Here is a 71827-nt window from a genome sequence, read left to right as displayed (position 1 = left end):
CCCGATGCGGGGCTCGAACTCACGAATCATGAGATCGTGACCTGGGCCGAAGTTGGACGCTTAACTGACTGAGCCACCCAGGCGCCCCTTGTTATTTTCCATGACTTCTTAGTATATAGTATGCAGGCACTATAATTTAACTATTCCCCTACTGATTAACATTTTGGCAATTTCCAGTGTTTTATAAACAGTGCTGCTGAGAAATTCTCAAATATAGCTTTGGACACTCATGCCAGTATTGCTGTGAGATGGACATCTAGAATGGAAATTGGTGGGTCAACGTAAATGCGGGTTTAAAATTGTAATAAGTAAGTATGCTTTTCCTCTTTTGGTTTTTGCCTTTCTTTTCTTTTCTTTCTCCCTCCCTCTCCCCACTCCTTCATTTGTTATGTTTAGGAAGCTTTCACCAATCCAACATTATAAATGTATTCTCCCAGGTTTTCTTCTAGTTCTTTCATGGTTCCGGTTTTTACACTTAAGTCTTCATTCTATCTGGAATTGATTTTGGTGTAAACTGCGGGGATTACTTATTTGTAAGTAACTGAATTTTATATTTCTTCAAATAGTGAACTAGTTTTTCTGTTTTTTTTTTTCCTTAATGTTTATTTTTGCAGGCACAAGTTGGGGGAGGGGCAGAGACAATCCCAAGTAGTCTCTGTACTTTTGGTGCAGAGGTCAATGTGGGGCTTGATCTCACAAACCGTGAGATCATGACCTGAGCCAAAATCAAGAGTCAGACACTTAACCACTTGAGCCACCCAGGCACCCCTTGATCATTTCTTCTTGAAGTTGTTACTAAACATTGTCTTTTTGTTGTTATCATGAATGGTCTCTTGTTTTATTATTATAATTTATTTCAGTGGGATGCTTCATAACTTTCCATAACCATGTGACCAGGATACAGGTATTCAAGGAGGTAGCTGGCGATAGCTAGAGGCATGGCAGAAGCCAAGTCATTAGGGCTTGAGCACTATGCTAGTAGTTTGAAATTCATCTTGAAAAAATACTGGAGGATCCTAGGGAGGATGGTGATATAACCTCTAAGATCTGACTTTTTTCTTTCTGAGTGCCTGTCAGGCACTGTGCTAAATTTTCCACAAATATTGTCATATTTTAATCCTTACAGCAACCCCATTTTTATAGATGACTTGATCATATTTACATTTTAGAACAATCATTTGGGTGCTAATGTGAAAGAAGGATTCTTAGAAAACTTTTATGGTGAGAGAGAAGATGAGAAGTGTTGAGGCCTAAGTGATAGAAATGGAGAGAGAGAGAACTAGAAACAGAAACATAGAGGTGGAATCTGCAGGTCATGGTAACTAGAAGCAGAGATGAGGGAGAAGGAATCATGGCTGACTTCCAACTTTCTGGCCTGAGCAACAGGATGGTTGGGGGTGCCCTTCCTGTGATGGGGAGCCCAGAAAGAGGAGGAGGAGAAGGCTGTGGTGGGTCAGAATTGGGGAGGGTGAAGATGAGTCCAATTTTGGATGTGTAGAATTACTGCTATACTCTTTTTTTTAATGTTAATTTATTTATTTTGAGAGAGGGAGAGAGCAAGAGCGGGGAAGGGGCAGAGAGAGAGAGAGAGTCCCAAACAGGCTCCATGCTGCCAGTGCACTGTGTGATCATGACCTGAGCCAAAATCAAGCGTTGGATGCTTAATGATTCAGCCACGCAGGTGCCCTTGCTGTACTTTTTTCTTTAGATTAAAAAAAGAAAATTTTTACTGGAAAACATAAAATAGAAAGTAAATCTCAGCTAAAATGCTGTTTCTTATGCTTGTATAAATTAAATTTTTTTTTTTTTTTTTTTTTTTTTGGAGAGAGAGAGAGTGAGTGTGTGTGAGCAGGAGAGGGGAAGACGGAGACAGAGAGAGAGCAAATCTGCATGGAGCTCAACGCAGGGCTAGATCTTACAAAGAATTGTGAGATCATGGCCTGAGCTGAAATCAAGAGTTAAATTTCTTGATGGGGTCCCTGGGTGGCTCTGTCAGTTAAGCATCTGACTCTTGATATCTGTTCAGGTCATGAATCTCTCGGTTCATGGGTTCAAGCCCTGAATTGAGTTAATGGTGTGGAACCTGCTTGGGACTCTCTCCGTCTCTCTGCTCTTCCTTCCAGCCCCACCCCTGCACACATGTGTGCTTGTGTGCAAGCTCTCTCTCTCAAAAATAAACGTTAAAAAAACTGTCTTTAAAAAAAATTTCATGAAACATTTTCTGTTTTTGTTTATTTTGGGGGAGAGTGCAAGTGGGGAGGGGCAGAGAGAGGGGGACAGAGGGTCTGAAGCAGTCTCTGTGCTGACAGGCTGACAGCAGTGCGCCTGATACAGGGCTGAAAGTCACTAACCACCAGATCATGACCTGAGCCGAAGTCGGACGCTCAACCAACCGAGCCACCCAGGTGCCCAGAAACATTTAGTTTTTTTTTTTTTTTAACGTTTTATTTATTTTTTTGAGACAGAGAGAGACAGAGCATGAACATGGGAGGAGCAGAGAGAGAGGGAGACACAGAATCCGAAACAGGCTCCAGGCTCTGAGCTGTCAGCACAGAGCCCGACGCGGGGCTCGAACTCACGGACCGCGAGATCATGACCTGAGCTGAAGTCGGACGCTCAACCGACCAAGCCACCCAGGCGCCCCTTGAAACATTTAGTTTTTAATTGACTGTGGGGCCTAGTGGGGCTGGGAACTTTTTTTTTTTTTTTTTTTTTTTGAGGATCACCAATTTGTTCTTGTTCTCCTCTTACCTCTGTGACTATACATGGTTTAGTTTTAGTTTTCTTTATGAACTCTTCTTCTTTCTAACCCCTCACCTCCCCCCCAGGTGTTATTTAAGAAAATTTTTTTAATGTCTATTTATTTTTGAGAGAGAGAGAGATGAGTGCGAACAGGGAGGGGCAGAGAGAGAGGGAGACACAGAATCTGAAGCAGGCTCCAGGCTCTGAGCTGTCAGCACAGAGCCTGATGTGGGACTCAAACCCATACGTGAACTGACTGAACCACCCAGGCGCTCCCTACCCCCACCCCCATGTGTTATTTTTTAAATACACTTTTTATTTTAGAATAGTTGAGGATTTTCAGAAAAGTTGCAGGGATAGTACAGAGAATTCCTTTATACCTGGCATGCAGTTTTCCCTATTGTCAACATGTTAAAATGGTAGTCACAACTAATAACCAATACTGATACATTATTAGTAACTAAAGCTCATTGTTTGTTTGTTTGTTTTTTGAATTTCCTTAGTTTTTACTAAATGTCCCTTTCCTGTTCCAGGACCCCATCCAGGATACCACATTGCTTTTAGTCATCATGTCTCCTTAGGTCACTGTTTTTGTTTTTGTTTTTTAGTATTTATTTTTGAGAGAGAGAGAGAGAGAGCACAAGTAGGGTAGTGGCAGAGAGAGAGGGAGACAGAGAATCAAAGCAGGCTCTAGGCTCTAAGCTGTCAGCACAGAGCCCGACGGGGGACTTGAACTCACAAATCGTTGAGATCATGACCTGAGCTGAAGTCAGACCCTTAACTGACTGAGCCACCCAGGTGCCTCTCCTTAAATCCCTCTTAATTGTTACTTTCTCAGATTTTTTTTTTAATGTTTATTTTTGAGAGAGACAGATACAGAGTGTGAGCAGGGGAAGGACAGAGAGAAAGGGAGACAGAATCCGGAACAGGCTCCAGGCTCCAAGCTGTCAGCACAGAGCCCGACGCAGGGCTCGAACCCACAAACCGAGAGATCATGTCCTGAGCCGAAGTCGGATGTCTAACCAATTGAGCTACCCAGGTGCCCCAGTTCTCAGATTTTTAAAATTTATTTCTCTTATTTTTGATGACCTTGACAGTTTATTTTTAATGTTTATTTTTCAGAGAGAGAGAGAGAGAGAGAGAGAGAGAGAGAGAGCATGAGCGGGGGAGGGGCAGAGAGAGAGGGAGACACAGAATCCAAAGCAGGCTTCAGGCCCTGAGCTGTCAGCACAGAGCCCGATGTGAGGCTCTAACTCATGAACTGTGAGATCATAACCTGAGCTGAGGTTGGCTGTCAACTAACTGAGCCACCCAGGCTCCCCAACCTTAGCAGTTTTAAGGAGCATTCACTAGGTATTTTGTGGAAGGCCTTTCAATTTGGGTTTGTCTAATGTTTTTCTCATGGTGAGACTGGATTTATAGTGTCAAAACTCAAACTCTGCACACTGAGAAAATAAACCAGAAAGATGAGTTTATTGCAAGGCTTTCTACCTACAAGCTGGGGAACTCAGGGCAAGTGGAGGAATGAGTTTCAAGTTGCCACAGTCTAAGTGATTTTTCATGGGGTAAATGTGGAAGTTGTTTGGTTTTTTCAGATGATTGGTTTCTTAGCAGTCTTTTCTTATTTGGGTCAGGGTAGCTGAGTCAGGGGAATGAGGAAGTCCAGAGATGGCATGAACAAACTTGGCATTTGGGGATTGGCTGGTGTGCTTTCTGATTTCTGAGGAGAACTGGAAATTCCTGTAAGATTGGGTTAAGTTTGCTTTATATGCCCGAATTAACCATCTCCATTTTGCCCCTGACATAAGTGACTCCATTTTAGTTTGGTTCTACAACAACTTTGGGAGAGTAACACCACAGAGTTAAAGTGCTTAGTTTCATTGTATCATATCAAAGGCCTATACTATGAACATGATCTATCACTATCAATGTTTGCCTGATCACACCTGGTGAGGTAGCACTTGTTAGGTTTTTCTATTATAAACTTATTCCTTGCCTCAGTTCTCTCCCCCTTTCCATAATGTACCCTTTAGAAGGAAGTCTTATTTATCTTGATTCCATTGGTGTAAAAACATGGTCTGGCATAGGGTAGGCATTCAGTAAGTGTTTGTTGAACTGAACTGGGTCTCTATTATTTTGTGAGTCTCACAAAAGTCCTGCCAGATAGTGTTCTCTATTTTATCAATAGGAAAGTAAAAATTTGAAAATTTGAGTAACTTGCCCAAAGTCAGACAGTAAGTGGTCAAGTTTGGAATTTGAACTCAGTCTCTCTGAATGCAAAGCCTGTGTTCTTTCCCCATACCGCTCTGGTTTCATAGAGGGTTGTGTTTATGTTGGCCATTTTCCCTAAGTACTTGTAATACAAAAGTGTCCATAGATTATGCAGTTAGTTCTTTGGTTACATGGAAACTTAATTCTTCAATAATTCATCTTTTCAATTTAAAGTTATACTTCAAACTTCTCAGCCTCAAATTTGGCAGACTTCTGTGCCATGTATTGCTTGATCTAATTCCAATGGAAAATCTTCTTTTTAATTCCCTGCAGAGTTGTGGAGAGTGGGTTGTATCAGGGCCTTAATGGGAAAATGGGTACCAGTTAGGATACTATTACAATAGTATAAGACTGGCTACATAATTTGTGAGGCTCAGTGCAAAATGAAAATACAGGGCCCTTCCTTATTAAAAAAATTATTAATAAATTCAAGACAGTGACAGCAGAGCATTAAACCAAACATAGGGCCCTTCTAAGTGTGAGACCCTGTGTGACTCCATAGGACACACACCCATGAACCTAGCCCTGTAGTAGTAGAACTAGTAGGTAAAGAGAGTCAGTATGAAAGAAGTGGAAGTGAGAATGGAGAAGAGAGGGTGGTAACACAAGATATTACAGAGATAAACTTACAGGACTGGGTTGATGATCAGATATGATAGATGAGTGGGCAGATAAAATATGGAATGTAAGGTTTCTGATGGTGATGCCTTTTACTGACACTGGAAATCAGAGGACCTGGTTAGCTCTGAGGGGAAAGTGGTAAGTGCATTTTTTTTTTAATGTTTATTTATTTATTTATTTTGAGAGTGAGAGAGGCAGAAAGAGGGAGAGAGAATCCCAAGCAGACTGTGCTGTCGGTGTAGGGACCAACTTGGGGCTCGATCCCACAAACCATGAGATCATGACCTAAGCTGAAATCAAGAGTAGCATGCTTAACCAACTGAGCCAACCAGGTGCCCTGTAAGTTCAGTTTTAAACACATTAGTATCCACAAGTAGTCAGGAACACTTGGATCTACAAATATACAGAGAAAAAGAGCTGGAGAATTAGAGTGTTCCAATCTGATAGTACTGAAGACTTTAACTGTTTAAAGAAAGTATTCATGTATTTTCTGTATAATTGAGAAATAATATTTGTATTGATGAAAAACAAGTTACAAAGTATTACTGTGTTTATAAGAGACATATATTCAATCTGAAAGTAAAAGTTTGCAAAAGTTTATAGTAAAAGAAAGGCATTTATGGTAGAAATAGATTTGTAGCCACATATTTTCTGTTGCCAATACTATAGTACATTATTCAAAATAGGCTCATAGTTTACTGTCTTGATTTTTTGTTGAGCTCCCACAATCTATCTGTTGCTCTATAGAATGTATAATTTTAAAAGCTTAAATTAAAAAAAATTTAAATTAAGGCTTACATTAAATTTTTATTTTTACATATCTCTGTTTTTGATAACCGACATGTAATCATTTTTATATTTTAGTAGTATATTTTATAACTCTCTTTTCTTTCTATTACTTGTGTACATTTTCTGGGGGGAGGTTACAGGGCAGTATGGACAGTCTGAAGTTGGAAGTCAGGTTTAAGTTCTGGCTTTGCATCTTATTGGCTATGTGATCTCAGGAAAATTACTAAACTTATCTGAACATAGTTTCCTTATTGGCAAAATGGAGATGAAATTTACTTTGCTGGAGATATAACTATAAGTGAAAGATCTTTGTAAGCTTTAAATTTCGTAAATCCATACCCTTTAGCTTTGTACCCAGAGCACTTCTTGAAGTCAGGCTCCACCTCCTTCCCAGATTCATCTCCAGTAACCTACCTTTCCCAAAGTGGCTTCCTCATCATCCCCTGAACATGCCTTAACACTTTTCTGCTTTCTTAATTTTTCTCTAATTCATTTATTTCATCAACATTTACTGAGCACCTTACCTCCCTCAAGGCTTTGTTTAAATGTCACCTCAATGAGACCTACAATGTCTACCCTAATCAAAGTTGCGATCTTCTATTCCTCCTCAGCTCTCCAAATCCTCCTTAGCCAGCTCTACTTTTTTTTTTTCCATTGCACTCATGACATAGCACATTATTTACCTGTTGTCTCTTCTCTCTATACCCCTTTCCCAATAGAACTAAAATTTCACTTGGGCAGGATCTTTGTTTTGTTTTATGATGCATCCCAGGCATCTAGAACATTGCCTGGTACAGAGTAGGTACTCAATAAATGTTCATTGAATGAATAAATGAATATGAATTGTGCCAGACTTTAAGCTAGGTGCTGAGTATCTATAGTCGTGCAGAAGCAGAGTTGGTTCCTGCCCTCGTGAAGTGTCTAGCTTAGCACAAGAGTGGCTTTCCTGTGGGCCTGGGCTGCCCTATTCCAGGAAACGTCAGCATGACTAATTGCTGGGTTCAGAGTAGCCTTTCCTCTTAGCAGTGAGCAGTTTTCTGATAGTTTTAAGTTTTTTTTTTATTCTAATAGAAAGGAAGCAGGGCAAAAAGAATAATGCATTCTCTTAGTCTCTCTAAGTTAAAAGTCAACAATTTTTCCCAATGCAAAGACAGAATAGTATCCCCTTTAAAGTGCCAGGCCTGGTTGATAACTGAAAGGCATCATGAAGTATAGCTGGCTTACTTTTTCTTTTTCTTTTTCTTTTTCTAATGTGAAGGAAGATGGTTGCAATTTTTCATACTGTTGGAGAATGAGAGGATGTAAACATGTTTTTGCTGTCTTTTTGTAAATTGTAGAAAACTTCATGAGTCCTGACATTTCTTTTTTGAGGTCCTCTCTATGCAGTTGGTCAATATGAATTTTTATATTGCTAGACCTCTTTTTTAAGAAAAGAAAAAAAAAGGAGCTCAAATTGCATGTATTTAAAGATAATCTGCTGATCCAGCACACTTAAAACAATGTGTCAGCAACTATTCTTTTTCTCACCCTGTTCTCACATAGGCAGCCACACAATCCAGGGAAAGTCCAAGGCTGAGGTCTACCTGCAAGATGGAATGAAGAATTAAGGAAGAATACTGCTGTACAGGTATGCAACTGAACTAAATGATTAAAAAAATTTTTTTTAAACGTTTATTTGTTTTTGAGAGACAGAGCATGAACAGGAGAGGAGCAGAGAGAGAGGGAGACACAGAATCTGAAGCAGGTTCCAGGCTCTGAGCTGTCAGCACAGAGCCTGATGTGGGGCTTGAACCCATGAACTGTGAGATCATGACCTGAGCCAAAGTCAGACACTCAACTCACTGAGCCACCCAGGTGCCCCTAAATGATTCTTAATATCCTTTCCAAACTGAGACTCTTGATCTACATAATTTGAATTCCTAAAATTTGTTTGTCCTCCTTTATTTGAATAATCCAGTAGATAACATTTTGTATATATGTATGTGTATATATACATATATATGTATATATACACATATATACATATATATATATATCTTGTAGGTAAATATTTTAATTTTTCATCTCACTTTGCTATCAAGCATTTTCCAATTTAATTTTGATGTTCCATCTGAATTTCCTTGTCTGCACATAAATTCTGATGTAGATATGAATTATTTGTCCTCATGATCTTTTTGTCAGAAAAAAATTTGGTGAGAGGAAACTTGTGGAAGTAGCCTCAATTTGTTGTAAACAATTTCTGTGGTGTCCCATGAACCTCTGAAATGACATAAAAATCTAGTCTGCAAGATTTTTTTTCAGTATTTTGCACTTGGCAGCAACTTAATTTTGTTTAACACTTGTCACATTGTAAATAAACTCTATAACATCCTTGACAGAACAAACAAAGGACTCAACTCAAGTAATGATCCTTATGCAAAGTCTTCTGTAATGCTCTTGACAGATTAATAAGCCCTCTTGTGTTGCCACATCATGCTGTGGACATACCTCTAACATAGTATAAATGTAAATGTGTATAGTATATTATAAACATTGATGGTGATGTCTACTTCCAGAAGAGTTCATAGCCATTTCTAGGGATACAAGAAGAAGCCAAAAAACCAAACAAACAAAAAATCACACACACACACACACGCCCCCACACACCAAGATGCCATAAATTAAAAGTGCAAAGAATGAAGAAATAAAAACACGGGTAGAGGCAAAACAGAGTCAGGGACAAAGCTAAAAATGGGAGTAGGAATGACCTTCACATTTGCTACAGCTGGGACATGAATTTATCTCTAAACTCTCAAGCCTCATTGTTCCCACAGTTCATGATGTCCATTGATAATGAACAAACCCATTACTCTGGAGAAGTAACACTTTTCCTTGAACTGAGATCAGGTTGGACTGTCTCCCAGGGATGCTCATAAAGAGAACATTGTGTTATATCAGGAGCAGTGTCCTTGACAGCATCCCTGACAGGGTGGCCAATTCACAAGGATGCCTATTACAGCCGTATGGCAACACACCAAAAAGAGATTCAATGGGTTAAATTGAGGTGGAGGGCTATCTCAGTGATCATGGCTCTGCAACATTTTTATGTCCTGCACCTACCCCAGTTTCTGGCATATAGCAGGTGTCAAAAAGTATTTGTTGAGTGAATGTCAAATGGAGAAGGCCCAGGCTGAAGACTCTCTCTAGAAAGGCCCCTCTAATTTCTAAGACCTAACATCCTGCTCCCCAACTCTGCACCCTCTTTGTAGCTATCTAGCAATACAGTTATGAAAGAATCCTTCTACTCTTGGGTTAAACTGCCATTTCAGTATTTTCATGTTAAATTTCTTATGTTTTCCCCAAATATAGGAGTGAAGCCAGAGGCATCTGTGTATATGTATGCCTGCTGGTGGTGCTAGTGGTGGTGTTGGGTTCAGAAAGTACTGTATGCATCAAGCTTGGAACTCAGTTTGCAGGTGACCTTGAGAGTGCTACTGACTTAAATCCAGACTCCCAAGTCCAGGCTTTCCTTTAGAGTAGAGGTAGGGCCTGCGATGATGCCAGGGTGCACCTTTGTCATTGGTTTCTGTGCTGAGCACCAGGAGGACCCAGTCACAGGTTCAGTAGGGCATGAAAAGAGACCCAGTGCTGGGACACCTGGGTGGCTCAGTAGGTAGAGCATCCGACTCTTGATCTCATTAAGAGTTCAAGCCCTACTCTGGGTGTGGAGCTTACTTAAAAAAAAAAAAAAAAAAAGTGCTGAGCAAGCAGCCACTGTTTCAGGGCTCTTCACAGCCCTGTAGGGAGAATGGGGGTTGAGCTGAGTTCACAGGTGATTTTATTTTATTATTAATTTTTTAAATGTTTATTTTTGAGAGAGAGAGGCAGGCCAGGGGAGGAGTATAGAGAGAGGGAGAGAGAGGATCTGAAGCAGACCCTTTGCTGATGCTGACAGCAGAGAGCCCAATGCAGGGCTTGAACTCACAAACTGTGAGATCATGACCTGAGCTTAAGTAGGATGCTTAACTGACTGAGCCACCCAGGCACTCCAGGTCATTTTAGCTGGCAGAATTGGAGGCTTGGGGGTAGGGCCTGGCATAAGGGTCTTCCTGGAGGATGTCACCACCTCTCATTCCTAATGTCATTGACATTGTGAAGTGTTTCAGAGAAGAACTGAGTCTCTATGTGCAGGTTTTTGTCTACAGACTCACTACAGTGATATCTTCATCACAACGACGCTCTTATCTTCTAGTGTGTAACCTTACCTTATTCTTGCTTTTACAGCAATGGCACTGCCAGACTTAGGACAAGAAACTGGGGGAAGTGATGTAGTGGCTAAGAATATGGATTCCGGAAACTGACTCCCTGGGTTAGAACCCTGGCCCTGCAACAAGCAAGTTATTTATCTTTTCTGTGCCTCAGTTTCCTCATCTGTAAAAGGGGATGATAAGAGTACCTAGTTCATAGGGTTATTGTGAAGACTAAATAGATAATGAGGTAATATAAAATGCTTAGAACAGTGTCTACAGGTAGTGAACAAATGTTTGGCTAATAATAATAATGGTCAAAGAATTACTATTTTATTTAAACATAGGAACTAATATAGGTAAGTTAGTCAACGTGATATTGATTTACTAAATTATTCATTAAGTGCCTACTATGTGCTAGGGTCTTTTCTAGGTCAAGGAGTCAAAGTTCACCATGGCACACAAATCCCTTCCCTAGTGGAGGTTACAGATGAATGGGGGCACAGACATTAAGCTAACAGCTACGCAAGTATATAAGGCAGTTCTCTTATTAAGGAAGTTGAACCTTGACCTGAAATTCATACATTTCAGTCTTAAGAATTCCAGCATACAGTAGAAACAGTGCCCTTTTATTTTTATTTTTTTAAGAAAAGGGTGTTCTGGTTATCTAATACCATGGGACAAACTGCCCTCAAAATGTAACAACAGTCATTTATTTTCTCAAAATTCTGTAATCAGAGCAAGGCTTAGCAGGGATAGCTCATCTTTGTTCTGTGTGGTGACTGCTGGGAAGGGTTAACTAGGGCTGGAGGGGCCTTCCACGCTGGATCATTCACAGGCTGGCTGTTAGCCAGGAGCTCAGCTGGGATTGTTGGCTAGGACCCCAGTTTTCCTTCACATGATCTCTTCACATGCTAAGTTGAGCTTTTCACAGCATGGCAGCTAGGTTCTGAAGAGGAGTACCCCAAGAGGATAGGCCGTAATGTGCAAGCACTTATCAAGGTTTGTACTTGTTAATGTCCCACTGGCTAAAGCCAGTCCTTTGGCTAAGTACAGAGTCAGTGTGGGGAGGGACTGTATAAGGGAAAAAATTCTGCAAGATGAGAATCAATGGGGTCTAATAAAGTAATAGATTACCACAGACAGGGTAAATCTACATTTTCCAAAAAATGTTTTTGTTCTTTTTTCTCTTCAATCATGTTTGCCATATTCGCTATCTCTAAGACATCAGGAAGTAGTCACATAGGTGGGAGGTAAGGTCTCTTCTGTATCAAAAGCCATCTGGAGAGTGGTTAAAAACTTTTGTTACAAATGATATAATTTAGAGTTATGTTATTCTATGTGTATAGAAAGAAAGATTAAATTTCATTAAACTATGTTGTTTTGACATGCAGAGATGGAGCTTTGCTGGTGAAAAGAATGACAAGGTAGGAGTGTCCTGGGGTTGTCTGAATAGTGTAAAAGCGTAGACATACAAATCTGTTGCCAAGAGGAGCCAAACCATGGTCAGCAAAATGCCACTGGGCATCCAATCTGAAGTATAAGAGCAGCTAGATCAGTGTCTGAAGGATTGGAAGGAAGGAAGGGTACCAACAGGTTCAGGAGAGTAGAATAGCTCAGAGGTAAGTCTGTGAATGGTGGGTATATGCTGGCCCTGTGCTCACCAGACTGAAAGTCCCTTAAAGGGAGGAGCTGTGTCTCACTTGACTTCTCCATCTTCAACACTTAGCTCCCTGCCTAATACAGAGGAGGCACTCTAAGTGGCGAATGCATGCAGACATTAGGGGTTGAAGAAACTACAGAGTTGCAAACCATTCTCTCATTTTAAGATCCTCGTGCCATGAAAAAATTAGAATAATCCTTTAAAAATATGTCACTGTGGGGTGGTTGGTGGTGGTGGAGCTCAAAAAAAAGGTCACTCCTCTGATTAAAATCCTTTGATGATTTGCCATCTCATCTAGATATCCACATGGCTTCTTTTAGGTCTGTACTCAAAAAAGCCCTTTCATAATACACAGAATATCCTCATAATTTTCTGTCCTGCTTTTTCTTTATAGCATTTATCCCCACATGACCTGTATATTTCTTTGTTTATGGTCTGTCCATCTCCAATAGATTGTAAGCTCTTTGAAGGCAGGAACGTTTTGTTCATGGTGGTGGCCATATATCTAAAACAATGCCTGACAAGTAGAAGGTGCTCAGAAATACTTGTTGAATGAGTAAACAAGTGTACCAGCCAATGGAGAACTAGAACCTCTCTGATTTCATCCAGCTAGAGGTAAGACACCGGAGAATGTGGGATGCAGGTGTCCATGTGGGTTCCTACAGTCACGTCCCTTTACTAGTGGGAAGAGCTGATCTTGACAATTCTAAGATCTTAGGCCCTTCTGTTCTGGGAGTTATTGTTAACCATCTGTAATTATGAGGTTGAGGGTCTGGATAGTAGAGGACTCATGGTTTGGGAATTGTACCAATGGCAGTCCCATCATCTTTAAGTTAGCTAGAGTAGTTTTCAAGAACCTTGACTGTATGGGCTCAAGAAACTGAAAGAAAGGCCCTGTGTTTGGGTATGAGGACAGGCAAGGGGAGAGTGGTAGATGGGTTTTGGCCTTCTGTAAAAGTAAGAATGAACAATGAATTTAGTCTTAATTGGATGGGCAGCGGAGGGCCACAGAAAGGATTTAAGTAGGGGAATGACATGGTCAGATTGTGTTTTGAAATCTTTTCTATAGCTGCAGTGTGAATGGATTAGAGGGGGCAAGGGTGAGTTAGGGAGAAAAGAACATTCCAGAAAATAGCATGAACATCAAGGAATACATTTGGGCATTGCAGTTGGGCCAGAGCTTAGCTCATCTCATATAACCACCACTAGATTCTATAATTGGTCTTTTACTCTGCATGCTCTATCTCATTTCTCTTCATCTCTCTCTATTCATCTGCTTTTTAAATACAATTCAATAAACTGAAGATATCAGTATATTTTGCTTTTCAACAATTCAGCTTGCATATCATTAACTAGAGTTAGATATTTGTTTAAGGTTTTTTAAGGTAAAGTTTACATAGAAAGATATGCACAAGTCTTAACTGTACCGTTTTGATGAGTTTCAACAAATGTGCATATGGGTTAAGCCAAACCCTTATCAAGATACAGAATATCACCATCACCAAGAAAGTTCTCTCAAGTGCCTTTTTCAGTCAATCCCTGTCCCTACTTTTAGAGAGGCAATAGCTGTTCTGATTTTTTTTCTACTATAATTTTAGATTAGTTTTCCCTGTTCTAGATCCTAATATAAATGGTATCAGTATGAATGCTTTTAAGTAGGCTTCTTTTTTTTTAAATGATTATTTATTATTAAAATTTAAAAAAAATTTTATTTATTTTTGAGGGACAGAGACAGAACATAAGAAGGGACAGAGATGGGAGGGAGACACAGAATCTGCAACAGGCTCTAAGCTCTGAGCTGTCAGCACAGAGCCTGACTCAGGGCTCAAACTAATGAGCAGTAAGATCATGACCTGAGCTGAAGTCAGACGCTTAACCAAGTGAGCCACCCAGGCACCCCTATTTATTTTTGAGAGAGAGAGAAAGCATAGCGGAGGAGGGTTAGAAACAGAAGAAGACACAGAATCTGAAGCAGGCTCCAGGCTCTGAGCTGTCAGTGCAGAGCCTGATGTGGGGCTTGAACCCATGAACCCTGAGATCATGACCTGAGCTGAAGTTGTACGCTTAACTGACTGAGTCACCAGGGGTCCCTTGAGTAGGGTTCTTTTAATCATCATGGTATAATATGTATTATTTCCCTTTATAACACTTAAATCACTTTGTGACATACGTTTGTGTGTTATTGTCAGCTCTTTCTCCACTAGACTGAAGGGGGGACTTTATTTTGTCCATTTCTGTATTCCTCATGTCTGAAACTGTGCTTGTAGCAGATACTCAATAAATATTTGTTTATTTAGGTGGGAAAAAAGGAGAGACAGCTTATATATCTCAGAGTATTGGGGAGGAAGGGGTTGAACGGTAAGAAGTTCAGTATTACTGGTACAAGGCTGGCATTGAAGAAATGGTGGGAGGTAAGGCAGGATAAGTTAGAAAAACTTCTTGTGACTTTCTTCTTAGTATGCTTGTAAGAAATTTAAGGAGAGACCAGCACAACATCTGTGATTTACACAAATAAGAATTGCTGAATTGAAATAAAAGTTCCAACATGAACCATCAATGTTATGAATGTCACTACTTGGGATTATGATGACTATTTCCTGAACTCTCGGAAATTTAAAACCTTGGGGGAGTTAAGCTATGAAATCAACCCATAGTAGGAAGTTAACCTAGTCCCAAAAGCAGGAGTTGAAAACAATAAGGCATAAATTGTAGGTGGAAGATCTTAAAATAAATTGTAGGGTATAAGTGTGCCTGGGTGGCTCAGTCAGTTGAGCATCCAACTTCGGCTCAGATCATGATCTCATAGCTCGTGAGTTCAAGCTCTGTGTCAGGCTCTGTGCTGACAGCTCAGAGCCTGGAGCCCGCTTCAGATTCTGTGTCTCCCTTTCTCTCTCTGCGCCTAACCCACTCGCATCCTGTCTCTCTCTCTCAAAAATAAATAAACATTAAAAAAAAATTAAATTATTGGGTATAGTTTATGGATACATTAGCACATTTACACTGCAATGTATGGGACAGAACCTCTCTACTGGTGTGTCAATTATAGGTGTGACTACAAAGAATTTGAAAAAAATTATCATTAAAAATTTTAATCAGAAAATGTGTATTTTATTTCATCATGAAACCCAATGTAAAAAAAATGCTATTTTCAGAAACATGCTAAAGTTTCTTATGAAAAATTTAAAAATATTTTATTTGAGGGGCACCTGGATGGCTCAGTCAGGTAAGTGTCCAACTTCAGCTCAGGTCATGATCTCGCAGTTCGTGAGTTCAAGCCTTGTATCGGGCTCCATGCTGACAGCTCAGAGCCTGGAGCCTGCTTCGGATTCTGTGTCTCCCTCTCTCTCTGCCCTTCCCCCGCTCATGCTCTGTCTCTGTCTCTCTCTCTCAAAAATAAACATTTTTGGGGCGCCTGGGTGGCTCAGTCAGTTAAGTGTCTGACTTCAACTCAGGTCATGATCTCATGGTTCGTGGGTTTGAGCCCTGTGTTGGGCTCTGTGCTGACAGCTCAGAGCCTGGAGCCTGCTTTGGATTCTGTGTCTCCCCTCTCCCCTTCCTCTCCCCTCCCCCACTAGAGCTCTGTCTCTCTCTCTCTCTCAAAAATAAACATTAAAAAAAATTAAAATATTTTATTTGAATATTTAGCCAAAATAAATACTACTTTTCCAAGTACTCCATTTTTAATTTTTCTTATCATAGTTAATTATAAATAAAATGTAGTAATTTATTTTTACCTAGTTTCTCATAAGTTTACCCTAGTGTATTCTGTGAATGTGACTTAATCTTTGTGCTGTGATATTAAAAAGTTGGGAACCAGTAGGAATTACTAGCTTATCTAAAAAAGGAAATAAGGGGTACCTGGGTGGCTCAGTTGGTTAAGCATCTGACTTTGGGTCAGGTCATGATCTCATGGTTCATGGGTTCTGTGCTGTTAGCTCAGAGCCTAGAGCCTGCTTCAGGTTCTGTGTCTCTCTAACCCTCCCCCGCTCACGCTCTTGTTTCTTTCTCAAAAATAAATAATAAACATTAAACATTTTTTTAAAAAATAAAAAGGGAAATAAAATGTTATCTTAGAAAATAGGAGGAGTTTGTTAGGTTGGATTCCCCAAGAAACAGACATTAAGGCAAGGATTTGAGTATGTCATTTAGGATTTGATCCCAAGAAGTACCAGTAGGGGAGTGGAGAAGCAAGGCTGGGGTGGGAAGTAAGCCAGTGTGCAGGCTGCGCCTCAGGGCATCTGGGGTTTAGTCTTGCTGGAGAGCCTCTGGGAGACAGTGCTGTACATACTTCAAAGTTGTTTCATCCTGAGGTGAGGAAACAAGTTTACCCACCCACTTCCTTACATTATTCACAAGTGCTCGCAGGGGCATAGATCCCCTCATTTCTGGCCTATATGCAGTTAGGAAAGGCTCTTGGGGCTAGAGGAAGCCTGCAGGCAGAGTTGTGGATGCTTGTAGTGAGAAGTTTTTGGATATATGAAACATGCAGCTAAGTTTCTGTAGCTCACTAGGTTTGTTCCTATCCCCCACTAAGTGTCTTCTTATTTGGCATCTGACCTAGGCCTGCCCCCAGAGTAGAAAATGTCTTGTCCAGATGATGCTGCCTCCAAAATATCTCTTGAATCAGTATACCTTTTTCCTCATGTCCAGGCTGTGAACATCCTTTGCACTACATCACTATATTCCTAACTGCTGTCAGCCTTTCTGTTCTTGCCCTACCTCCACCCCATCCATTCTTCCTCACAGCAGCCACAACATCCAATAAAACAAAAATCAAATAATATTATTCCCCAGGCCAACTCTTCAGGGGTTTTTCATTGAATATAGGACGAATCCACATACAGTTCCTAAATGGTTTACTATCTGACCCTGGCTCAGATCTCACCATTTCCTTTCACTGTCTACTCTTCAGCTCCACTGGACTTCTGTCATGTCTGAAAGAATGTGCTTAAGGACTGCTGTAGGGCTTTTGTATATTGCTCTTTTTTTCAGTCTAGATCATAGACCTGGAATATTCTTCTATCAAGTCTTCACTTGTCTGTTTTCTTTTCATCTTTCTGAGCTTGGTTTATTTTCCTTTCCTCAGATTGGTCTTTTCTGACACGCCTCCGAATCTCCTCCTACACTACCCCCCCCTCAAAAAAAACCCCTAAAAACAGAATGAAGTTTCCTAGCTATATCCTCTCCCAGGATTCTGTACTTTTCCTTCTGAGCAGATCTGTGGAGCAGACCGCTGCAGTTTCCCCAGGTTGGTCCTCTGGCTTCAACTGCCTTTCCGTGAGACTAGGATTCTCAAAGAAAGAAGGGCCCTCAGGGACCAGACAGGTTATATAAATGTGTGGGTGGAGACAGTAGCAAACTGGGGAGCACATGGTGGTCACTAACAGTTCTGGCTACTTTTTACTGTAATTTGCTGGATTAAAAAAATTTTTTTCCCCAAAAGACCAAGAATCCTGATTTTCATGCAAGATCTTTCAATTTCTAACTGTTGGAATTAAAAAATAATTAAAACCCCTGAGCAGAATAGCCAAAATGATCTTGAAGAAGAACAAAGTTGGAAGTCTCACACTCCTGATTTCAGAAGTTATTATGAAGCCACAGTAATCAAAACAGGTGGTACTGGTGTAAAGACAGACATATAGCATAATGGAATAGCATAGAGAAGCCAGAAGTAAACTCTTACATATATGGTCAAATGATTTTCAGTAAAGGTTTCAAGACCGTGCAATGGGGAAAAGACAATTTTTTCAACAGATGGTGTTAGGAAAACTGTTATCCACATGCAAAAGGATGAAGTTGGAGCCTTACCTTACACCATGTAAAAAGTGATCTCAAAATGGATCAAAGATCCAAATATAAGACCTAAAACTATAAAACAGGGGAAAATCTTTGAATGATTCTGGATATGATACCAAAAGCACAGGCAGCAAAAGTAAAAATAGGTAACTTGGACAACATCAAAATACAATATTTCCGTGCATCAAAGGACATAATCAATGGAGTGAAAAGGCAGTCTATGAAATGGGGAAAATATCTGCAAATAATATATCTGACAATGGATTAATATCTAGACTATAAAAAGAACTCCTACCATGCAACAACAACAAAATAACTTGATTTAAAAATGGGGGCCCGAAAAAGAAGAAAAAAACTGGGCAAATTGACTTGAATAGACATTTCTCCAAAGAAGATATATAAATGACCAACAAACCAAAAAGGTGCTCAACGTTATTAATCATTAGAGAAATACAAATCAAAGCCACAATGAGATGGCACCTCCCACCCATTAGGATGACTGCTATTAAAAAAACAAAACAAAACAAACCAGAAAATAACAAGTGTTATAAAGGATGTAGAGTATTTGGAACCCTGTGTCCAATGTAAAATGATGCAACTGTTATGGAAAACAGTATTTTGTTCCTCAAATAAAAAATATAATTATCTTACAACACAGCAATCCCACTTTAGGGTGTATATCCAAAAGAATTGAAGGGAGGATCTTGGGGAAATATTTATACAATCATGTTCATAGCAACATTATTCATAATGGCCATAAGATGGGAACAATCCACACACCCAATGATAGACAAATAGATTGTAAACAAAGTGTGGTGTATACATGTAACAGAGTGTTATTTAGCCTTAAAATGGAAATTTTGACACATTACAAATAATGAAATTTGAGGACATTATGCTAAGTGAAATAAGTCTGTCACAGAAAGACAAATACCGCATGATTTCACTTATGTGCAGTATCTAGAATGGTCACACTCATGGAAACCAAAAGTAAATTGGTGGTTGGCAAGGACTGGAAGAGGGGAAATAGTTGTTTAACATGTAGTTTTGGTTTTGCAAGATTAAAAAGTTCTGGAGATACATTTAGTACAATGTGAATATAGTTAACACTACTGAGCTGTATACTTAAAAATGGCTTAGATGGTAAGTTTTATGTTATGTGTATTTTGCCACAATTAAGAATTTTTTTTTAATTTGAAAAAAAAAAAAAAGCAAAGCCCTAAGCAGGCTCACAAAATTTATCATGATGTGCACTTTGAAGTGTTTGCCTTCTGACAGTGAATCTCTAACTTGATCATGCATCAGGATAACCTGGTGGGCTTGTTAAATGCTGGGCCACACCCCTAAAGTTTCTGAATCAGTAAGCCTGGGGTGAAAGCCCGAGAATTTGCATTTCTAACAAGTTCCCTGGTGTTGTGAGGCTACTGCTACTGATCCAAGGATTACACTTTGATGGCCACTACATTAGATAGTGCCACAGACTACAACTCTGTTAATTTCTATGTATCAGTTTGTGATACATCTTTGGTTCTGGGGTCTGTGAAAGTTGTGTTTGCCATGTCCTTGTGCCATGTGACCCTGCTTCTCTGGCCAGTAATATGCTATAGATGAAGGGCTAGACCTAATATACTGGGCATGGAAACTGCCCAGTTTTGCACAATATATGGTATATAATCCAATTAGAATAATCCAATCCCATTTTGAATGCAAGACGCACTAAGGCAGGTCAGGTAGAAGCTGAAGCTAAGAGAAGCTTAATTCTGAGGGAACTGGTCAGGTGACAAGAGCCACCTCATTTTACCTGGAGCACTGTGAATCACATTCCACCACCATGGGGGCTGTGTGGCCAAGATGCTGCTTGTGCTCGCCCACTTCCTGGGGTGACCTTAATATAAACCTGCATCTTCTCTGCTAAAAAAGAGGAAGTCTCTTTTCTGTGTTTCCTGGAAGACTCTCCCATCCTGTTTTGATAGTTTTGGTATCTTTATCATACTATTGACTCTGCTTTTCTATGGAAGGAAACAATCTTGATCAAGAAATGTGACTCCTTAAGCCTTGGTTTTTATTGAGGTTGAGAAAGATTATAAACTATGCCTTCACTCATAAGATAGGAATTTTTCCATCTGCCAAAATGACTTCGAATAATTGCAATACGTGACTCTTAGGGAACATCCTGGAATTGCTATCAAAATCAGTAAACCCATCTCATCCCAGCATCCTGCTTCTTGTCTCCTCTCTAATTGGCTGTCAGCTAGTTCATTTAGTGAAGCCAGCGTTAAAACAATCAGGTTTCCGCACCGCTAGTTCCTCCAGCCCTTTCTCTCCAGAAAAGGGAGAAAGCCGGTTGCAGTTTTGAAAGGGGGCAGAAAAACAATGTCACAGCAGGTACTGTCTACAGCAGGAAAGATGGCCTTAAGGGTAGTGAGCTTCTGCTAACGAAGGGAGTGTTAAGATACTGCATCAGCTGCCTAGAAACGGCCACAGAGGGAATAGTTGCTTAAAGTCTCCCCGGACTCAGAGACTGAGAGATGGTGACAGGGAAGAGATTCTCGGATGGAGAGAGGCTGGCGGTGGTTGTCCGCAGAGGGATTATTGCTAGGAACCGCACTATGGCCTCCGTCCCAGAGGGGCCAATCGGAGCGGACGCTTCCGGATCTGCGTTTTGGGCAAGACCCTTTCAGCCAATCTTTGTACAGGCACTGGTGACGTCACTCGTTGCTCTTAGGCTTGTCTCGTGACGTCATCCCACAGCGCCGGATGTGGCGCGTCCCGGAAGAGAAACGTGAGGTTGTCTGTGTCCGCTGTTTCGAGGTAAGGCGGTCGTCGGCCTACCTCCTCTACTGACCCGGTTGAAATTAGTGGGTGTGGGCCCTGGGTCGGGGCCATTACTACCCTTGAATGATGTTCTTTGAATAACGCTTTTATGGCTTCTTTCCCAGCAGGCTTTGCTCCATCCTCGGGGTCTAGGCTTCTCACTTTGCTCAAACTCCCTTGGGCCGTTTTTCGGCGACCCCGTCGTTGGTCGTCGCCCCACCAACCTGTACCCCCGACACCTGTACTGGCTTGGTCACTACACAAGCAGAGAAAAGATTAGAGAGTGGGTACTGTCTAGCCCAAGGAGGCGGCTTGGCTTGTTAGGAAGGACATGGTTGCCTGCAGAAACTCTCCGTGAAAGGAACTTGAGGGGCCTTCACAGCGTCCTCAACAGGTCCAATAGGAGGGCCAGTGGTAGTGGTTCAACAAAGCAGGGGTATAATTTCTACATGGAATCAATGTGGTCCAGGTTTAGAGCCTTTAGAGAATCTAACTTACATTGGGAATCGTTAGAATACTTGAGACAGGACTGTACTTTACGGAGAGACGATACGGATTTGTGCCCTTCCACCTTAGTTGCACAGTCACTGCTGTCGGCCGATCTTTGTATACGTCCTTAGCCCCTGCTTTTATCCTGTTTTCAGTGTTCACCAGTGACAGGAGTGTTGAATGCTTTTGACCAGACACTGAGCTTTACGTACTTCCTCGTTCAGTCTTCATGCTACCTCTGTGTTGTACAGCAAGTCTTAATGTTTTACAGCTGGAGAAATAAAGGCTTAGGTTAAATAATTGGCGTCAAGTCACACAGTGACTAGATGCTGCAACTCAGGCAGTTGCACATAAGAGGCTGGATGTTCTCTACTATGTTATATTGATTTTTTTTTTTAACTGTTCATTAAGCTCCCGAACACCTCACTCTGTTGTCTGCTATTTTATGGAGAAAATTGAGGTCATCGGATATGCTTTCCCTCAAATTTCTGCCCCTGCTTTCCCTTCTTGAAAAGTCATCTCATTTAACACCCATTTTTACCTTTCTTTTACTCTCAGAGGATAAGCTGTCTCTTCTGATCAAAGTGAATCCCATTATCTTTGCTTCTCACCTTTTGTTTATGTTTTCATCTATGAGACCTTGTTTTTATTTGTCTTTTCTGCCCCTGACTATGTCCTAGTCATATGTGAACATAGGTTTCTGAGATCCCTGGTCACCTGGCTTCTACCCTCCAAAGCTAGAAAGAAGGAAGAGTTCTTAGTGATCCGTCTTCCTTTAGCTCTCATCCAGTAAGTCTATTCCCCTTCTTTTTTAAAGAGTGTTCTAAATTCTACCTCCATTTTCTTACCTTTCACTCCTTTCTCCAGTCTAGCTTTCAGACCTATCATTCTCCTGAAATTTTAACCTTAAGGTCACAGTGATTATCAAATCAGATAGATATTTTTCAGTCACTACTGGATCCCTTTGCTGCCTTTTTTTTTTTTTTTTAATGTGTTTTAGTTTTGAGAGAGACAGAGCGTGAGCGGAGGAGGGGCAGGGAGAGAGAGGGAGACACAGAATCTGAAGCAAGCTCCAGGCTTTGAGCTGTCCAGCACAGAACTGGATGCAGGGCTTGAACTCACTGTGAGATTATGACCTGACTTATTCAACAGATATTTATTATGATGCAGAGATGAGGAAGACAAAGTGCCTCCCCATTAGGAGCTTTCATTCTAGCTATTTCTCCATATGCTTCTCTCACCAGCCATTTCTCCTGTGTGGGCTAGTCTTTTTACTTCCTTCCCTAAAATTTTAGGTTCTTCCAAGGCTTGTGACTTTGGCCCATTTCTCTTTTCATTCTGTACACACTGTGTGAGTGAGCACATCAACTAGGTTGGTTTTAACTGCCTTCTACATGCTCCCAAATCAAAGTTGTCAGCTTAAACCTCTTTTCTAACTTTCCCTCTCACTTCTTATCACACTGCTCACTTCTCACCGCACTGCTGGACAGCTCTACCTACTAGTTCCACAGACAGTTCAAATTCACAGGCCTGAAACTGAACTCAGTGTCTTCCCTGAACTTGCTCTTATCACATCCATCCCTAAGTCCTGAGGATTTTATTCCCTAAGTATTTCTCAAATCTGTGCTCTCTTCTTCATCCCTATTATTGTACTACTTTAGGTACCATTATCTTTCACCTGAAATATGATGGCCTTCTGACTGATTTCCCCAACTCCAGCCCTTGAAAACAAATCTATGACAAAGCCCTGCTTCATAATCTTTAAAGATCTGTCTGTTCATTCATCTGATCTTTTTTCTCATTCATTTAGCAAGTATTTATTGTTTACTGAATTGCAAAATCCAGTGGAAGTTCTAAAGTTTGAACTCACCAGTCACCCAGGGCTCTGCTTATTCTGGATCTGCCTGTGTCTCTAGCCTCTTTTCTGCTTCATGCTTTAGATTGCAGCAACACTGAACTCCTTTTCATGTGCACTATGCTGTTTCTTAATGCATTACCCTTGCTGTTCCCTTTGACTTGAATCTTCTCCATTTCTCTATCCACTTCCTTCTCTCCTAATTAGAATGACCCTTTCACCAGTTAACTTAGTTTATATATAGGACTCATTTTAGGTCTGCCTCCTATAGGAAATCTTCCTTGACATCTCCTTTCTCCAAGTCTGTGTTGGGTATTCCAGCCTTTTGCTCCCATAATACTCTGCACAGACCAATCATTATACTTACTACAATTGTTGTAAGTGTTTTTGTGTTTCTATCCCTCACAAGACTCTGAGCCTTTTGAAGACAGGAATGATATACCTGCATCATATGAGTGAGATACATTATTTCTTTATTCACAGTACTAGAATACCACAAGGCACATAGTAGGCATGCAGTAATTTTGATTGATCAAAAGAGTGAAGACAAAAGGTATATGGTGTAGTGATTAAGAAACCATTCTTTAAAAAAAAAAAATTTTCATGTTTATTTGTTTTTGAGAGAGAGAGAGAGAGAGACATAGTGTGAGCGAGGGAGGGGCAGAGAGAGAGGGAGACACAGAACCCGAAGCAGGCTCCAGGCGCTGAGCTGTCAGCACAGAGCCTGAAGTGAACTATGAGATCATGACCTGAGCTGAAGTCGGACATTTAACTGAGCCACCCAGGCGCCTCTGCCCCCTTCCCCCTTTTTAAGTCTATTTATTTATTTTGAGAGAGAGAGTGCACAAGAGCAGGAGCAGAGGAAGGGGAGGAGAGAGAGAGAGAGAGAGAGAGAGAGAGAGAGAGAGAGAGAATCCCAAGCAGAGTCCAGCACAGAGCCCGAATTCAAGTTCAGCACAGAATTCATGAACTCAAGAACAGTGAGATCATGACCTGAGCTGAAAGCAAGAGTCAGATGCTTAACCGACTGAGCCACCACCCAGGCACCCCAAGAATCCATTCTTTAGAATTGATTCAAATCCTAACTCTGGCACGTATTAGCTATGTGGCTTGTACATGTTGCCTATTTTTTCTTAAGCCTTAAATTTTTCTTTCTTAGGATGAGAGTTGTGAAAATTAAATGAGATGATATAAGCAAGACATTTAACAAGTGCCTAGCACTTAGTATGCACTTGATAAAGGCATGCTGAACTCCAGGGGATCCAGAAGTATAAGGCCAGGCCTAGCCCAGGGCAGTGATCTTTAAGAGACCCTTCCTCTGAGTTTTTGTATGGATGGGCAGTGATGCATTCTGTTTACAAGGAGATTATAATCTCATTTGGAGAGTGGAATTACATCCACATTTAATTTTCAGAGAACTGTGAAGGTAAATTAACCACACCCAATAGCAAGATGTAGGGGTAGGGAAGAGAAGATAATTCAGAGAAGACCTCTGGGGGGAGGTGGGGCTTGGAGGTTGAGAAGGATTTGGGATTCTGGAGGGGAGGAAAGAGTATGATCGAATGCCTGGAGATCATATTGAGAATGACTTATTTGGGAGACATGATTCAGTATATCATACCTGAGGGATGTATTTGTGTGTAAGAATGAATGTATGTGAGTCTGGGGGAAAGGAAAGGTGGGGCTAGTTCTATGAAAGGAAGTAGGAGGTGACATAAGTGACCTTTGTGGGGTTAGAGTACGAGGGTCTTAACCTCAGGCTTGAGGAATTTGGGACTGATCAGGGTTGGGCAAGTTGGGTTGGATATCATGATAGCCCTCAGCCACATGTAGCTATTTAAATGTAAGTTAAAAAAAATGTAAGAAATTTAGGTTTTCTGTCACATTAGCTACATTTTGGATGCTTGATTGTCACATGGTGGCTACATTATTGGACAACATAGGTGTACAACCCTTCCATCATTGTAAAAAATTCTACTGGACATCACTGTTCTACATTCTCAGATTGCTGGGCTTGCATGGCCTATCAGATCACTTGGTTCCTTAAGATATAACTAGATTTTTTTTTTCCTGACTAATCCCGACAACTCTGGAATGAAAAGTAGGGAGTTGGAAAATAGAGAATTAGGATTTATCCACATAGATGTGAGGATGGGATTGCCCAAGGAGAGGAGCAAAGGGTGGCTTAAGAGGAGCCAGAGCAGAGGAAAGAGAAGGAAGGCCAGAGAACCTGGATAGGATTATTGTCTGGTCATTTACTTGCAAGTATGTACTGTGTTCTTGTATGTCAAGTATTAAGTGCTGGTGATATATTGGTAAGCAAAAAATGGACTTGACTTCTGCTGTTTTAGAGCTTGCACTTTATGGAGTTTCAATGTATGGACTATATTGAGATTCAGGAGTGCCTATCATTATGCATTCCCCATATTCTAAAATGCTTCATTCCTAGAAAATGGATCTGAAGACTAAAATGGGCTAAAATGTTGGTCAAGGTTAGTTGCATAAGCATTGTGGAGTCACTGCTTTAGCTTCTCAAGAATTTGTAAATAGAAACATCATAACTTGAGAACTTTGACAAGAATGAGTGTGTGTGGAGGGCAGGAGGGGTAGTTTCTATTATCCTGCAACAGCCAGCCATGCTCTCAGCTGCCCATCAGATTCCTTCCTGTCCCTGCTCTCAAACTGTGCTCTCTTCACATTTCTTTTGTTATTACTGTGAGTTGTCAGTCACCACGTGACTACTTTCTCAAAGCCTGATGAAGACATACTTCATTTCTCAGTCCACTTCCTGCTCATTTATCAGTTTCCAGTAAGTGCAAACAGATGTGCCTCTGAATACATAGCATTTAAAAATGGAATGTGCCTCGGGGCGCCTGGGTGGCGCAGTCGGTTAAGCGTCCGACTTCAGCCAGGTCACGATCTCGCGGTCCGGGTCACGATCTCGGGGTCCGTGAGTTCGAGCCCCGCGTCAGGCTCTGGGCTGATGGCTCGGAGCCTGGAGCCTGTTTCCGATTCTGTGTCTCCCTCTCTCTCTGCCCCTCCCCCGTTCATGCTCTGTCTCTCTCTGTCCCAAAAATAAATAAAAACGTTGAAAAAAAAATTTAAAAATGGAACGTGCCTATAGCACCATCATCACTTGAGGCTCCAGGTTGAGGATTTTAGGTTTACAACTGACTCTTCATGCCTTGCAACCACCCCTTCACAAAGACCTGCTGAACTTTTGGACCTCACTCTTGTCCACATTATGTTGACTGCCTCCTGACTAATCTCAGAGTCTCGACTTCTCCACTCCAGCCTGCCCACGCCCAGCTGTCATTTCACTTTGCCATGCAGCTCATTAACCTGGCAGTTGTCTCTTCTTGATTGTCAGATCTAAACTTTTCAGCATAGTGTTCAATACCTTTGCCATTTTTGATGACTCTGGAGCAGCTCCCCTGGGTCAGCCAACAGGGTCTGCTTTCCACCCCTCATCCATGGCTTATTGCTGAAATATGCCTTGTCGCTTGTGCCTTTAAAAATGGAATATACCCTCTCACTTATTTTCCTTATCAGTCTTCTTGGCCTTTTCATTTGGGTGGTTTCCAAAACCTTTCCTGACTGATCCAATTTCTGTGACTTTGCACCTCCTCAGCAATCATTTGTTCGCCCTGCTTTGCATTATCCTTTGCAGATGGTAATGAAACTTTGACTTTCAAAAATCTTGTTTCTTTTCTCTTCCCTTTGGACACAAAGCTTGTGCAGAGCGCCTGGTAAGTGCTGCCTTGCCTGTAGGGCACATTTCTCAAAGAGAGGGTATTAGAGGCTTGAGCAATAAGCTTCTGGAGTCGGGGGAGGTATCCCAAAGATCCTAGTCCTGTCCCTATCCATAGTTCCCTGCTCTACCTCTCTGGGTGATCTCATGCTCTCTTTGCCTCACCTTCTCTGACATGTTGATGCCTCTCAAATACATACAGTCAGTCCATTCCTTCCCTGAGCTTTCTACCCATATATCCTACCTTGACCTGTGGATCTTTCACAGACAATGTAATCTAATTGTGTTTCAGTCTGAAAGCATCCCTTCTTCGTCTGCCATTTAACTTCAAATTATGTCTCCTTGTGTATTGCTCATTTTAGTCAATGGCTATTTCCAAATTCAAAGTCTTGGTTTGTGTCTCCCTCTACTCCTTTGTCATTCCCCAAATACACTCAGTAGTTAAATCTACCTTCACAGTTTCTTCTGAATCTTCTTCCTCTCCATTGTCTCTGTTCAGGCCTTTGTTCAGGCCTCATCTCTCTCCCAAATTTCTTGGCTCTTTCCCTTCTACTGATACTCTCCATGGCCATACAGGTTGTTTTCAAAAGAAAACCAGCACCTTCTCTATTGTGCAGGTTGTGTATAGCACAAAGGTGCCACATTCACTCTTTAAATGTTGTAGGTTTGTGTATTTATTATGACAATCTTCTGGTAGATGGCAGTAAAATGTATTGTTCTAATATTGGTATGTTATGACGATTAAGGAAAGGAAAAAAATTTTTTAAAATGTTTTATTTATTTTTGAGAGGGGGCAGAGAGAGAGGGCAGAGGGGCTCCAAAGCAGGCTCTCTGGGTGTGTGTGCTGATAGTGGAGATCCAGATGTAGGGCTCGAACTTACGAACCCACAAGGGCTCAGGCCAAAGTCAGATGCTTAACTGACGGAGCCACCCAGGTACCCCAAGGAAAGGAAACCTAATCCGCATAAAGATGCCTCTTGACTGAAGAACATCCTCTGTTCTGATGTCCTTAATTCTCTGCCAGGCAAACTCCTTCTCATGCCTTGAAAACTCAGCATAAATATCCCTTCCTTGTTAAGCCATTTTTGATACTCTCCACAAGAGTGGTTGTTTCTTTCCCTGGGCAAATGCCATATTTGGTTACTCCCTTATAATGCTTATCACATCATACTGTAATAATTGACATATGAGTCTATCTACCCCACTATACTCCAGGCCTCTCAAGGATAGAGACAATGTTTAATTATTCTTTTATCCTCACCATGTAGCCTAATGGCCAGCACATAGAATATATCAGTAAACATAAATATTTGATTGCTTCGCATGATTTAGGCACAGAGGTAAGTACATACATTATCTTATTTAATTCTCACGACAGCCTCATGAGTCCTGTCATTATCACGTTTTACAAGTGAGAAAATTGAGACCTAGGTGAAGTCACTGGCCTCAAGATGAATAGCTGGTAGCTGGCATGTGTGGTGGTGCTGGGGTGTGCTAATTTTTCCAGTGATTCTCTTCTGTTTTGTTTCTCAGAGTAATGATGCGGGTGTGCTGGTTGGTGAGACAGGATAGCCGGCACCAGCGAATCAGACTTCCACATTTGGAGGCAGTGGTGGTTGGGCGTGGCCCAGAGACCAAGATCATTGACAAGAAATGTTCTCGACAGCAAGGTAATTGGTCATAGCAATGTGCAGTACTGTGTTTTGTTCCTTAGGATAATGATAACCAAGGATGCACATTTCCTGGAAGCTATTGATAGAAACCTTTTGTCTGCCATAAACAAAACTCAGGAACTGAGCTCTCTTAGCCAACATCAGGGCCCCATTCACCCCTGATTTCACCCTCTGGAAGCGGTTAATATTCAGTGTTGGGAGCAGGCAGGTTCCATCCTGTTAGTATGGTGGAACTGAATCCCGCACCATACTTTGCCCGGGGAGATTCCTCATTGGGCAGTGAGACAGTTGCATTCTGGGATCTCCAGCCTGAAACCATGTCTGAGAAGTGATGGGATACTTCCATCCTTTATATAATGCCTCACACAGAGGGTGTCGTCTTTATAAGACTATGGCATCCAGCTCTTGAGATGTCTTTCCTGGGATTTAATGAAATGAAGGTCCTTAGGAAAAAGCTGTACCGTGTACTTATTTGTTCCATGTAAACTCTTGATCTGCTCACTGCAACCAGGCCTTCCGCCTGCGGTGTGTTCCTGAGAACAGGGTTTCTCAGTGCTTGGAGTCTGCAATAGTGATTTTGGTTTTTCCCGCAAGAGTTAAATCTAAGTGAGGGGTGGGGGGAAAGCCATGCTTGAGCTGGCTGGGTCCAAGACAGAAAGAGACACTGCTTCTCACAACAGCAACTGGAGCGATGTATATGTTAGCCTGTCTACTGCCTGTCCTCCCTGAAGAGCAGCTGTGGTGTCTCTGCACCTTGTCTCACTCACAAGTGTTTGATGTTACTTCTTCCCACATATGCTCAGACTGTTCTGTTCCTGCAGTCCTCTTTCTAGAATATTCTCTGCACTCTGCCTACCCAAGGCCAGCTGAACTTCTGTTTTCCAATAATGTATCTTTTGCCTTTCTTTATTGAAGGCATCTGATAGTTTTATTAAATAATGGAAGCCTGATTTAACAATGAGCCAAGAGCTTATGAAACAACTGGGTCCCTTCCCTGACTGCAGAGTCTATGATCCTGAGTGGGCCAAGGACTCTGGAATAGGGATTGTGGGGATTCTGTAAACCTGCCTCATAGGAATGTTAGCAGTAGCTAAAGGAGTATGTATGCTGTTGGAAATTTTATGGAAGGATTTGGAGCCCAGCCACTTCCATAATAGGCGATTTTGCTCATGGGCCTTTGAGGAAACCCCTGTCAAGTTGCCTCCTGGAATGAGGCTTCATTGTCCTGTAGGAAGAACAGGAGCATGTGCTTGCTTCTTGGTGGCCTTTAGATTGAACTTTTTTCAATCTCTTTCAGTACAGTTGAAAGCAGAGTGTAACAAAGGATATGTCAAGGTAAAGCAGGTATGTGTGTTTCTAATTTGGATTTCCATTTTATACTTGATGATTTTCTTATGCTGTCTGTACCAACCTGTGAAAGCTTCTCTGTCATGTGTGGAAGTGATGGGGTAATAGAAGTCAACATTAAGCATGGTATCTGGCACACAGTAAGTGGTTAGCATAACAGTGGCTATGGTATTATTGCTAGCATTGTAATTATTTTCTGATTTTTCTATAGGTAGGGGTCAATCCCACCAGCATTGATTCAGTCATAATTGGGAAGGACCAAGAGGTGAAGCTGCAGCCTGGCCAGGTTCTCCACATGGTGAATGAACTTTATCCATATACTGTAGAGTTTGAGGAAGAGGCAGAGAGCCCTGGCCTGGAAACACACAGGAAGAGAAAGAGGTCAGGCAACAATGATTCCATAGAAAGGGGTGCTGCCCAGGAAGCTGACTCCCATACAGGACTGGAACCTGGGAGTGACCCTGGCCAATGCTCTGTGCCCTCAAAGAAGGAGAAAGATGCGTCTACCAAAAAGGTGAGGGTGGTGTGCCTGATAGATGACATGGAGATTAAATGAGATATAATGACTGCTTGATTGTTTTGTACACTGTAAAGCTCAAATACTCGTAAGGGGTTATTAACCATGACAAGGGTTATTAACCATGATGAAAGAGTCACTTGTTTGTGTCACCAATCACTTGGGTGAATGTCCCTTTATGTACATTTTTCTTGAAGTCCTGAGGTAAGCCACCCGAAGGTAGGGAGGTAATGGCGGTGTACTGCTAAAGTGGGTCAGTCATATGTGTATCTGCAGAGGGTTAGCATTGGAACGCTGTTCATAGATTATCTGATTCACATCCTGTTGTCAAAGTGGAAATGTAGTTAAGCTGTAGATGGAGTGCGAGAGGGCAAAGAAGATGCAGTTCACACTCTGGCATTTCCAGCTTTCATCTAGACACACAGCTCTCACTACTGTATAGGAAGAAAATGGACATGGTTTATGGTTATAAAGGGAAAAGATTGAGTAAAGGGGATATAGTTGAGTTTTTTTTTTTTTTTTTTTTGAATGTTTATTTTCGAGAGAGAGAGTGAGAGTGAGCAGGCGCGGGCAGGGGAGGGGCAGAGAGAGGACAGAGGATCCAAAATGGGCTCTGTGCTGATAGCAGAGAGCCCGATGTGGGGCTTGAATTCACGAACCGTGAGATTATGACCTGAGCTGAAGTCGGACACCTGACTGACTGAGCTACCTAGGTGCCCCAGATATAGTTTAAATCTTAAAAATGAATTTTATTACTTGGGATGCCTGAGTGGCTCAGTCAGTTAAGTGTCTGTCTTCGGCTCAGGTCATGATCTCACAGTTCGTGGGTTCAAGCCCCACATCGGGCTCTGTGCTGACAGCTCAGAGCCTGGAGCCTGTTTTGGTTCTGTGTCTCCCTCTCTCTCTGCTCCTCCCCCACTCGTGCTGTGTCTCAAAAAGAAATAAACATTAAATAAATAAATTCAGTAACCCTTTGAGAGAGGGTTAAAAAAAATGAATCATTACTAAGTTTGGTTGCACTTTGCTGACACATACAATATTAACTAATGCCAAATACAGCTACTGACATTTGCAATTTACATTGCCCCTTTTTGTTTCAGGAATCATTGGGCCACTGGAGTCAAGGCTTAAAAATTTCTATGCAGGATCCCAAAATGCAGGTCAGAATAAAATTTTGGCATTGAAATGTATTACATGTCTTTTAAGTGACTACTCCACAGAGTGAGGATAAATGAAAGCAAAGGAGATCAGTCCTTCTGAATGAGGTTTGTTTTATCGGTCTACTTGGTGAGAACAAGTGGCTTTTCCCATTGTCAGTAAGTTAGCAACTGGAATTCTTTGGAGAGAAGCTAAGTTCTTCAAATGAAGATCTCCTCTTCCTTATTCCTCCTAAACTTCTGGGTGCTATTAAGGGAAGTTGAGTTAACCTTTGTGGGGTTTTTTTCACGGGAGTGTCAGGTAATGTATTGTGACTGCAGTTGCTGGGCTGCCCCGGGATTAATAGTCAGGTGTCATCCTGGGAGGAGTCTGTGAGTTCTTAAGTTACATTCTGGGGTGACAAGGGGCCAGATCTGATAGGGCTTCTTGGAACACATGATTGTGTCACATGGTCTGCTGTGTTAGAGTGGAGAAGGGTGCCTTTGAATTTATGCCTGCAGGGATTTTACATCCAATCCTTAGGAACTATTTTGTACTGTGAATTTCCTGCGTATTCTCTGTAGTGTAGTGCTTGAAAACACAGGCTCTGGAGTCAACTAGATCTGGTTTGAAATCCTAGGCTTCCCACTTAGTAATGATGTGACTTTGTGCAAGACACTCATCTGAGTCTCTGCTGTCATCTGACAAAATTGGGATACTGACACCTTTTGCGTAAGATTGTGCTGGGAATGAAGTGAGTTAGTGAATATGACAGTACCTGACACACAGAACATGTGTGGTAGATATCTGTTTCCTTCTCTTGTGCCCCTATCCTAGGTTTACAAAGATGAGCAGGTAGTGGTGATTAAGGATAAATACCCCAAGGCTCGTCACCACTGGCTGGTCTTACCATGGGCTTCCATTTCCAGTCTGAAGGCTGTGACCAGGGAACATCTTGAGCTCCTTAAACACATGCACACTGTGGGGGAAAAGATGATTACAGATTTTGCTGGGTCCAGCAAACTCCGCTTCCGATTGGGTTACCATGCCATTCCCAGCATGAGGTAAGTGTTGTGGGTAGTGCTAGTGTATTCTGGTTCTAAGTGGACAGATGGATTCAGCTTGGGTGTGCTGATAGTCTCAAGGCCAAGGGGAGTAGGGTGGGATGTTTCCAAGGAAGGTGGGCTGAAACTTCCACCCTTCTCCCTGATTTGCCTGTGACTTTTATTAGATTTTTCAGAAGCATCTATAACTCCTTAGTGATTAAGGACCATTGCTCTGGAGGAGACAAACATCACTGACTTTTGTCATGATAGCTCAGTAGGTCTAAGATTTAAAATAAAATGAGAGAAAAATGCAGAACCTGTTCAAAGAACTCAACCAAGGCAGATCTCCATAGTTGTTGTTGTTGTTGTCCTTTTTTTTTTTTTTTAAATATTTATTTTTGAGAGAGAGACTGAGTGTGAGCAGGGAGGGGCAGAGAGAGAGGGAGATACAGAATCTGAAGTAGGCTCCAGGCTCTGAGCTGTAAGCACAGAGCCCAACATGGAGCTCAAACTCATGAACTCAAAGATCGTGATCTGAGTTGAAGTCGGACTTAACCAACCTGAGCCACCCAGGCACCCCTCCAGTTCTTCTGAGCTAAGCAACAAGATAAGCAGATTAATTGGATTTCGCAGTTTTTATCTTGTATTTGTTCATTTGTTTTTTCGTGATAAAATTCACGTAACAAAGTTTACCACTTTAACCATTTTTTTAAAAAAACTTTATTTAAATCCAAGTTAGCACAGTGTAATAATGGCTTCAGGAGTAGGATTTTAACCATTTTTAAGTGTACAGTTTATTGGCATTAAGTATATTTACATTGTTGTGCAGTCATCACCATCATTTTTCTAGGACCTTTTTCATCTTCCCAAACTACCTCCCATTCCCCTCTACAGTCCCTGGTAGTTACCATTCTGCTTTCTGTTTCTAATAATTTGACTGCTCTAGGTGACTCATGGAAGTGGAATCCTACAGAAACTCTTTTTGTGATTAGCTTATTTCACTTAGAATAATGTCTTCAAAGTTCATGTCTGTGGTAGCGTGTGTCAGAATTTGTTTTGGTTATTTTTTTTTTTAACTACCTAACAACATTCTTCACGTTTTATTTAGATAATTATGACTTAAATTATGGGTGACTGTAACCAAATGAAATTTTTGTGCCGTATTTTTTCCCCATCAGTACTCTTCCTTTTTTTTTTTTTTAAAGTTTATTCATTTATTTTGAGAGAGGGTGAGAGAGCATGTGAGCGAAGGAGGGGTAGAGAGAGATAGACAGAGAGAGAGAATCCTAAGCAGCCCAAGCAGGCTCTGCACTGCCAGGACATGAACCACAATATCATGGCCTGAGTCAAAACCAAGAGTTAGACACTCAACCAACTGAGCCACCCAGGCGTCCCAGTACTCTTTCTTTAAAGTTGAGGCTTAGCTTACATACAACAAACTGCGTCAGATTTATAGTTTGGTCAGTTTTGACAAACATATACGTCCTGTAACTATCACTCTGATTAAGATACAGAACATTTCTGTCATATCCCAGAAAGTTCCCTTGTGCTCCTTTCCAGTTAGTCCTTTCCTCAACCCTCGTGTTGTTCTGATTTCTTTCCACATAGGTTAGTTTTGCTTGTTCTAGAACTTCATATAAATGGAATCATATAATGTGTCTGACCTTTTTTAGTCAGCATTGTGATTTTGAGATTCATGTATATTGTCTTGTATATCATGGACATACTTCATGTTTTGCTCTTGGGTAAATACCTACAAGTGAAGTTGCTAGGTCTAAGGGTAGATGTATGTTGTACTCATTTAAAAAAATGCAGTTGACCCTTGAGGCGCCTGGGTGGCTCAGTCGGTTAAGTGTCCGACTTTGGGTCAGGTCATGATCTTGCGGTCGGTGAGTTTGAGCCCCGTTACAGGCTCTGTGCTGAGCTTGGAGCCTGCTTCAGGTTCTGTGTCTCCCTCTCCCTCTCTGCTCCTCCCCCGCTTATACTCTGTCTCTCTCTCTCTCTCTCTCTCTCTCTCAAAAATAAATAAACATTAAAAAAATGTTTTTAAAAATGCGGTTGACCCTTGAACAACACAGATTCGAATTGTGCAGGTCTACCTATATGCAGATTTTTTTTTTTAGTATAGTAAAAGACTATAGAAGTATTTCTTTTTGTTGTGAGTTTCTTAATAGTTTCTTTTCTCTGGCTTGCTTTAGTGTAAGACTTCAGTATATAATACAACATACAAAATAATGTGTTAATGGACTGTTTATGTTATTGGTGAGGCTTCTGGTCAACAGTAGGATATTAGTAGTTAAGTTTTTGGGAAGCCAAATGTTACACTTTTGGATTTTTGATAGTGTGGGGGGGTCAGTTCAAGGATCAACTGTATATGTTTAATAAGGTTTATTGTTAGAACCTTACTAAAAAATTTAGGACAAAAGTCACCCATAATCATAATTCTGTTTCTCCAGTGCTGTGCAGCCTGTGGCTAACAGAGCCCTTGACTGTAGAGCACTTTTCACATAGTAATCATGGTGTCCATACCTTCATCATATAACAAATGCTATTGCGCTAAGAATGCTAAAAAAAGCTATGGTAGGTGTGGGTGGGAAGCAAAATGAGCAGTAAGTAAAGTTGCTGCTTACATATCCTTTTAAGATCACTATAATTTTGAATAAACACTGTGGAAAGGAAAAGGTAACAAATTTTTTTATTGTAAAAAATTTAGAAAATATAAAAAATAAAGTATGAAGCAGAACAAAGATCTTCCATAACATCACCACTAATTAAGCCCTAGACCTTACTTGAATTTCACTTTTTTTTTTTTTTATGTTTTTCTGCTCCAGGATGCAGTCCAGGATCCTGTGTTGCATTTATTTATTTATTGTCTTTCCTTAGTTTCGCCTAACCTGTGACACTTCCTCCTCCTTTCCTGGTTTTCATGACCCTGACACTTTTGATGAATACTGGTTGGTTTTATAGCATGTCTTTCATTTTGGGCTTGTCTGATACTTTTTCATGTTTAGGTTGAGTTTATACTTTTTTTCTTTTTTTTTTTCTCCTCCTTTCAAAATACCAGAGATGGTGTTGGGTCCCTCTAAGTGTATCATATCAAGGAGTGCATAATGCTGAGATGGCTTTTTACTCATGATGTTAACCTTGATCACTTTGTTATGGTGATGTCTGACAGGGTTCTCTCTTGAGTTACTGTTTTCCCTTTGTAATTGATGAATATCCTGAATAGTTTGGAACTGTGCTGCTATCCTGTTTGTCCTCAAATTTTTGCCCAGTGGTTTTAGCATTTATTGGTAGGTCCTGCCTGCAACAGTTATTACTGTGGTGTTTATCTTGCTGATTCAGCTTATCACTTCGGGGTCACCAGTTGTGGGTTTGGCTTTTGGCTTTGTCCAGCAAAGCTGAGGACAGCAGAAAGGATTACTTAAGACTCCAAAAGTCAAGAGACGTGAAAGGGAGGCTAAGGGAAGGCACCCCAAGCTGCTCTCAAGCTCCCGTATTTATTAGGCATACATTATAGGGAAATCACTGTGCAATATGAAAATTGGCACGTAGGTGCCAGTAAGAATGTCTAGAAAAGCATGCAAAAATACAAGGTATTCCCCAGACTGCAGAAGAGCAGATGCCGGAAAGCAGGGTGGTGAACAAGATAAGATATTCCATAGATAACATGGTCTAAGGAATTCATGAGCACACGCAACCCTAAATACACGTTAACTAGATACTGGTCAGCTGTTTTCAGCAGAGCCAGAAAGCAGTGTAATACATTCCCTATAATCTCCTTAACCAGGACAGAGCTATTTGATTTCCCACATTACCTAATGGTGCTTTTATGTTTCTGTCATTCTCTTTAATTTATTTATTAGAATTCTTCTGTATGGAAGAACTGTCCTTTCTCCCCCATTATGTCTATTCAGTTATTTATCAGTAAGGACTCAAGGATGTTTATTTTATTCTATAGGTTTTAATTTGTCATTCATTATATTTCTCAAATTGTTCTGGCTTTGGTCCTTGGAAGCTCCTTTACATTGGGTCCTGTATCATTTTGATATGGCCCTAACATTTTTTGAGCACTTCTTTATTTTCTGGAGCAAGATGTTCCAGGTTCATCTTATATTTTTTTTCTGTTCTAGCCCTGGAAGGAACCTTTTACTTTATTTAGTTCTTTTATTGGATAATGATATTTATAAACCAAGACGTGCATACTAAGTTTCTATATTGAGAGAAGTGGTTGATTCCAGAGTGTCTTTGCTCCTAGGTCCTCTAAGCAGATAGAGCCTGGAAATACATGCATGAATCCTAACCCACACAGACATTCTCTCTCTTTCTTTCTTTCTTTCTTTCTTTCTTTCTTTCTTTCTTTCTTTCTTTCTTTCTTTCTCTACTTGTGTATGTGTATGGAAAAGCAAAAATTTATACTAATACCTCTCGCTATAGTTCAACTCTGCAAGGTTCATTCTTGTCTCCTCCTTTCTTTTGTTGTAATGTCTTTGTCCAACAGTGAAAAATCTGGCTCTCATTAGATATCATAAATTCGCTTACCTGTTCGATCTTAGTGTACACATAAAATAGTTACAGAATTGCTAACCCATACCCCTGTGAGAAACACATTTACTCATTAGGGCACAGTATTTGTATACAGCTTTTTTTAATCTTTACGGTATCCAAACTACTGTTGTTCAAAGTTCACTTGGCAAGTTATTTTTTTCCTGACCCCCTTCAGTCTGGTTCCCTTATTGGTTTGTAATACTGTTAGGTTTGTTACTGCCTATATTCCATTTTGAATTCCTGCATGTATTGGTTGGTTTTGATTATTTATTGCGGGGATAGGAATATTACTGATTCTAAGAGTCAAAGCTATACAAAAAGGCATCTTACTTGGTTTAATAAGTCCAAAAGAGAACTCTTGATTTTCTCCCTCAAACCTGCTTTTCTTTTAAGCTTTCCCATCTCTGTAAGTGGCACCTCCCCCAAACCATATCCAATCCTTCCACATTAGGGAGTCCTACTGGTTCGAGTGCAAAATGTATTCCTAATACTGCAGCTCTAATCTAAGGTGTGTTTATTTCTAGCTTCGACTTCTGCAGTGGCTTGCTAACTTGTCTCTGTATCCATCGTTATCCTCTTTATAGTTCCTTCTCTGCAGACCAGCCAGAGTGATCTTTTAAAAGTGCAAATCAGAGACCATGTAAGCAGAATACAGTGCAGACCCCTTGTCAACCTATAAGACTCTTTATGTTCTGGCCCCTACCTCCTTGGCTCCAGCCATTCCAGATGTATTTATCACCTTTCTGTTCCTCAGTTGCACGAAGTTCTTTCTCATCTCAGGGCCTCTGCACTTGGCCTCCCCACTCCCTGAAACACTCTTTCCCCAGATCTTTGCTTGCCTAATTGCTTTCTCAGACCAAATCACTGCCTGGGAGGGGCCTTCCCTGAACACTCTTGGCTAGATGAAGAGGTAACCTCTACTTCCTGAGCACTCTGTGTCCCATTTCCCTGGCTTATTTTTTTCTTAGTGTTAATGGTTTGAATTTTCCTTGTTTATGTGTTTACTTATTTTTTATTTGTCTTCATTATTAGAATATAATTTCTGTAAGGGCAGAGGCCTTTCTCATTTTGTTCACTGATAAATTCCCAGTGCTAGAATAATCCTTGGCCCTTTAACAAGCATTACATATTCTTCAGTGAATGGGTGAATGAATTGGATTAAATGGAAACACTAGCAATATTTTATATACCTGTACTTTTACTGTTTGTCATTTTGATTAAGCCATAGTTTTTAATGGATTTAATGGTCTTTTTTTATCCCCCCTCTCACCTAGCCATGTACATCTTCATGTGATCAGTCAGGATTTTGATTCTCCTTGCCTCAAAAACAAAAAACATTGGAATTCTTTCAATACAGAATACTTCATAGAATCGCAAGGTAAACAGTGTTGTTTGGTTTTCACGTTTGTTTCATTTTCTCACCTGTTCTTATATTTGTTTTAGTTGTTTTCCTAGATAATAACCTGGCCTCAAAAGCCCATGTACAACTTTGTGTTCCCTATAAAGATTCACCCATTAAAATAAACTGGATTATTTGGGTTCAGTAGGATTGCCACTTTGCTGTGAGCAGCCTTCTTGGTGGGGTTAGAGGGTAGAGATCTAGAAAGCTGTTATGTCAGAGTCAGAAAGGTGTTTTGTTCTAACAACAGGGCCCTTAAAGGTTGTACTGAGAATTATTGGAGTTCATAGACATGAAATCTCTTAACAGTTGTCTCTTCTGCCATCAGCTGGGTAGGGGCTTGGGGGCTGCCTCATGTGAGGAGTGGTTGATTAACAGGGGAAGGCTGTGTATATATAGAAGGAAGCATTTCCCAGGGTATGTACTGTGGAACTTCAGTATGCTGGGATGTTAATGATGGCAGCTACCACTGACCAAGGGCTAACCAAGGGTAAAGCACTCTGATATAAGCTTTTGATGTAATAATACGGATTGCTTACAGTGTGTCCTGAAAGAATGTAATTACCTCAAAAACAGATTGCTCAGATTTAGAATCTGATTCCCAGCAGTGGGTTTAACCTCAAGTTTACTAGCTTTAGGATACCTGGCATATTTTTATGTGGAGTCAGAGTTTCTTTTCTGGGGGGTATCTTGTATTGGATTTCTAGAGTAGCTGGGCTCTGAACTTTTTTCCTTTGCCTGCAGCTGTGATAGAGATGGTACAGACCGCTGGCAGAGTGAGTGTCCGAGATGGGATGCCTGAGCTCTTGAAGCTGCCCCTCCGTTGTCACGAGTGCCAGCAGCTGCTGCCTTCCATTCCTCAGCTGAAAGAGCATCTCAGGAGACACTGGCCAAAGTGATTCTGTGGAGCCTGAACTTTTGCAGCAGGTGTGGCTGATTGTTTAGAGCAAATTTCTGGCACCTGTTCTGGATTGCTTTTGAACTTTTATTTCTTGAATTAAAACATGCAGCTTCCCCCGCCCAAACAAAGCTTCTTCTGTTCCTGAGTGGCTCCAATATGGGATGACCTGAAATAGTTCAAGAATTAGGAATTTGGGGTTGTTTTGGATGTGTTCTCTGGTGATGGTGGCTGGGACAGGCCTGAGCCCCGATCTCCAGGATCCATGTCAGGTCTGACTCACGGGGAGCAAAGCCATGTTCACACTGACCTAATGCAAGATATGGAATCAGAGAGCAGGCTATATATTTCTGTTCTGTACATTTAATCCTTCCTCCCCAGACGCACGTGGTACCCTTCATTAGAGCAGCTCGAGAGGTCTGGTATTTAGCTTAAAGGCACTAATTGGTCTTGTTCTCTGATCTTAATCTGTTCTGTAATATTCTTTCTCTTTCCTTTCTTTTTTAATTTAATTTAATTTACTTATTTATTTACTTATTTATTTGGTTTTAAATCTTCAGGGTTTTTTTTTTTGTTTTTTTGTTTTTTTTAAATTTTCATCCAAATTAGTTAGCATATAGTGCAACAATGATTTCAGGAGTAGTGCCCCTTAGTGCCCCTTACACTTTTAGCTCATCCTCCCTCCCACAACCCCTCCAGTAACCCTCTGTTTGTTCTCCATATTTAAGAGTCTCTTATGTTTTGTCCCCCTCCCTGTTTTTATGTTATTTTTGCTTTCTTTCCCTTATGTTCATCTGTGTCTTAAGGTCCTCATATGAGTGAAGTCCTATGATATTTGTCTTTCTCTCTTTCCTTTCTTCATGGAGAAATTAGTTTCTTCTGTTCCTTTCATTCCTTTCTATCCAAAACCATCCATGCTTCCTTCTCAGGAAGTGTCTCACCAGTACTTATTTACTCTGAGCAAACAGGCTTGGTGAGGGGGTGGAGAGATGGGTTTTTTCCCCTAATATTAGGGGTTCCTGGCTGATGAGGAAATACTCGGCCAAATGTTTGTTCATCAGGGTTCAGCTGTGAAGCCTTCTTGCTGGCCTGCTTGGATCTTTTGTCTGAAAATAAAGTTATTTGTTTGGGGCAGCTCTCTTAGGTAGTTGAAAATTATTGGGAGTTCAGGTAATAGTCACAAACTCAGTTCTGATGCATGTAGAGATCATTGTTAACTGAAAAGTTACATAGAACCCCATAGCTTCATTTTTTACTCAGAACAAATTTGGATGTCACTGTTGGAGCAAATCTGTTTTTGGATAATGTCAGAACTAAAGGTAAAAGGAAATCTAAAATGTTGCTTTTGATTGCATTGGTGATCCATTTGAGGATGTGGCTCTTTTTGCTCTTGAGTTTGTTAAAAAAAATAAAAGAATACCCTTAATAATAACTTCTCTCTGGAGAAAACCAATTTGTGGGAGACCGTATCCGACCTCAGTCTTTCATAAACAAACAGAATGCTACAGTGGTTTTTTGGTTGAGCATGGGTATAGTCATTTAGTCCTAAATAGTAGTAATTAATGATTATAGCAGCTAACATTTGTTCAACTCCTATGCATCTAGGCATTATTCTAATACTTTTTTCAGATTATTCCATTTCTCACTGTATGTAATTCTGTGGGGTAGGTATTCTTGTTATGACCCTTTAAAGGGGAAGAATTTAATAATCTGTAAAGGACCCTGGGCTTCAAAGTTGGTCTTGGTTCTGGGGCATCAAACTCATTTTCCCTATTAGTTGAAGAATATAAATGTATTACTAACCAGTAGGGGCCATAGACCCATAGGGGCATTGGGCCTGTGCTGACCAAAAGCTCTTCGTGGCATTTTATCATTGATTTCTCTGAGGACAGTCAGTTCCTCTAAAGCCCCTTTTCCACATCTGATGCCTTAAAGCCCCTAGAAACTGTTTCTAAAGGTATACTCCATGGATACCTGAGATAAGAATTGCTAGTTTCCTTCTACAACATGTAAACACTTGGGCTTTATCTCAAAACCACTGAATCACAATCCTTTGGGCCTAGGAATCTGTATTATAAAACATTCAGGATGACCGTTTTCATACTAAAGTCTGAGAACCACAATATAAATGAACTCTGGGCTTCAAAGCACTTTGCATTTCTGAAAGTTCCAGATTAGACTGTCCCCTGCCAGGATACACACACAGTTTCCTGGTTGGTTTTCTGGGCTAGTTGCAGGCCTTCCTTCCCTCTGCATGGTCAATTTTATTTCAGGATCCAGGGAGACTTTGGGCATTAGATAAGGGAGAATGACTACTTATAGGGACCAGCCCTTTGTTTCTGCAGGATTTGGGGGAGGCCCCCTGGCCCCATGTTTTGTTTTTGTTTTTGTTTTTTTTTTAATTTTTAAAATTTATTTAGAGAGAGAGCAGGGCAGGTATAGAGGGAGAGGGAGAGAGAAAGAATCCTAAGCAGGCTCTGCACTGACAGTGTGGAGCTCGATTTGAGGCTCAAACTCATGAACCTGAGTTCATGACCTGAACTGAAATCAAGCCACTCAGGCGCCCCTGGCTCCAAGCTTTTTGGGACCAGGCCTGGTGCTGACGACTTCCTTTTCTTTTTTCTTTTTTAAAATATTTATTTATTTTGAGAGAGAGAGGGAAAGATCATGTGCTCACATGAGGGGAGAAGGGCAGAGAGAGAAGGAGAGAGAGAATCCCATGCATGAGATCATGAGACCCAATCATGAGATCATGACCTGACCCAAAATCAAGAGTTGGGTGCTTAACCAACTGAGCCACCTTTGCACCCCAACTGTTTCTTTTCAATGGCTCCCATCCCTTCTTGCTCAGACATCAGTCACAGAGGCTTGGTCTGGGTCCTGTGATGAACTCAGCTAACCTTAGGCTCAGAGCCTATATATTTTTCCTCTTCTGGGTCTGTCTGAGATATCCAGGTACAAATGGTCCATTCCAGGACTGGACCATACTTGAGATGGTCACTAAGAGTCCTTGCAGGTTCAGGGATGCTTCCTGGAGTCTGGCATCTGGTAATCAGTCACATACACTGGATATGGCTGGATGTCAGAGATTCAGCATTGATCTCTGTCAGAATTGGCCTAACTGCCTCTCTCTGTCCCAGTAGCTACAACTTGGAGATCTCCACAGAGCTCTGAAGATTCTTCCATAGACTAGATTAAAAAAAAAAAAAATATGATGAAGGCCATGAAGCTCACTCCCCAGAATAATGTATACACATTTTATGTACCCTTAAGGTGCTTCCATGGACTCCCTAAGGGGTCTGTGAACCCCAACTTAACCTCTGCTCTGAAGGAAAAAGTCACCACTTTGCATGGGAGCTTAGGAGGTGTCTGGGATCCCCTCCTATGGAGGACTAGAGGGAGAGACCTTATCTCCAGGATATCCCTGAGATGCTCTCCTTTGGTCTCATTGCTCCTTCCTCAGCCCTTTGGTGCATGCACATCCTGGGGTCTTCTGACTAGAGATGGAATTCAGGCCCAGGAGCTGCTTGCTCTAGTTTAGCCACCACATTCAGGCAGGAATCTTGGGAAATGGAGAAATCTTCAGCAGGTCTGAGGGGTTCAGGAACACTGACTGGCCGACGTATCATGAGCTATCTAAAAGGCAGTGAATCTACATTACTAAAACCAGTCATCTGCAAAAATAGATCAGCTATATCATGAATGTATCCCAGGATAGTGGGAATGGCAGTATCTCATGGGTACAGTATGTTAACAGTACAAACTATGCTGGATTCAGTAAGTAATCTCTGACTAAGGCAGAGATTTTGATGAGGCCTCAGCCAATGTACTTGGGAATTGCAGAACATTTAACTGAACTTCAGGTAAGGTGCCCAGTGAACTTTTTAAAAATGGGTATTGCCAAAACAGTTAATTTTCTACCTAATCAACAATATTATATAGTTTAGCATGTTGATATTAAAATCACAATGAGAATATTTGGTAAGAAACTGCAACCAAGGAGAGACTATATCACAGTGTATGTGATATATGATGATATATGTGATATATGTGAGATATAATGAGGGAAATGTTGAAGAGTGAGGTGACCACCTTTACATTCTTTGTTTAGCCAGGCTACCCTGTGACCTTGAACAACAGAAGTTTTAGAAGAACAGATGAGAAAATGACGAGTCAGAAAAAGGACATGAAATATTGAGGTATATAGGTCCCATGCCACCCCCTCTCCCAAGTGGGCTATTGTTACATGATCACTTTGCCTATTTATCCCAGACTTATTACTGTGTTGTAGTTGGGTGGAGTCTTCTCAAGGTACAGGGCATAGTGGCATGAAAAAATAGAACAAATGCACATAACTCACATTTGTGACTCTAAGTTGTATTTCCTCCATTAGGGACTATCCTCTTTTACCTTAGCCCCGTCATACCTAGGCAAGGCAGCTGTTTTATTAAAATAAAATGGTTGAATATGGTTACTTCAACTCTAGCCAAGAAACCAGATTTAAAATGGAGTTCCTTTGTTGCTTAAAGAGAAGGTAGATATGATAACAGAGCTGAACTGGAAACCTGAAACTGAACAAGTGAATGCTTTATATGAGAACATGAAGAGTAGACCTTAAATAGTTTATGACAAATCTTAAGTCAGAGCTGGGGAAAAGGGCTCTCAAATTCCATTAGAATCTCTGAACGGGAGTAATCTACTCTTAATATCTTAATTTCTTAACTTTGTCTTTACTTCTTCCTTTCTTTTTAAAAATTTTTAACAAGCAAACTCTACCATAAAGGAATGGGTTTTGAGTTTTAGAGTCTACTAATGATTAGTGTTCTCATGTGTTATTAGCATTATTTAGGCCATTGTTGAATGACTCATCAAATCAGAGATACACTCAAGTGCCTGAGTGTTCCTTTGTCAGCAGCTGCTGTCTACCCAAACTTTAGGGAAGGGAGTGGCCAGGATGTGGGGCAGTGGGAAAGGAGTTTAGACCTCTAGGATTCTGGGCCACTCACTGTTCAACTCTTTTTGCCTGTTCCATTTTGCAAATTTATTTTGAGACCATCTATTTCAACTTCCTCAATTTTTAGAAGGCAGCTGGGACTTGGAGATTTAAGGGGCTCATTTAGCAATTTAAACCAGATCTTGGCCTTTATTGCATTCATCTCTTTGTTCCCGGATCCTCTCAGACACTGAGGTTTTTTTTTTTTTTTTTTTTTAAGTAAACTCTGCCCCCAATGTGGGGCTTGAACTCATGATCCCAAGATCAAGAGTTGCATGCTGTACCGACTGAGCCAGCCAGGCAGCATAGACACAGATATCTTATTTGAGAATAAGGATCGGCTACTCTCCTAAGTCCCACTCCCTTCTGTCCTGCCTCATAATATTTTTTTCATGTAAATGCAGAGTAGAAAAAAAAAATCACCTTAGGCTTGTATTCGAGGCTCAGCTCTGTTCTATGTTGGCTGTGTGGCACTGGGTTACTCATTTAACCTCTCTGGCATCAATTTCACCATCTGTGAAATGGAACTAAAATATGTACCTCTCATGTTGACTGAGGATTAAACAAGCATGAACGTGAAAGGGACCTGGTAGTGGGATGGTCCAGCATTCAGTCCTAGTCTCCTCTGTGTGGGAGGCCAGACCCCCGTGCCAGGCTGAGACCGGGTCGAGCAACGGCTCCCTGTTGACTCAGCCAACCCGGTGGTTCCCCCTCCCATCCCCCCACTTGCAAAGGAATACGAAAGCCTTGTCAAGGCTGAGAAAGCTAATTCCTGAAGCCTGTGGTCTGTGGGTGTTGGCAGTAATGTTACCCCCCTTTTCTACCCCGGGTCAAAGAGAAACAAACAGGGGAACTGTGTTTTGCTAGCAATCTATCAACAAGGTCTTGTTGTGACCCGTTTAGAAAGTTCATAAGGTACACAGAACTAAATGTTTTGGCTGGTAGCGATCATGTGAAACCTGTTTATTCTTAGAATGACCTGATCCATAAGAGTCTTGATATAAAAGATTGTGTACAGCAACAGTAAAGCCGTCACTTGGGCCATCAGCCCAGGGGACACTCCTGTTCCCAAACTGGCTTCTCTTCTCTTTTTTTTTCTTACATTCCCCTACCCTCAGGACCCTGATCTCGGTGTTTGTTGCGCCGGTCACAACACCTCTCCCAAACTAAACCCGTCTGATCTGCGAAGCCTCAGTGAATATTCTCTCAAGCAAGCTCTTTTGCACTTCGAACCTTTCAACTTCTCATATGTATGTATGTATGTATGTATATATGTATGTATTTTAAGTAGGCTTCATGCCCATCATGGAGCTCAATGCGGGGCTTCAACTCACAACCCTGAGATCAAGACCTGAGTTGAGATCACAAGTCATGCTTAACTGTCTGAACAACCCAGGTGCCCCTTGGTTTCTCATATTTAAAACCAGGGCCTTGGATTAGATTATACTTAAAGTCCCTCCCTGTAAGATACGAGTCCTCAGCTTTCAGCCTGTTAGCTCCCATTGCTCTGTCCTCTGGGTCTTTTCTTTTTTCTTTTTTTTCTAAGACTGAAATTAGCCAATAAGCTTTCTAAAGCACAAGAAATTCTTTGCACTCCTGCCTTAATCCATAAAGTAAGTTTTTAAAGAAGTCTTCATTTGTCCCACTTTGTGCTGGTTCTGGACCTATCAGGGAGGCAAAGAGCATGGCTGAATCTCTAGGGGTTTAAATGACATCATTAGGCTCCCTTTTCATTTCTTAGTTCTGCTTTTTTGGGTTGACTCTCAAGGGAGCAGTAAGAACAGTTGTGGGCCTCAGAGTGAGAGAGCTCAATCCTCTCCATCCCTTACCCCTCCACATTTCTGCCAAAGCACAGAAAGGACACTGACTTCTTTGCTTAGGTCACATACTCATCTCTAGACTAATTACTGTGTCTCTTAGGTGGATGGCATACTCTGGCCATCTCAAGTAACAGGACTATCTTGAGGTGAGGAGTGGAGGGCCACAAGACTGTTGGCCCTACTAGAATTTCATGGACGAGGGAGAAGCAGTTTGCAAAAACAATAGTTGTTTACCACTCATGTGGACTGCATACATCATCCCCATGTGCTGGTAGCTCTTTGGTTCTGCACTGTTGCCATGGAATCTAAGACTGAAAAGGAGGCAAACAGTTCTGGACTTCTGGCAGCTCCAAGTTGAAAAGTTGACACAATCCACTGCCCCCACTATTGTCCTGTATTGTTTGCTTTGATTGGAAGAAAAACTATATCATATTTTCAAATTTAATGACTAGCTACTGGCCAAGGACCTTTTGCAGAAATTTCTCCAGAAACTATAGGGTGTACTCTTACAATGCTGGTTGGAGTTGCCAGGGTCCTCGGGCATCTCCATGTCCTGGTTCACCAGCAGACCATCAGCCTTTGCTGCTCTCTAATTGGCTGCATTCTAGAGATAGGAGCCTAGGGCCAGGGCAGAGAAGGAGGCTTTCAGGGGTGCTTAAAAAGCCAGTTGAGCAGCTGGATTCTTATCCACTATGGACAGCATTTCCATTATCATAAATATTCTCTAGGTTACTAAGTACCTAGAGAATTGCCCAGTGACTAGGGAACAGAAACTTATTTTTGCTTTCAAGAACCCAGAAAAGGGAAAATGTTCATGACAGAGCAAGGGTAGGAAGTAGGTCAAATACTAAAATGTGATCCATCTGGCTGGTCAGGCATTAGGTAGGAGACCCAAGGTTTTGGAGAGTCCCCAGTAGGCACACCTATCTGAATTACCTACCTGAGAAACTGATAGACCATATGTCCCCTTAATGTGAATGACAAGAAGGTGGCCCCTGCAGGCAGGAGCTTTTAGCCCACACTCACCCCTGAAGCAGAGGCCCAGGTACAGCACAAATGCCCAATCGTATAGGGTGGGGATGTTATTCTTCACCAGGCCATGATGTTGTCTACAACATGTTACTGAAGTTCCATCAAGTACCCAATGAAATTCAGTGAACGTAGAACATAATGATATCCCAATAAAATTTTGTTGAGTGAATGAAACCTCATGTCATGCTTTGAAAGCAAAAAGAAAACAGAACTCTTTCTGTTACAGCTAATTTAACTGTCAAATGTGTTGTGAGGCTGTATCTTTGACTTTCAGAAACATTTTGATAAACATCCTGTTGCCATTGTTTATGGACAGCATATCTCTTATGGATCAGAATTAGTGGAACATAAACATGTTAAGATTTTCTCATATAATGTTCCAGATAATATTTTCCTATGTAACGTTCCAGATTTCAATCTTTGCTAACAAACCAGGTGATCAGGGCTATTGGGGTTTTCCGTATCTTTTCTAGGAGAAATCTGTTTTTTGGGTTACTATCTTTGGCCACCAGATGGCAGTATTTGAACAATAAATTCTTAATCTGCTTTATAATACAAAATGGTTTTACAAAACTCTTTTATGTTTCAGAATGAATGCTTCAAAGTAAAATATGTAAGTTTTTTTTTTTTTTTTAATAAGGCTGGTGTGTGTTTAACTGATCTCCTAATTAAGATAGAAGTTTGAGAGACAACCAAGGTATTGGTAAGAATGTAAAACATGCATGATTGATGATAAGGGGAGAAGGTGTGGCTTGGAGGTTAGACTCTAACATTAACTAGAGCCACGGCTGAGGCCTGATTCTGGAATTTATCAGATGAAGGTTTTAAGGCATGTCAAATGCATGGTAGGCCTTGAAAATATGATAGCTTATTTCCTCCCATTTCTTAATTTGACCCCAGGATTAGTAACTCTTATTCTCATCACAAAGTATAACTGGGAGTAGTAGTGCTGGGAGCAGACACTTCTGGGCATATCCTTGAAAAGTGGGGTTATTTTTACATTGACGTAATTGTTGTTAAGTCTCTGGTGTTTTGATATTAGAGGAAGCACTGTCAAAGTGAGACAAATGATATACAGGGAAGGTAAAGGGGTATGTGTGCATTTTCCATGGGTTAGCTTCCCTCAAAATCTCCTTCTGATATAAGAGCTCAGCTTCATTTATATCCTCCAGCTTTTCTAAGAGTTTTGTCATCTAAGCAGGCAGAAAAATGCCCCAGCCTGAAACAGTGTCAGAATATTAGAGCTGGAAAGAATTCTACAAACTAGGACTCCTGGCATTTTGAAGTAGTCACGGGTTCAGGGAATTTGGTGAAAGCTATGGACCCTCTCCATACATTTTCAAACAAATCAGTCATCGATGAATTCCTAGGGTAAAGTTTCTCAACTGGTGTGTGTGTCCATGTGTGTATGTGTAGATGTGTAAGTCACATAGGCGCTAATTGTTTTGAACCATCTGGTAGGGCTTTTTTTCCAAACCACACACAGAAATTCACTCTGTGAATACCATGGAAGGGCATCTAATGCCCTTGGTGCTTTGGGTAGACAAATGTTTAATCTCTTGCCTTGAGACTCTGTTAAAACTCTTTAATCTAGTAGCCTCTGATGTCCCATTGAATGGTTTGAGACAGAAATGATTGTTATAACTCCAGTGACAAACTTATGTCCTTATTAAACACCAAGAGTGCTTATATTCCCAAATTCATGCTGGGAGAAAATACACTAAAATGTTAATTAGTAGTCATTTTTGGATGGTGAGAATGTAGGTAATTTAAATTTTGTTATATTGTACAGATTTCTTTTTCTTTCTTCTTTTTTTTTTTTTTGAGAGAGAGAGAGAGAGAGAGAGAGAGAGAGAGAAAGAAAGAGAGGCTCGATCTCACTACTGTGAGACTGTGACCGTGAGATTGTGACCTGAGCTGAAATCAGTAGTCAGACACTTAACTGACTGAGCCACCCAGGCTCCCCTATTATGCAGATTTCTAATTAGGTACAATGAATATGTATTTGGGAATGTGAGAAAACCTAGATTTTATTTTTTTAAAAAAATTTTTTTTTTTTCAACGTTTATTTATTTTTGGGACAGAGAGAGACAGAGCATGAACGGGGGAGGGGCAGAGAGAGAGAGGGAGACACAGAATCGGAAACAGGCTCCAGGCTCTGAGCCATCAGCCCAGAGCCTGACGCGGGGCTCGAACTCACAGACCGCGAGATCGTGACCTGGCTGAAGTCGGACGCTTAACCGACTGCGCCACCCAGGCGCCCCTAGATTTTATTTTTTAAAAAATAGATCACAGAATGTAATCCACGTTCAGTTACTCATATTAATAGCCAATAAAACAAAAAATGGCTAATAATTTTAATAAGTTCTCCAGACCTCTAGAGGCAGACAGACATCCTGCAAGGCCAAATTTCAGGCTATAACAGATTCAGTTGGGCCTGAGGAGGACACAAGTGAAGGTAAATTCAAGTTTGGGATCCGATTTCCTTGTTATTAGATCTAGAAAAGTAGATTTGTCTACCCCCAACCTTAATCTCTGTCTCTTTCACAGAGATATCAACTATATTTTGTTCAAAATTCTTATCCTAGCAACTTCCTATTTGTATTTATAAATGTCTTTCAGCAGCCATTAAGGTCCCATAATTTATCTTGAGTGTTATGTTGATGTGGCATGCTATATTAAGTTCCAATTTTGGACCATCCTTGAGTTCTGGGGATGACCCTCTTGGTTCCTGAGGGCTACTCTTTCAATGTTGCTTGGACGTGAGGATATATTTTTGATGGATGGGGATGGGAGGTGAATTCTATAGATTAGTTCATGTGTGAGAGCTTTGTGGCCTGGAACCCAGACTTCTGATGTAAAGCATGAGGAGAAGAGGAGGAGCAAATGGGACCTGAAAATCAGGAGGAGAATGGTTAGGAGTTTGGCTTGCTGGATTAGTTCCAGGGTATCCTTTGTGGTAGAGAATTCCAGTAATGGGAGAGATGGAGATCTGACTTCTACATGATAACCAACCCTACATGATAAAGAGGGAGGGAGGAGAAGGATGAAAAGAGATACATGAGGTGAACATTTGGGGAAGACTTTGAGGCCTTTGGGACGTGGGAACTTTGGAGAGGTCTAGAAAACTACAGAATATAGGAGGGGAATTTGGAGAAGGGTTTTTTCCCCCTGGATAGAAATTGGATCTCTTCAATGGTTTTTGATAGATGTTAGCAAAGATTATATATTCTTTTTTTTTTTTTTTTGAAATTTTGATCTTTGTTCTTATTTCTGGTATCTTTATTATGTGTTTCTTGACACTTTATTATAAAGTGTCACTTTTCAGGGGCGCCTGGGTGGCTCAGTCAGTTAAGCGTCTGACTTCAGCTCAGGTCATGATCTCACGGCTTGTGAGTTCGAGCCTCGTGTCAGGCTCTGTGCTGACAGCTCAGAGACTGGAGCCTCTTCAGATTCTGTGTCTTTCTCTCTCTGCCCCTCCCGTGCTCACACTCTGTCTCTCAAAAATAAATAAACATTAAAAAAAAATTTAAAGTGTCACTTCAGAAAAGTAACTCTTGGATTTGTTACTTTCATGACTGTCTTTATAATTTGTTTTTGCCCTAATTCTTTAGTCTTTATTATTTTGTCTATATTTTTTGAGTCAAATACCGGGTTCATATACGTTAGTATTAAGACATCTCTTTTTATCAGAATTTTTAAAATAGTGAAAATATTTAAGACTGTGAATTGAATGCTGGGTTGGACTGAGACTTACAGAGATGGCCTTGGCTGTTGATAGCAAGGAAATGTTTAATCTGATTTCAGCACCTGAGCCATCAGGTTTCCTCGTGTCTGTCAGAGAAGTCATATATATGTTCAAGATGGTAAAATGGAAATATCATGTTATCCCTCCCTAGGATAAGGTTTTGTTCCTTGTGTGTTTCACAAATATTTTTCTTTCCTGTTTTCTTATAAATAATTGTGTTAGGGTAGTCTCATCTCTTTTCTCCTTACCTTCACCACAACAATGAAACAGTATGGCCTGGACAAGGATCTGCTGTTAGTCTTTTATATTTAGTATGATTTTAAACCTCAACATTATCTTTTCAAGATTGGAGTTCGCATTTCAGCTTTATTTGTACAACAAAACATTTTGTCCCCGGTTGAGGGATTTTAATTTTAATGAAGTACTATGTATGTATTTATTTATTTATTTTACAACTTATTATTATTATTATTATTATTATTATTATTATTTATGGATTGTGCTTTTGGTATTGTAAAGTCATCACCAGACCCCGGGTCACCTGGATTTTATCTCATGTAGTCTTCTAGGAGTTTTATAGTTTCATATTTTACATTTTGGTCTGTGATCTTTTTGAGTTAATTTTTTGTGAAAGGTATAAAGTCTGTGTCTAGATTCATTTATTTCTTTGCCTGTGAATGTCTAGTTAAAGAATTTTTAAGCATTATCTAATGGGGAAAATTTTTTATATGAAGTGTCTGTTTCTTCCTTCCCTCCCAGTGTTTTCTTCCCTTAATGAGAATCTGTGATTAAAGAGAAGAATTTCAAGGGAGAAACGTAAAACTGCCCGCAGAAGGCCATGCAACTTAGACTAGAGTGTGAAGCCTCCACTTCCCGTCCAGCTGGTTTTTCTTCCTCTGACAACAGTGGGAGTGGGGAGTGGGACGCCTTCCCTGGGCGGGATGTGCCAAACTGTTTCCAACTCCATTGTGGCCATCAGTAGGGTTCCCTCCCCTCCTGCCTGTTCTTATTTGCCAGTTCATAGGCACCTTGGAATGGGAGCAGTGTTTAGAAAACCATGCGTTTGCATCAGTATCATAATCCCAAGTCATTTCAAGATTTGGGGGAAAATGAGCAAGGGCAGCTACCACCATGGTAACTGTGAAAAAATCAGTTCTTTGTAGAAGGTGTGACTGAATTGTTACAATTTGGAAAGAACTTGTCACAGTGTGTGATCTGCCCAGAGGCACTCTCCAAAACACCACAAAATCCTCCAGGAATCTTTTCATCCTTTTGAAACTCCAGTTTGCATTTCCAGGAGCCCGACTGACCTGCTGAGCACAGTGTTCTATAAAGGCAGAGTTACTGGTGGTGGCAGGGACACCAGAGTGGCATTACTTTTTGAGAAAGAGATGGGAACTCATTCATAAGAGCAAGATGGGCGCAGAGAGCGGTTAGGCTGCCCAGGCATGGAGGTGGGCCGTGAGGATAGGGAGGTCTTTGGGGACGAAAGGAATTGCCATGCTATGTTTGCCATGAGAAATAGAAATTGGTCCCTTCAAGATGAGATTTCTTCCCTCTCCTGCTAAGAACTAGGTAATATGGTCTGCTGGGAATAGAGGCACTAGATAAACAGTACTGAGGTTCCATTTGTGCCAGTCACCAGCCTTGGCAGCAATGCCACGGGGAAGATGGCTTTAGTTTCACTTTGCTTGAGGAATTTACAGTTCAGTGTGGTAATGACCCAGTCTAAGGTAGGGAGTGGGGGATTGGATAATCCGAAGTTAGAACTCTTTCCTTACGTCTAGGTGCCCCCTTCTGCATCCACACATAACATCTCCCTTAAACTGATTACTGAGCCTTGAATTTACGTCACGGCATGTTAGCAGACAAGTTGAGAATGACTAAACCTGGCTGAGGTGAAGGCACTAACTTGGATGGCCTTGTTATGTTATACTTTCCTTAGTCCTCTTCATAAGGTCACCTGTAATATTGTCTACCCTTAAGGATTACTGAGAATATTTTTAAAAAATGTTTATTTATTTTTGAGAGAGAGAGAGAGAGGCAGTGAGAGAGGGAGAGAGAGAATCCTAAGCAGGCTCTGCACTGTCAGCACAGAGCCTGATGTCGGTCTCAAACTCAAACCATGAGATCATGACCTGAGCCGAAATTAAGAGTCATGTGCTTAACCTACTGAGCCTCCCAGGCACCCCTTGTAGGATGATTGAGAGTATTAAATGAAATAATGAGGGTAAAGCACTGGGTAGATGGTCACTAAATAACTATGATGATTATGGCAAAGAATTATTTTCAAAGGAAACTTAATGGTAGAATTGGTTCAATCTATTCATAGGAATTCTTATTTGTTTTGTTTTTTGTTTTTTGGGTTTTTTTTGCTCACATAAGGAATGATGCAGAAATGAATAGTTTTTAGATTCATTTTGGTAGATGCCAAATATACCCTCAGACCAAATAAAGTGTTCTTGACAAAACAAGTCATTTTAATGTAAAAGAATTTCAAGAAAAACTAAATAATCTTTAGTCCCTCCTCTAAAGATAAGGGCTTGCAGCACTAGTTTCTACATTACTTAATAAACTATTAAGTTTTCAAAGTGGGAAAATAATCTGATGAGTGAAGATTTTAAGCGAATTTACTTCACAAGTGTTTGGAGCTCTGGTCAACTTCAAGATTAAACTCCCTGTCATTTGGCCAGGTGCGGATGAACTCATTTGTTGTACTGTATGAAAAGTAAACATTTTGTAGAACTATAAACACCTGTCCTTACCATAGTATCCATCCTCTGGGCCCTTTGTTATGGAAAGGTTTTCTCTGTGTTCTATCCATACAAAACCTATGAAGCTTTAAACAATGTGACTAATAGCAAAGATGATCAGCAGGGCATCTCCTTCTGTGGCTCATTTCTTTCTGGATTGGGCTGCTGTATACATGTAACATAATTGTGTTTTGCACTTTATTTGCTTCTTATTTGAAACCTGGAGGGGAGTTGTCTAAAAGGAAAGCGAAGGACCTTTAAAGATGAACAATGCAGGCAGATTATTTGCTCACAATCATGTTTGTAGGCTAGCCAAACAGGACTTTGTATTATAGTTAAAAGTGTTTCTGAACTGCTTTTTAGTTTCTCATCACTGTATTCATATGGCTTCTGTTTCTGGAGAGAAAAACCTAATTTTTGTCTTTTTAACACAATTACCTAATTGCACAGTCATTTTCAACCATACAAAAGCCCACATTAAAAATGAGCCAACAGGAATAATTATGACTCATAGAAGAGGTAAATGATCTGATATGTAGTTGTTGTGTTTTGAGGGATTTAATTTGACATCAACAGAAAAAGGATTTTTCTGAAGAAAAAACCATTTTATCATTTAATCCACAATGTATTTAGCTATAGACAGTTCTTTTTTTTTTACAGTATACAATTTTATTTTTATTTTTTAAATCTACATCCAAGTTAGTTAGCATATAGTGCAACAATGATTTCAGGGTTAGATTCCTTAATGCCCCTTACCCATTTAGCCCATCCTTCCTCCTACAACCCCTCCAGTAACCCTCTGTTCTCCACATTTAAGAGTCTCTTATGTTTTGTCCCCTTCCCTGTTTTTATTTTTTATTTTTGCTTCCCTACCCTTGGGTTCATCTGTTCTGTGTCTTTAAGTCCTCATATGAGTGAAGTCATATGATACTTGTCTTTCTCTGACTAATTTCACTTAGCATAATACCTTCTAGTTCCATCCATGTAGTTGCAAATGGTGAGATTTCCTTCTTTTTGATTGCCGAGTAATACTCCATTGTATATGTATATACAACATCTTTATCCATTAATCCATCGGTGGGCATTTGGGCTCTTGCCATACTTTGGCTATTGTTGATAGTGCTGCTATAAACATTGGGGTGCATGTGCCCCTTCAAAACAGCATACCTGTATCCCTTGGATAAATACCTAGTAGTGCAATTGCTGGGTCATAGAGTAGTTCTATTTTTAATTTTTTGAGGAACCTCCACACTATTTTCCAGAGTGGCTGCACCAGTTTCCATTCCCACCAGCAGTGCAAAAGAGATCCTCTTTCTCTGTATCCTTGTCAACATCTGTTGTTGCCTGAGTTGTTAATGTTAGCCATTCTGACAGGTGTGAAGTGGTATCTCATTGTGGTTTTGATTTGTATTTCCCTGATGATGAGTGATGTTGAGCATTTTTTCATGTGTCGGTTGGTCATCTGGATGTCTTCTTTGGAGAAGTGTCTGTTCATGTCTTTTGCCCATTTCTTCACTGGATTATTTGTTTTTTGGGTGTTGAGTTTGATAACTTCTTTATAGATTTTAGATACAAACCATTTATCTGATATGTTGTTTGCATATATCTTCTCCCATTCTGTCATTTGCCTTTTAGTTTTGTTGATTGTTTCCTTCACTGTGCAGAAGCTTTTTATTTTGATGAGGTCCCAATAGTTCATTTTTGCTTTTGTTTCCTTTGCCTCCAGAGACATGTTGAGTAAGAAGTTGCTGCGGCCAAGATCAAAGAGGTTTTTGCCTGCTTTCTTCTCAAGGATTTTGATGGCTTCCTGTCTTGTATTTAAGTCTTTCATCCATTTTGAGTTTAATTTTGTGTGTGATGTAAGACAGTGGTCCAGGTTCATTCTCCTGCATGTCGCTGTCCAGTTTTCCCAGCACCACTTGCTGAAGAGACTGTCTTTATTCCATTGGATATTCTTTCCTGCTTTGTCAAAGATTAGTTGGCCATACATTTGTGGGTCCATTTCTGGGTTCTTTATTCTGTTCCATTGATCTGAGTGTCTGTTTTTGTGCCAGTACCATACTGTCTTGCTGATTATAGCTTTGTAATACAGCTTGAAGTCTGGCTATAAACAGTTCTTTTTTTTTTTTTTTTAATTTTTTTTAAACATTTATTCATTTTTGAGACAGAGAGAGACAGAGCATGAACGGGGGAGGGTCAGAGAGAGGGAGACACAGAATCCGAAACAGGCTCCAGGCTCTGAGCTGTCAGCACAGATCCCGACGCGGGGCTCGAACTCATGGACCATGAGATCATGACCTGAGCTGAAGTCGGCTGCTCAACCGACTGAGCCACCCAGGCGCCCCTGGCTATAAACAGTTCTATTAACAACTCATTTAATGTTTTTCTGATTCATTTGGTGCTTAACAAATGGATTACTTTAGCTCTTGCATCTCAATTCATTGTTGTATGATTCTTCAATCTCCATTTTCATTGACTGGTGAGATAAAATAATTATTGTAAGAGATTTTGGTGTGTGCATATCAAAACTGGACATCTCCAGGGGGTAAAAAAATAAGGACATGTAGGACTTGAACAGTAGAATAAGTAAACTTTTTGCATGTGTATGCAAGCACCCACATGTGCACATGCACTCATAAATATAGGGAAAAGACCTTTCATCCTTTGAATAGAGAAACACTTTTCTCCCCATATGTTCATGGAACATTTAAAACAGTTGATCCCATGTTTGACCACAAAGAAAATTTTGATATGTCTTTGTATTTCACTTTGAGCAATAATCATGCATTACTTTCATAATGCAAATAGCACCAAAATAAAGACAAAATTTAAAAATGGGTTTGCTGTATTTCTAATGTTTAGAATAATGTTTGGCACATATTAGGCACTCACTAAATGTTGGGTACATAAGTAAACAAATGGATTTTAATAACTTTTGTTGAGTACCTGCTATGTGCCAGGCACTGAACAGCAGGTATTGCCTGATAGTCGTGTGGTCTAAAGCCATTTGAGTTAAATGGATTTTGGTATATCACAGAACAAACCTAACTAGCCCTAAATCCTAACTAGCAGATAACAAGTGTGCAGTCATTCCTTTAGCCCATAACAGGGGCTATACCTTTTCTCCAACTGCATTGTAAGGGCTTCTGCTGAATCGGTTTATTTAATACTTTTGATGTGCAGTACACATTTCCCACACTTCAGGCGATAATTTAAAGAGTGAAGGAGGAGTGATAAGGGCATATGGACTAGGGAAAGCTTTCTGACACCTATCATGCTGACTGCACTAGGTAACTCTGACATCCTTTCCAGCTTTACCAAGAATAATTCTGCTATCTCTAAGCATACTGGCTCCATGGTTGTTTACTTACGATTATTTTTTACTTGATATCTGGAAATCGGTTCTTTTTCATTTAAAATCTTTTTCATTAAAAATATCTTTCAATTAAAAATACTTCTTTCCTCTTTTCAAAATGTTGGCTCAGTTGAGGGGGTTGAGTTTTTGCTGTAATTGCTGACTTCGTTGATTGTAATAGGCATTCCTTCTGAACTATAGTGTGTATTCATTTTCTTAGACATTTTCAATCAGAGTAAAAGAAGAGCTCATGATTGGATTAGGCTTTTCACTTGTTTCTTATTAGATATTTGATTACAATTTGGAAATGTTTGCTGCCCATAGGCAAAATTAGCATCAGTGTTAAAGGTATTACATTTTCCCACTTCATAATGTGTTGTGTATCTTAATTAATAGTAGACAGAATAATAGGGCATGTCTGTGTTTTTTCTCCTTTTTGTTTTTTTAAATCTATCAATTATTGAAAGCTTATTATGTGCTGGACACTGAACAAAGCTCTTTAAGCAACTTATTTCTTTTATTCCTCACAACAATCTTATAAACAGGCATGGTGAAGATAAATAACAAAACTAGTAACAGAAATTCTTCCTGGCTCAAAGTCTGTGCTTTTAACCACTGTGCTGCACTTTTCCTGTCTCTTCCATGGTCATATTCTGGAACTGGCCTTCTTCTAGAACATCTTCCTTTTAGAAGAAATATTTAAACATTTAAAAAAATGTTTTTAATTATTTTTGAGAGAAAGAGACAGAGTGTGAGTGGGATAGGGGCAGAGAGAGAGGGAGACACAGAATCTGAAGCAGGTTCCAGTCTCTGAGCTATCAGCACAGAGCCCGACGTGGGGCTCAAACTCGTGAACCACGAGATCCTGACCTGAGCTGAAGTCGGATGCTTAACCGACTGAGCCACCCAGGCACCTCAGAAGAAATGTTTAGAAGAAAATTTTCATTACATTTTTTTGAGTAAAATTCAAGTATCCTGATCCTTGGGTCCAGCCCTTAGCTTTTCTATAGCTTCATTTCCACTCTGTTTTTCACCATTGTCAAAATCTTCAATTTCTTGGTCCTGCCACTTCCTCCCAGTTTAGTAAACCCATCTTAGGCTTTCTTTCTTCTCTATGAGCCTCATGTTTGATCATCTAAAATATTCTCCCAATAAGAGGCCTCGCTGGCTTAGTTGGTAGAGTTTGTGACTCTTTTTATTATTTTATTTATTTATTTATTTATTTATTTATTTACTTACTTACTTACTTTAGAGAAAGAGAGAGCATATGAGTGGGGAGAGGCGCAGAGGGAGAGAGAGAATCTCTCCATGCTGAACATGGAGCCTGATGTGGGGCTCAATTTCGCGATTGTGAGGTCATGACCTGAGCCGAAATCAAGAGTTGGACGCCCAACTTACTGAGTCACCCAGGTGCCCCAGAGCGTGTGACTCTTGATCTCGGGGTTGTGAATTCTAGCCCCACGTTGGGTGTAGAGATTATTTAAAAATAAAATCTTAGGGGCGCCTGGGTGGCGCAGTCGGTTAAGCGTCCGACTTCAGCCAGGTCACGATCTCCCGGTCCGTGAGTTCGAGCCCCGCGTCAGGCTCTGGGCTGATGGCTCAGAGCCTGGAGCCTGTTTCAGATTCTGTGTCTCCCTCTCTCTCTGCCCCTCCCCCATTCATGCTCTGTCTCTCTCTGTCCCAAAAATAAATAAAAAACGTTGAAAAAAAAAAATCTTAAAAAAATGTTCTCCCATAAATACTCCTTTTACTTCTATTCTATTGCTAAACCCACTCTATTATCTCCCAACCATGGATTGATGCCTCAATTTGCTTCCTTTGCTTCTATCTTCAGATTAACTAGTCAATGTTAGAGACAAGTATCAGTAGGTCTTGTAATAAACCTTGCAGATTTGTACCACTACACATTTATGGCCTTAAACTCTTGCTAGGCTCTTCTTTCATTCTGTGGCATTGCTGTTTTCAGGTTCTTTCTTCATTGTTTTCAAGAACAGTGCCATGTCGGTACCATTGTCCTTAAGTTGTCACTTCCCTTACTCTTAGCTAGGTTTTCTCTTGCTTCATCAAGCACATTGAGACCAGTAAGTATTATTTTGCTCAACTTTCCATCCCTTTGCTGCCACTCATCTACATGCATACCATTCTTGATTGTCTTCCACAGGATAAGGGGAACTCCTTCCTATACAAATCCAACTCCTCACCTTGACCACAAGTCCAAGATGGAAGCATCTGTGTTCTGGGCAGGAGGATGGAAGAGAAGATGAAGAAGGGGATCAAGGATTCACACATACTCTTTGAGGAAGTTTCCTGGAATCTCCTCCATGATTCTTCTTTTTGTATTACCATGGCCAGAATTCAGCCACAAGCCAAAGGTGACCAAGCTTTAAGGGCAGCTGTGAGATATAACCTTTATTTTTGGCAAATCCATGCTCAACTAAAATTTTTATTATTACAGAAGCAGCATAGAATGTAAATTAGAGACATTGAACAGTGTCTACCAGTATTCCTTTGCACATGAAAAAAAATTAAGTTCCCTCACTCTTTTTTCTTATTTTTTACTTACATTGCAAATATTTTGCAAATATTACCTTTTAATTTTATAATCTTTAATTTTTTTATGCTCTCATCATACAGAAGAGGGAACAAGAAGGGGGGAGAAGGGCAGAGGCAGAGAGAGGAAATCCCCAGCAGACTCCATGCTCAGCACAGAGCCCAATGTGGGCTTGATGTGGAACTTGATCCCATGACCCTGGGACCATGACCCAAGCCAAAATCAAGAGTGGGACCCTCAACCGACTGAGCCACCCAGGTACCCCAGGCATTCCGTTTTATAAAACTAATTTCTTGTTTCTGGATTTTATATTTTGCTTAAGTAGGCCTTCCTTATCCATATGTTCTCATATTTTCTTTTGGTAGTTTTATACTTTTGTTTTTTTTTTTTACTTTAGATCTTCATTATATGTGGTATTTAAATTTTGGTAGTGTGACATAGGGATCCATCTTTATTTTTTCAATTTTTATCTAACTCCAACTCGTTTTAAACTAGCCTTCATTCTCATTCATTTGAAATGCCACATTTATGGTGAACTAAATTTTAATACATACACAAGTCTGTTATGGGCTCCCTATTTCAGTTATATTGAGCTATTACTAAACTCTCAATTTTTGTTACCATGGTTTTGTAGAATTTCTTTATTCTTCACTCTTTTTCTTCTTTTCCTCCCCACTCCTCCTCCTTTCTCTACTCTTACTTTCATTTCACCTAGCTGAGCTTGTAGGACACTCCTATGAGGGTGAGACAAACTGGTACAAGCTTCCACCTCTGTTTTCTTCACTGTAGAATCTTTGTGCCTCTTGTACTCAGCACCTTTGCATTTCTTTTTTTTTTTTTAATTTTTTTTTTTTCAACGTTTATTTATTTTTGGGACAGAGAGAGACAGAGCATGAACGGGGGAGGGACAGAGAGAGAGGGAGACACAGAATTGGAAACGGGCTCCAGGCTCTGAGCCATCAGCCCAGAGCCTGATGCGGGGCTCGAACTCACGGACGGACGGCGAGATCGTGACCTGGCTGAAGTCGGACGCTCAACTGACTGCGCCACCCAGGCGCCCCATCACCTTTGCGTTTCTTTGCTGCCTAATGTCACCTTTCTGGGTCTTGCATTGTGTGAGATGCTGCCATTGGATGGATTGCTGCTTATAGTTGACTTGTTCTTTGTGCTTCATCCTTTTGATCCTTTGTGTGTGTATAAAATCTATTTATTTTTATGACTATATTTAAACATTTTCCCTAAGTTCTCTGAAGATGTAAACTCAATTGTTGACATCAATACATGTGAATCCACCTCTTTATTTCCTTTTATTTATCTTTTTTGACTGCCTGACTGGTTTCTTCAGGAAGGATGAAATTGTTTTCTGAGTCAATGAGCTGCTAAATCTCAGAATCAGGTAGCACATTAATGTTACATGGTGCTCAGTGGTTTATACGGCCTTGGAAACAATTTGCTACCTAAAGTTCTGGTGAACTTGTCCTGGATGCAGATAATAAGGGAGTGCTTGTGGGTGGTTCAGTAGGATGAGAGATAGGCACACCTCTCCCTAGAGCTTTCTCTCTCTAGACTCTTTGGGCCACTTTTCTGCTATCCACTTTGACTTTCTCTATGGTCATGGCCTGTCTGACCAGTGTTCTTCTTTAACATTTTATTGTCTTATCTACAGTTTCTTTTCCAGATGAATTTCCTATTCAACTTGTCAGAATCTAATAAAAAAGTCTCACAATTTTGACTTTGACTGTATTTAATCCAACTAATGGGAGGGATATTAACCTTATTGACCATGTTGGATCATCAGAACAGATTCTGATGACAGGACTTGGGACTTTAGTGGTTTTCATGAGTGTGTCTGTATGTGTGTGTACCTGCGTGTATAGGTGTATAGAATGGTGGGTGGGAGATAAACACGGAGGGCTTTCCTTTACAGTGTTGTTCCAATAGGAACTGTAGGGGGAAAGTAAATTTACTTGTTTAGTCAGCCATCTTGAATAGAAGCTCTGATTACTTTTATGAGACAGAACAATCTATATTTAAAAAGGAATCAAGGCCAAATAAGCCAATACAGTTTGGTTTACATTAAAATGTTAATCAATGCACATGAAGTCACTGAATGCACACTGAAAGGTTGCCACGGCAACAGTCATTTTCATGAAATGATTTTAGATACTAGATTCTTGAGTGAAGGCATGCCTTATTATTTGCTTTAAGACATCTTTAGTGCACTCGCTTTCTCTCTCTCTCTCTCTCTCTCTCTCATCTCCTTGGAGGATAGAAAATGGAAAGGGATCTGCACCTGATAGAATTCTTTGAAAGCAACAGAAATAAATTTTACTCATTGAAGCAAAAAAATATATTTATTGGTAGGATGAAAGGGTGGTTCACAGAGTTGAAGGAAATGTGAAGAGGGGGATTCAGAAGGGTCAGAAGTATAAAGCAACTCTGAGAATCTGGGAAGCAGTAATCACAAAATGGCATCTTCAGGGCAACCAGAAGAATGAGTGAACTCTTACCATTTTCAGTTTTGTGTCACTATGTTCAAGGTTTAAATTCTAGGAAGTTTTTGATCTACCTGGTTTGAAAGAAAAATTTTGTACACACACACGCGTGCGCGTGCACATACACACACCTTTTTATAGAGAGGATTGTTGCAGAGAGATGATTCTTTTTTTAATTATTTATTTAAATTCAGGTTAGTTAACATACAGTGAGGTATTGGTTTCAGGAATACAACCCAGTGATTCATCACTTACATATAACACCCAGTGCTCATCCAATGAGTGCCCTTCTTAATGCCCATCACCCATTTAGCCCATCTTCCCACTGACTCCCCTCTAGCAACCCCCAGTTTGTTCTCTGTCTTAAAGAATCTGTTATGGTTTGCCTCCCTGTTTTTATTGTATTTTTCTTCCCTTCCCCTATGTTCATCTGTTGTGTTTCTTATATTCCACATATGAGTGAAATCTTTCTCTGCCTGACTTAGTTTGCCTAGCATAATACATTCTAGTTCCATCCACATTTTTGCAAATGACAAGATTTCATTCTTTTTGATTGCCAACTAGTATTCCATTGTGTGTGGAATTCTTCTTTGCCCATTCATCAGTCAATAGACATTTGGGCTCTTTCCATAATTTGGCTCTTGCTGATGGCATTGCAGAGAGATTATTATTTAAGTTTATTTCTTTATTTTGAGAGGGCTGCAGAGAGAGTCCTAAGCAGGCTCTACACTGACAGTGCAGGCTTAGGGGCTAGACTCATGAACCGTGAGATCATGACCTGAGCCGAAGTCAGATGCTTAACTGACTAAGCCACCCTTTGCCAGGTGACTTTGTGGTTCCTCTTACCAGAGGTGTAGTATATTTTTCTGTCCTACTGATGTTGGGATGGGCCATGTGATTTCTTTTGGCCAATGAGATATTAGTGAACATGATGACAACAAAGGCTTCAAATATGTTGATGTGTTTTGGCTTGCCCTCCTGTGCTTCTGTGTTGCCATAAACATATCCTAAGTTCTCCCCTAGACCCAGAAGAATGATGACGTGGAGCAGAGCTGCCCCAACCGACTCACATACCCACAGTGTGAGGCTGAGCTGTCTCAGCAGACCTGCAGATTTATGAACATGAGAGTAAATACTTGTAGCATGTTCCTTGGTTTTGGGGTAATCTGCTAAGCAGCATTTTTTTGTGGTAGTATTTAACTGATACATTACTCTTCCAGTGAATGTATTCATTTAAACGAGAGTATTGTGGAGTTCATGCCTTAATCCATTTGCATGTTTATAGAGATTCATGCATGATAGAGAGAAAATGCTAGGCAGAAGCTGTCTTGTGGAATCCCCTTAGTATATACCAGGAGGCAAAAACCTACTAAATAAATATTGGTTATACACACTTAATGATCACTGTTTTTGTTAGAAAAGTGAAGTGGATTCTGAAAAGCCTTTATAACACAGTATAGTTATCCAGAATTCTTTCCCAGCTAAGTGCATTTTCTTCATAATTCTAGTATAGGTTAGACTGTGGCTCTGGTTATTATAAACTTGCCAGAACTTTGATGGCTCTTGAAACTCTGTTTAATATGGTATCCAAAAAGAAAAAAAAAATGGTATCCAGCAGATTTCTAGGCAGAAGTCTTCCAAGGAGAAAGTCATCAACACATTCCTGGAAGTTGTTCTGTTTATGAGATTGAGTTCAAAACTCTAGTTTTTTTTTTTTTTTTTTTTTTTTTGGTCTATAAAAAAATCAGTTTTTATTTTATTAACTCTTATTAAATAAGAGTCTTCTTATTTGTATTGTTGATGGCAGGGTCCCCATCAACCTGGTTCCTGTCCTTTCTCCTTATCCCAGGCTGATTGGACTTATAAATATGCAAAAAAGTAATTTCCATTTCTTCAGCTATTGAGAAAATGGGGTTTGGGGGTGCCTGGGTGGCTTAGCTGAGTGTCTGACTCTTGATTTTGGCTTAGCTCATGATCCCAGGGTCCTGGGGTTGAGCCCCACATCGGGCTCTGCGCTGAGCATGGGGCCTACTTAAGATTCCCTCTCTCTCTCTCTCTCTCTCTCTCTCTCTCTCTGTCTCTCTGTCTTTCTCCCTCTGTCTGTCTCTTACTCTCACCCTCTCCCTTCTCTTCTGCTTGTGCTCTCTCTCTCTAAAAAAGAAAAAAAAAAAAAGAAAGAAAATGGGGTTGATCTTCACAGTGGCAAGCATTGCTTTCACTAATATAAAGTAGCATAGTCCCACTCCAGGAAACCTGGCAGCCTATGGAAATAGTTCAACTCCACTTGTGTGTGTGTGTGTGTGTGTGTGTGTGTGTGTGTGTGTGAACTAACATGGACAAATGGCCCAGGTCATGCCTTTTGGCATGGTCTCTTACCTGTTGTCCACTGATGGATGACCTGAAGGATCCTGAAGGAAGCCCATTTCTCTGGGTTTGGGCATCACAGAGTCACTGATTTTGGCCTTCAGTGGGGCCTCAGTGGACCTGGGAGGACTTCAGTTGTACAACTCTTGAACATTCCTGGAAACTGGTGCAAATCGTCCTTTATGTCTTATGGCATAGTTTTGTAATTTTCTCTCAAAGTATATCCTCCACATTTCTTAAGTTTATTGATAGTGGTTATACTTTACATTTAAAGAGTTTTGCTTTTGGAGTTAAATTTTTCATTGCATTTTTGGGTTTTGCTAATATATAGGAAAGTTAGTAATTTGGATAATTTGTTTCATAACTAGCCCCTCAGTGAATATTCTGATGAGTTATGATTAGTTGATATCCTGAAGCTTTTAAATAGACCCTCATGTGAGAATTCTTTCTCTTTTCTGATAGTTATACTTTTTTTTTATTGCCTTCTCCCAACCCCCATTTGCCAAAATATTCAAGGAACTTTTAAATAGAGCTGTAATATTGGATATTTCAGTTTTGATCCTAAAACTTATGTCTATGTTTTAAGGGGCTTGGTTTCTCATTTTCTGTTTTTCTATTCAGGCATATGTATATGTATCTCTATGTATACTTTACAGATTTTTATTTTTAAGTAATCTCTACACCCAACATGTGCTTGAACCCACAACGCCAAGATCAAGAGTCATAAAGCTCCACTGACTGAATCAGCCAGGTGCCCGAGGCATATGTATATTTTATTAAATGAAGGGAATTGTTCCCTAAGTTTAATGCTCTGTAATGGATTATTAGAACATGAAAATGTGTTTTCAAATTATGTCAACTGGGGTATGGAAGAAAATCACATAAATCCTTCTTTAGAAAGAAAGAAAATTATACGAACAGAAATATGATTTTTCACTTTAAGAACAGAAGATCAACTTATCAGTAAAGTACTTGTTAGTTGGATTTTGGAGGTTCAAGAAAAGTATCTAAGACAAATGCATTTCTTTTCATTGAACTAACTGTTTTGAAGCTCCTGACACCCAAGGAGAAGATAAGAATTTTTCTAGCACTAAAAAATCTGTTCCTTTCCTGTAGCACATAATAAACCCATTGTTTAATTTGCTGTCTCTAACACTTCTGAAATATTATTTAAACAAATTGTATTATGTTAATAGTGGTTTTTATTAAAGAGAATAATGAATGTCTCAAATGTTGTTTGTTGTAAATGATTCACAGTAAACTTCTAGGATCTTCTTTAACGACTGGTTGTAATCAACATTTATATAAAAATATGCACCCGAGGGGTGCCTGGGTGGCTCAGTCAGTTAGGCTTTGGATTTCGGCTCAGGTCGTGATCTTGCAGTTCATGGGTTTGAGCCCTGCATTATGCTCTGTGCTGACAGCTCAGAGCCTGGAGCCTGCTTTGGTTTCTGTGTCTCCCTCTCTCTCTGCCCTTTCGCCACTTGCTTCTGTCTCCGTCTCTCTCTCTCTCTCAAAAATAAACATTAAAAAAACAAAAAAAAATACACCTGATTTCTTCAATATAGTAGATTTAAAAAGATAAAAGAATTCTTGACAGTTTGCCCCCTGAAACTTAAACACAATGCAGTAAGTAATAGGGTGAGATAGTTACATGGTCATGGATAGCCCCAAATTGCAGTGTAACCCCAAATCACTAAGGAATGTACATCATGGATTTAATAAACTTCTTTGGCACATACTATGTCAAGAATTAGGCAAGAACTTCTGAGTTATGTGCATCTTGCACTTTCCTCAGCCCTGTGAGCTTCAACCTTTCTTTTCTCCCTCTTGAGAAGCCCACTCATGGAGGAAGCCACTAAGCCTAATCTCCCATTAACTTCCTCAACTTCCTTCTTTTGCTTCACCTCCATTCACTCTCCCTAGCTCTAAGCTTGAAGGCAGTTGAGGGGCTCTATTTAGCTAAAAGATTTTGAATTAGGAGAAGAAAAGAGCTAGAATATAAGCTATTAGATTTAAGAGTGGTTGTCAGTGGACATAGGGCAAGTTTAAAAATTCTTCCCCCTTTTTTTCCCTACTGGTGTCCTATGAAGTTCTTCCCCACACTGTGAGAATACTTTTTTTTTTTTTTTTTTTGGCATGATGTGTGCAGCCTTAGTAGCCCCAAGGCTGGGAAGGCTGGGAAGGCTGGGAAGGGTTTGATGCACCCAAACAGCTTTTCTCTCATCATTGAAATTCTCCTCACATACCAGTCTGGTTATTTTCTTATACATTTGCACAAGGCATCTATGGCATGAGTCACAGTAAGAAACTCATCATAAGAATGTGCCAGATTGCAAAATAGATTTCCTTCCCCCCACTAATAGCAGATTCAAGATTTTAAAATTACAGTGATTCAGTAGGCTTAAGAGTATGATTTTTGAAGCCTCATACTTTTTTTTTTTTGCTAATATAAACTGCATTTTTGACTATAAAAATTAACTCAAATTATCATTTAATTTATTCTCAAGTTTAAGCAATTGCCCCTATGGAGCTGTACTCTTCAAATTGAAAATGAATTCCATCATAAATATCACACCACAATTAAGTATCACAAGCATAGGCAGCAGGTGCAACTCTACTGTTAGCGTGTATGTGTGCCGTGTGTACATGCTGAGTGTGTGTTGTGTGTGTGGTATATGTGTGTATATATGATGGGTGTGTGGTTTGTGTGTTGGGCATATATGTGTTATGTACATGTGTTTGGTGTATGTGTGCTATTTATGGTATAATTTTTGTGACGAATAAATGTGTGCTGTGGTGTGTGAGTGGAGTGTGTGGTATGTGTGTGGTGTGTTTGCTTGTGGTGTGTGTTGTTTGTGTAGTATGTGCGTTTTATGTTTGTGTGATGAATATGTGGGGTGTGTATGTGTGCATGTCTGTGTGTGTCCGTGTGTGGTGTTCTGCAGGGATTTGAGACCCAGAGCTTAAACTTTTTGGTTTAAGGGGCACCTGGGTGGCTCAATTGGTTGAGTATCCAACTTCGGCTCAGGTCATGATCTCACAGTTTGTGGGTTTGAGTTCTACATCAGGCTTTGTGCTGACAGCATGGTCCCACCCTGCTTTTAATTCTCTGTCTTCCTCTCTCTCTGCCCCCTCCCCTCCCTGCTCATGGGCTCTCTCTCTCTCTCTCAAAAATAAATAAAAAAAATATTAAAAAGTGTTTTTGGTTTAAGAGTCTCTCTGCATTGGGATCAGTTAGCAAAGTCTTTACAATTGTTTCATCTCTTCAGAAATCATTTAGAAGGTGTTTTCTTAAGGTTAAGTGTTTGTTTTTTAGGAGAAAACTTCAAATATTATAAACTAGAAGAAAGTGAAAGTGATTGCTGCATTACTGTAAGTTTAGCTGACAATATGCTTTAATTTAGCAAACAAAACCACTTGTATACAGAGTAAGTATACTCAGAGCTTCAAGATGACCCATCTCCTCTGCCTCTGACGCATAATCCATCCTGGTCAGTTGGAACATTTCTTTCTCTTCAGAGGCAGTTGCATGTTGGCATTTCTACTAATGGCCCTATGCCATCCGATGGGAGACAGCATAGCCTAGAGACTGAGAATGGGAACTCCTGAGTCCGAACACTTGGATCTGAATGCTGGCTCTACCAACCAGGTGAGGGCTTAACCTTGATGAGTTACCTCATCTGTGAAATGGGGTAATAGTGGCATTTGCCTCACAGGGTTGTTGGGAGGCTTTTATGAGATGATGCTGTAAACATGGTGCTTGGAAGATAGTAAGTATGAAATGTAATGTATGTATGTGTGGTAAGTATAGAATGAGCATGTGCGTTGAGGATGGAGGGGATCCTCCATCCATGCATATGGCTGTGCCATATGGAAGGTAATGGAAGCTGTTAGTGGACCATTTTTTCCAAGATTTACCATGAATGTATTCCATTTGGTTTGCCTATACCAATTAGATTTATGAATGACCTCTTAGGTCTTGCATCAGTGTAGCCTCATTTCTTGGTAGGGTTAATAATGTGTCTCTTAAAGAATGCTTATGAGGGGTTTTAAATGACATGTCAGTGGTTCTAGGTCTGGCCCCAAATAGGGCAAAAGTCATTTGAGCAAAAGTGCTCTCCCCTGCATGTTGAAAAACTGGCTCTACCATCTATCTATTCCCTGCTCTAGAATAGGTAAATGTCTCAGCGATGGAAAACTGTACTCAGCATAAAAAACCCCTACAAAGACCCTAACATATTATATGAGTCACTCTGACTAACATGCAGTTATTTGGCAGAATTTTCAGGGGAAACTTCACATTTTGTCCTTGCTATTTCTGGGCTCCTATATAGACATTAATGTCTGAGTAAAGTGTCCATTAGAAGGCTCTGGGTGCTGGAACAGGCTGTGGATGTGGGATGTCTACTGTGTTCCTTCGATTGTGCTTGTCCATTTTGTTTAATAAGGAGGATCTCAAGGCCCTCTCTTGGTGTGAGGGAGGCAAATTGTGGAATCAAGGGGCATGTGGGGATGGGGAAATACCTACAGAAATCCAAAACCTTGCACTTGTCTAGTACTGTAGCCACTGCCAAAGAGTTTTGTGAAGTACCCAGCCAGCTGGAAAGATGCCCCTGGGAACAACCGCTATATCCACCATGCCAGCATCTACTCCTGCCCCTGGCCTTCACAGTTAGTGCTGGTCTTTAACATGTCTGCTGGACATTAGGCTGAGTGTCAGGAACTAACAGAGAAGGGCAGTCCTGCTAGGTTTCTATCAGAACTTAGCTCTCCCTGTCTTTTCCCCTATCTTGTGTCTCTCCGCTCAGTCTGGGGCCCACAGGCAGATGGAAGGGATGTCTTTAGCATCCCCACCTCCAGTCCTCAGTCATTGTTAATGACAAAGTCATCTATTGCACCCATCCCTTTAATCCCAAGTTTATCCCACCTCCCCTCAATCCCATCCACCTTGCCAAGGGTTTTTCATTATTTCTCCAGCAAGATTTAAATCCATACCTTAACCTTTCTTCTAGGCCTCCTCAGACATCCTAAAATTATTTTCTTCTTGAGTCACTTTCTCTCTACCAGTTTTTCCAGGAGAATTTTCTTGGACAACATTTCATCCCTTCTAGATTTTCTCCCACTAAGTTTTATGTCAGGCTTAGCTCTGCCTGTGGGTTCTCCGTGTTCAGCTCACCAAATCAATTTCTCTTTTTTATGTAGATAACTCTTGCTTTCTTACTTCTAACAAATCCTTCCACTTTTTGAAAGGGAGATGACAATTTTCTCTATACCTTAGTTTATTCACTTGTAGACAAAATGTGGTTTTACTTTTGATCAATCAATAAAGAAATCAGTACGTTAAGAATGTTATTGAGCAAATATAAGTCCTGTCCTTTGATATGTGCTTGAGGTCATATAAAGGGCTATTGTATATAGGCTTGCTTTCAAGAAGCTTAGTCATGTTAGAGAAACAATTTTAATATCCATGCATCAATAAATGAATAAGTATGCATTAGTTGTTATAGTCTGCCTTTACGAAGGAATTAAGGTGGTTTATAATAAAAGGTGGTTATGTAAAAGAATGTTATAGTAATGATAAAAGATCAAGAACATGTAATAGATAATTGAAAAGGAAACCCAACTTAAGGTAAATTATTGGGCTTAAATACAAAATTTGGAATTGGGCTTCCTAGAAGTTAAGAAAAAAGAGAAACATGATGAATTATATAATTTCCATGTCTCATCATAGGATACATATCAGTTTGCAAACATTGAATTTTTTTAGGTATTACATACTAGAAGAATCTGTCCATTCAGTTACTTATTGTGCAAGTGCTGTGTTCCAGACACCATGGATATCAAGTGTATAAGAAAAACAAATTCTCTCTCTTCATGAGGTTTTTAGTGAAGAGAGAGAGTCAAGAACTCATTAGATAGTGATGAGTGCTCTGAAGGCAAAGTGCATTAATGGGATAGAGAGTGCTGGGGAGGCAGGGGGAAGGTCTCTCTGGGGAGGTGACATATGAGCACTTACCATGAATGATAAGAAGAGCCATGCAAAGAGCATTTCAGGTAAGGAAACAGCAAGGTCCAAGGATAGGAAAAAACTTTATATATTTGAGAATCAACCAGTAAGACTGGAGGAAACTTGGAGAGGGATATAGCAGTTGTGTGAGTGGCAGGGGACTGGTAGGAGATGAAGCTAGAGAAGGTAGCCATGTTTGGCTTTGTAGAGATTTGGATTGTTTTCCCCAAGTGTGATTGGGGAGCTTTTGGAAATTTTGAAGGGGCAAAGTTTTGTTATCTTTTGTAGTGTCTAATTCTGATTCCCACTAGCTATTATACGGAAAACAGCCAGCAGGAGGCAAAAGTGGAAGCAGGGAGAACAATTGGGTCTTCTACTGGAGTCCCTATTGGGACTATTGCAAAAGTCTGAGTGACAGAAAATGCTGACTTGGTCCAGGATGAAGTTGGTGGAGGTGGGATTAAGTGTTTGGACTGAAGCAGAATCAATATGACCTGCTGATTAGCTGCATGAAGAGAACAAGAGAGAATTGAGATTGTTCTAGGTTTTTGGTTTGAACAAATGGATGAATGATGATCCATCTTTTAAGATAGCAAAGACTGGGCATAAGCTGGTTTGGAGAGCAAGATCAGGAGTTTTATTTTGGACATGGTCAAATTGAGTTACTTATGAGATAATTCAGTTGAGATGTAAAGTGGACACTTGAATCCATAAGTATGGAACTCAGGGATGTGATATACATTTGGACATCAGCAGCACACTCAAGTTGTATCTATTACTATTTCAGTGGAGCATTTAAATTAATAGACAAGGTTTTCAATGGGGATTGATATAGAAATAGTTTTCAAATGGCCACTTCGTGACTATATTGGCCATGGTTCTCCAGAGAAACAGAATAGGATGTGTATTTAAAGAAATCAACAAATAAGATTTATTACAAGGAATTGGGTCAAGTGATTATGGAGGCTGAGGGGGTCCCAAAATCTGCAATTTGGCAAGCTGGAGACCCAGGAGAGCCAATATGTATGTAGTTCCAGTTTGAGTCTAAAGGCCCGAGAACCAGGGAAACTGATGGTATAAAGAGGAGTTTCCTCTTATTCAGTCTTCTTGTTCTACTCTGTTCT

General features: G+C 40.4%; 1 protein-coding gene and 1 long non-coding RNA gene across 4 annotated transcripts; one reads left to right on the top strand and one right to left on the bottom strand.

Annotated features, from left to right (window-relative positions):
- The first annotated feature begins 20831 nt into the window (after positions 1 to 20831).
- On the top strand, positions 20832 to 60411 carry APTX (aprataxin). Of its 3 annotated transcripts, XM_043565548.1 has the most exons (9): positions 20832 to 20919; positions 28551 to 28687; positions 29988 to 30034; positions 30249 to 30551; positions 31655 to 31714; positions 32529 to 32755; positions 38560 to 38663; positions 39429 to 39611; positions 59445 to 60411. In XM_043565548.1, exons 2-8 carry the CDS (start codon positions 28555 to 28557, stop codon positions 39581 to 39583), a joined length of 1029 nt encoding a protein of 342 aa, XP_043421483.1. In that variant the 5' UTR covers positions 20832 to 20919; positions 28551 to 28554; the 3' UTR covers positions 39584 to 39611; positions 59445 to 60411. The 3 variants fall into 3 exon arrangements, with proteins under 3 accessions (XP_043421483.1, XP_043421482.1, XP_043421484.1); XM_043565547.1 differs by lacking the exon at positions 59445 to 60411 and having other exon boundaries at positions 39429 to 41035; XM_043565549.1 differs by lacking the exons at positions 20832 to 20919; positions 59445 to 60411 and having other exon boundaries at positions 28580 to 28687; positions 29993 to 30034; positions 39429 to 41035.
- Positions 60200 to 61564, bottom strand: LOC122474587. The gene is made up of 2 exons (XR_006294950.1): positions 60901 to 61564; positions 60200 to 60650 (listed from the first exon to the last, which is right to left on the bottom strand). It is a non-coding gene; the product is annotated as an uncharacterized LOC122474587 (long non-coding RNA).
- Positions 61565 to 71827: the final 10263 nt, after the last annotated feature.

The sequence above is a fragment of the Prionailurus bengalensis genome, chromosome D4 (assembly GCF_016509475.1).
Source record: "Prionailurus bengalensis isolate Pbe53 chromosome D4, Fcat_Pben_1.1_paternal_pri, whole genome shotgun sequence".
Classification (NCBI taxonomy): Eukaryota; Metazoa; Chordata; class Mammalia; order Carnivora; family Felidae; genus Prionailurus; species Prionailurus bengalensis.
This window is presented reverse-complemented; position numbering and strand designations above follow the sequence as displayed.

Bases quoted from the DNA above. Each gene is read 5' to 3' on its own strand.
- APTX (XM_043565548.1), top strand. From the start codon at position 28,555: ATGATGCGGGTGTGCTGGTTGGTGAGACAGGATAGCCGGCACCAGCGA. The intron at 30,552-31,654 runs GTGAGGGTGGTG...TTTTTGTTTCAG, and splicing joins AAGATGCGTCTACCAAAAAG to GAATCATTGGGCCACTGGAG. The intron at 32,756-38,559 runs GTAAGTGTTGTG...CCTCTCACCTAG, and splicing joins CATGCCATTCCCAGCATGAG to CCATGTACATCTTCATGTGA.